General features: G+C 34.9%; 8 protein-coding genes, 3 long non-coding RNA genes and 1 other non-coding gene across 17 annotated transcripts in view; 5 read left to right on the top strand and 7 right to left on the bottom strand.

Annotated features, from left to right (window-relative positions):
• LOC112695254 (transcription factor bHLH70) overlaps positions 1-137 on the bottom strand; it is a 2,324-nt gene extending 2,187 nt beyond the window's left edge. Inside the window, exon 1 of the mRNA XM_025747519.3 lies at positions 1-137. This exon is cut by the window's left edge and continues 607 nt beyond it. The gene's annotated coding sequence lies outside the window, so the exon portion shown is untranslated.
• A 2,402-nt stretch (positions 138-2,539) lies between these two features.
• Positions 2,540-3,570, bottom strand: LOC140173320 (uncharacterized). Its single transcript, XR_011861935.1, has 2 exons — positions 3,422-3,570; positions 2,540-3,157 (listed from the first exon to the last, which is right to left on the bottom strand). It is a non-coding gene; the product is annotated as an uncharacterized lncRNA (long non-coding RNA).
• A 3,483-nt stretch (positions 3,571-7,053) lies between these two features.
• LOC112695257 (NDR1/HIN1-like protein 12) lies at positions 7,054-8,696 on the bottom strand. Its single transcript, XM_025747524.2, has one exon. It carries the CDS (start codon positions 7,972-7,974, stop codon positions 7,225-7,227), a length of 750 nt encoding a protein of 249 aa, XP_025603309.1. The 5' UTR covers positions 7,975-8,696; the 3' UTR covers positions 7,054-7,224.
• Positions 8,697-9,127: 431 nt separating this feature from the next.
• On the bottom strand, positions 9,128-14,297 carry LOC112695255 (two-component response regulator-like APRR9). Of its 6 annotated transcripts, none has more exons than XM_025747522.3 (9): positions 13,703-14,297; positions 13,298-13,555; positions 12,413-12,574; positions 12,194-12,324; positions 11,912-12,061; positions 11,486-11,597; positions 10,998-11,403; positions 9,744-10,540; positions 9,128-9,575 (listed from the first exon to the last, which is right to left on the bottom strand). In XM_025747522.3, the coding sequence occupies exons 2-9, from the start codon at positions 13,473-13,475 to the stop codon at positions 9,532-9,534; spliced, it is 1,980 nt and encodes a 659-aa protein (XP_025603307.1). In that variant the 5' UTR covers positions 13,476-13,555; positions 13,703-14,297; the 3' UTR covers positions 9,128-9,531. The 6 variants fall into 6 exon arrangements, with proteins under 6 accessions (XP_025603307.1, XP_072053981.1, XP_025603306.1 ...); XM_072197880.1 differs by having other exon boundaries at positions 9,762-10,540; positions 11,489-11,597; positions 13,703-14,294; XM_025747521.3 differs by having other exon boundaries at positions 9,778-10,540; positions 11,489-11,597; positions 13,703-14,228.
• Positions 14,298-15,242: 945 nt separating this feature from the next.
• Positions 15,243-17,530, top strand: LOC112698037 (uncharacterized). The gene is made up of 2 exons (XR_003151360.3): positions 15,243-15,374; positions 16,888-17,530. It is a non-coding gene; the product is annotated as an uncharacterized lncRNA (long non-coding RNA).
• Positions 17,531-23,933: 6,403 nt separating this feature from the next.
• LOC112698015 (uncharacterized) lies at positions 23,934-24,848 on the bottom strand. Its single transcript, XM_025751443.1, has one exon. It carries the CDS (start codon positions 24,846-24,848, stop codon positions 23,934-23,936), a length of 915 nt encoding a protein of 304 aa, XP_025607228.1.
• Positions 24,849-34,004: 9,156 nt separating this feature from the next.
• LOC112695258 (conserved oligomeric Golgi complex subunit 4) lies at positions 34,005-38,748 on the top strand. The gene is made up of 2 exons (XM_025747525.3): positions 34,005-36,853; positions 37,793-38,748. Exons 1-2 carry the CDS (start codon positions 35,189-35,191, stop codon positions 38,420-38,422), a joined length of 2,295 nt encoding a protein of 764 aa, XP_025603310.1. The 5' UTR covers positions 34,005-35,188; the 3' UTR covers positions 38,423-38,748.
• Positions 38,749-39,066: 318 nt separating this feature from the next.
• On the bottom strand, positions 39,067-41,010 carry LOC112695259 (pyruvate dehydrogenase E1 component subunit alpha-3, chloroplastic). Its single transcript, XM_025747527.3, has 3 exons — positions 40,756-41,010; positions 39,713-40,493; positions 39,067-39,622 (listed from the first exon to the last, which is right to left on the bottom strand). Exons 1-3 carry the CDS (start codon positions 41,008-41,010, stop codon positions 39,345-39,347), a joined length of 1,314 nt encoding a protein of 437 aa, XP_025603312.1. The 3' UTR covers positions 39,067-39,344.
• LOC140173554 (uncharacterized) lies at positions 39,857-41,224 on the top strand. Its single transcript, XR_011862786.1, has 2 exons — positions 39,857-40,485; positions 40,692-41,224. It is a non-coding gene; the product is annotated as an uncharacterized lncRNA (long non-coding RNA).
• A 2,305-nt stretch (positions 41,225-43,529) lies between these two features.
• TRNAC-GCA (transfer RNA cysteine (anticodon GCA)) lies at positions 43,530-43,601 on the top strand. Its single transcript has one exon. It is a non-coding gene; the product is annotated as a tRNA-Cys (tRNA).
• Positions 43,602-44,521: 920 nt separating this feature from the next.
• LOC112695260 (large ribosomal subunit protein P1) lies at positions 44,522-45,750 on the bottom strand. The gene is made up of 4 exons (XM_025747528.3): positions 45,616-45,750; positions 45,421-45,496; positions 44,871-45,089; positions 44,522-44,775 (listed from the first exon to the last, which is right to left on the bottom strand). The coding sequence occupies exons 2-4, from the start codon at positions 45,487-45,489 to the stop codon at positions 44,722-44,724; spliced, it is 342 nt and encodes a 113-aa protein (XP_025603313.1). The 5' UTR covers positions 45,490-45,496; positions 45,616-45,750; the 3' UTR covers positions 44,522-44,721.
• Positions 45,751-56,877: 11,127 nt separating this feature from the next.
• Positions 56,878-57,737, top strand: LOC112698038 (uncharacterized). The gene has a single exon (XM_025751464.3). It carries the CDS (start codon positions 56,885-56,887, stop codon positions 57,494-57,496), a length of 612 nt encoding a protein of 203 aa, XP_025607249.1. The 5' UTR covers positions 56,878-56,884; the 3' UTR covers positions 57,497-57,737.
• Positions 57,738-61,155: the final 3,418 nt, after the last annotated feature.

Genomic DNA, 61,155 nt, shown 5'->3' on the forward strand with positions numbered 1-61,155 from the left:
CTTTGTATGGATTGATAAAGTGGTGAATTTTGAAGTGAATACAGTAGACAGAAATAAGTTACTCTTCTGTGATCACTTATTTACCCATCGGTGAATTTACAATTTCGACCGCGCATGGACTGTAAAACTCCAAGTACGAAGCAAAGCTCAAGTACAGGGTGCTTCTGAAATAGTCATCTTTCTTTAACGATGCTGTGCTGCACTACTGAGAGGAAGGCACGTGTCATGTGTGAAATCTAGTTTCGAACACACAAACCAAGTCAAAGCTTTGGTTTATAAGGTGTAGGGATGGCAATATGTATCTAGGCGTGGGTATTTAATCCGACCCCATCCGGTCGGGTAGGGTTGCTAATTCGATCTGTAATGGGTAGGATTGGGTATGGTTAGGATTTTCGTGTGAGTCAGGTAGAGTACGGGTTGAGTCTCAATTCTATCCGACTAACTCGCACTTTATATATGTATATGTTATATACTTATATAAAAATATGTTTTAAGTGGATGTTGAATCAAAGACCTCTCACTAAATATAAAAGATCCATCACCACTAAAAAAAATTATTAATTGATAATTTATTTTTTTTCACATAAAATTTAATTCTATTTTAAATTATCATCAAATTATATAATAATGTTGTATCTTTCTTATAACTCGTGGATAAGGTCAAATACCCACAAATTAAGAACGGGTAAAGTTAGAGTTGAAATATTCTCAACTCGCAGATAAGATAAGATTAAGTTTATATAAAAATCTCAACTCGCAGATAGAATTAGAATTGACCTACCCATTACCACCCTTAATAAGATGTGTTAGTTTAACCGGGTTGTCCATTTCTTTTTATTTTTGGTCAACCATCTTTGTTTTTTGTGATGCTAGCTTGTATTCCTTTTTGTTTTTGATTGAGCTATTTAGTTTATTTTTTTTAACCCAATATTAATTTTATCAGCAAAAATTTTAAAATATTATATCTTTTTCCAACAAATAATATTTTCAATTAGAGCAAGTCCAAAACCCCAAAATAATAAACTTTTAATTACACAAATAATTTAATCATGTATTTTTTTAGGGACAATTTTTTTTGAGACAATAATCCTACAAGTTAATACAATTATTTTAAGCAAAATAAATAAGAAGGTATATTTTTAATTAAGAGCAATACAATCAATTTAATTAGGTATTAGAAGAAAATTAAAACTTAGTTTCTTGGACTCCTTTTCAATATTATGATTTGGGCAATAAGCCTAAAATCTTATATAATTCTTTTAAAGAAAATGAACATGATACTTTTAATTAAGAGCAATTTCAAAAAATATAAAACATGTAACTAATGAGATTTTGATAGGGTATTATAACGAAATAAAATAAAGAGTAAAGTACAAATTAGTCTTCTATGTTTGGCGTAATTCTGTTTTGATCCTTAAAGTTTAAAGTATTTTATTTGAATCAAAAACGTTTCATTTAGCTTCAATATAGTCCCACCATGAAGTTAAAGTTAAATAATTAACGGAATATTCTAGTACAAGAACAAGGTCGATAATCCAGATAACAAGTACAAGTTTCAGAGGCACAAAATCAACTGTGAATGCATTAATATATTTATTTATGTAAGAAGAATGATAAATAAATATATTGATACATTCACGGTTGATTTTGTGCTTCTAGAGCTTGTATTTGTTCTCCAGATTATCGACCTTGTTCTTGTACTGCTGTCATGTATAACATTTCATTAATTATTTAACTTTGACCTCACGGTGAGACTACATTGAAGCTAAATGAAACTCGGAAAGGGTGGACAATTAGCTAGAGCAGCAGGTGCTGTAGCGAAACTGATTGCAAAAGAGGGAAAATCGGCCACATTAAAATTACCTTCTGGGGAGGTCCGTTTGATATCCAAAAACTGCTCAGCAACAGTCGGACAAGTGGGGAATGTTTTTTTTTATTCAAATAGAATACTTTAAATCTTAAGAACCAAAACAGGATTACGCTCAATCGTAGGGACCAATTTAATACTTTACCCTAAAATAATTTTTTGTAAAATTAGTGCTATGGCTTTGTAATAATTCAAGGTAAAAATTTATTCGAATAGCGATTGATTTTAACAACAAAAAAAAAACTAGTTGTTAATAACGACTAATTTAACGATCAATATAAAATTTTTAGAATTATAAAAATATTGGTCGCTAAATTACATCCAGCAACTGATTTTAGCAACTATAAAAATATATATATGTATACACTAAAATAATAATTAAAAATTTTATTTATATATTAAAATTAACCATTAAAATTAGTTATTATATATTTGTGTATAAATATATATGTTATTTAATTTATTTTTAATGTAAATTATGTTTAATATATATTTTATATTAGTAATTGTTTTAAAAGAAGTGGTAAAGTGATGAATTTTGGAGGGAATAGACAGAATAAGTTATTCTTCTGTGATCACTTATTTACCCATGTGTGAATTTACATTTTTGACTGCACATGGACTGTAAGTCCGTGACACTCCAAGTACGAACCAAAACTCATGAAATAGTCATTACCATCAAAATGTATTTTACATTAACTTTCAAAGAGTGGTCCCATGACACTGCCGTAACACAAATTTTGACAAGTACAAACTCCAAAACAGAGGAACTCTGTTTCTGTTTCCCACGAATACAATCATATTTATAAAGATTACTAGAAAAATTATTGAAAGATTTTCAAGTGTATCAGTGATTTTTAATCGTTGATCTTAATTATAAATATTATTGCCATATGATTGGCGAGGATTGGATTCCCATCCAGCAGCCCATAAAGAAAACAAAGAGATTGCAAATGCTGCAACATCTGAAAGCAAATGTGCTGCATCAGTTAATATTGCCAGACTATTTGCTTTGATCCCTCCAACTACTTCAACGCTCATGAAAATAACACAAAGCACCACTGCTATTAAAAGCTTTCGCATCGAAGCTGATCTCTCTTCCGAATCCTTAGAGAACCCACATGCTGCTTCCCCACAAAATTTTCTACTTACTCCTCCGTTCCTCCTTCCTAAGTCAGGAAGATCTCCACTGATTTCAATGACTTGTGCTTCCATAGGTGCTGATGAGGTGTTTGTGTGTGTGTGAATGAATATGACTATAAATTTTGAGTCTTTAAGTGAATAAATACCCTATAAGAAAGATACAATAAGAATCAAATGACTGCACATTATGACACTGATGATCCGTCAAAATCATAAAGCTGTATTATGTAAATTTATGCAAGTCCTGTTCTGTTGACAACATTTTTTTCTTATAAGCCTCTCATCATAAGAGAATACCTCAAACAAAACAGCAAGCACAGAAGTTTGGTTTAGCTGATATATTTATTGATTAATTGATAGTGATGAAAAAGAAGTTCATGTATCCACTGCTACTTTGCTACTGGAACTTACAAGGATTTGAGCTTCAGCTTGAGCTTGGTTCTTCAAGACAGGGACCTAGGTTCAAGCATTGCCAATTGACAACGGTTGGGAAAGAGACAAGAAATAAGAAAAATCAGAGCGTAGCAGTAGCACTGGACACAGGTTCTCTTCCCATCACTGGGGAATATACGATTCCCATTATTTGGTTATTATACCCAGTAACCCAGATAAGGAAAAGGGACCAAGAATATATTTTTTTTAATCAAAAGTGAAAACCGTAAGAGAGAAGACAGAAAAGGAGGAGAAGAAAGCAAAAGGAATGAATGAGACAGATTAAGAAATGGCGTCTGCTTAATTTGTTTAGCGATTTATTTATAGAAACAAGAAAGACACTGTTAATAACATATGCTATGTAGTTGGGACTGGTAACTGGTGGTCCATTGAAGGATGTTCACTCTTTTGACTTCACAACTCCGAACAAGATTGAATGACTGTTGTCAATTTCCCAAAACACGTGAATCTCCACTTGTTCGCTCCAAGTTTTCCTACTCCAAAATATGTCTCATTTTTTTTATATGAAAAAAATATTAGAATTTTTATTTAAAATAGAATTATCTAGTGTAATTATAGGTAGGTAGATTTTATAACATGTTGTATCGACATTTTCTGCATATTCACTATGGATGTGCATGGGTCGGGTAAAACCGGGTTTGATGTGACTCAAATCCGACTCAAAATATATACCGGATCTATTTATTAGACTCGAACTCGACTCTAAACCCGATAAAATCTATACACTTTTGGACCACGATTATACTGGGTAAAAACCGGGCCATTAACATTACATTACCTTGATACTTTCTAGCATGTGAAAATATCCAAATTTCTAGGATTCCAACCATTATTTGACATGGTAAAATTTATTTAGAAAAATATAACAAGAATCAACTCTTCTCTAAAATTAAAGCATAACCATAATCAATACTAATATTGTCTAATAACACCAAATATTTAAATCAATACAAATAACAGAGTCATGCATTAATTAGTCTAAAATCTTATGTATTTTAAACATAAAATATTAATTTATAGTCTTATAATAACTAATAACACAAAATATTAAGATTTACAATACTTAAATTCCACATAAAAATAGCCATAATCCATCACTAATACACAAAATATTAATTGTGTATGATGACCGGACCACCGGGCCGATTTTGAGTAACCCGAGCCATGGCCCGGACCTGACTCGAAATAATGACCGGGTCTATTTTTGAGACCCTTACCCAACCCTGAACTTAGTGAAATCACACCAAATTAGCTCCTAAAGTGTTCGAAGCCGGACCGGATCTTTAGGTCAGGCCGGGCCATGCACACCCCTAATATTCACAATACTGTAATACACTTTAAATATTAATATTTAACTAAAACACCATTTTCATCTTCATATTAAAAATAATTTCTGTCAAATATTTTTCCTAATTAATGTGATAGCTATAATATTTTTTTACTGCCCACAAAATCTTTTAATCTAATAAATCAACAATTAATCTGTTGCAAATTTGAGTTACATTTAAAAATTTATTATTTACTAATGAGTTATTATATACATAAACAAGATTTGAATCAGACACTTGCTGTAAGTGGAAAAGAGATATTCTACAATTAAATTAGTTTGATAATTTTTTTTGTTGGGTCTTGAGTTAGTTTGGTAGCTATAATCTATAATCATAAATAGTCAGTAGAATTCTAGCAAGCGCATATTCAATTTTTATACCTCAATTCCATAGGTTAATGATTAATTTATCTTGGATTTAAATTTTATTTAAAGATTTACCGTTAGCTAATGGATTGCAGGATTTAAACCAGCAACACTTATTTAAGCGGATGAATAAACTGACCACTCAACCAACCCGAGTTGGTTAACTTTTTTGTTTTTATTTGGTCGTTGTGGTGCTGCGAACTTTATTCCCTTGATACCACAGCCCAGACTTTATTGGAATAGTAGAGCCCATCTATTAAACTTGAGGCCTATTCTCAATTCAATCTAAGTTTCTGTTTTTCCACCACATTTTATTGGGCTTTTTGCCTTCTTTAAATGACTTTGACACCATGATTTGCTGTTGCAAATTATTTATGTCGATGTTTGCACAGCTTTATGTACATATTTTCTTTTGTAGATTTTTATAGATATATAAAAAAAACATTTTAACTTTTTTCATTTCTTATAAATCACTTTTAACATAAAAATATGTTAATGTCCCTCTAATTCAGTGCTATAACTTGTGAGCAATAAACTAATGTTAATACTTAATAATGAATTTCTATTTTCTATTTTCTATTTTCTAAAGTGATTCCTTTAACTTTACCCAATGGTTAGGGTTCTGTAGGACTTGTCAAAAGCTAACTCACTTATTCTTACAATCTTACTTATTAGGCAGCTTCTTCGTTATTCCACTAACATAACAAATGCAGGAACCCGATACCCTGAGCACAAGCTTCGCATTCAAAATCAACATCCGATAGTGACGAATTTCATGGATGCGATGCCCATCATTCTGCCTCTAATAATTTTATTCTTCGTCCGTAATATGATTATCTCCTATATATATTTGTGGACCCATTCCAATTTCCAAGACAGCACTTGTCACTCCCTTGTCTTAACTAGGACCAACCGCATCTAAATAATCAAGCACATTTTTTGATAGCGGAAAACAAAAAAAAAAACTTTATTTTATTTAATATTTATTAATTTTAATAATATTACACAAATTTTAATTATTTTTAACTAATTTTTTGTTGACTAACCATTTTCATTTTCCTAATTCACTACTAGTAGTAAAATTAAATTATGCACTAACCAGTTATCAAACACCAAAATGCAGAAATAACATTTAAACTAGAGTCATAAATGTCAATTATAGTAATATAAATAACTATCAATTAAATAAACAGTAACCTAGTAAAATAAACAATCAATATATCTATTATTTATATTATTTAGTATTTTTGTTATCTATTTATACTTTCCTTAAAATTATTTTCCCCACTCCCACTCGTTTCTCTTTTCTTAGTTCTACAAATGCAAATAAGAAGTCCGAAAGAAAAATTTATACCCTACATTTATTCCGTTTCTACCATACAAGATAAAGTTCATCTTTCCAATTGAAAGATATAAAGATAGGAGCCGAAATAATGGCATATATTGTTAGGCATGAATCCCTTTGGCTTTACAAAAGCATAGCACTTTATACTTTTAGAGGAGGATGATAAAGTCATTTGCTGCATCAATAAGTGCCATGCGTTCAAACTTGCAATTTTTTATTCTCGTTTGATAAAGTTCAAGCCTCAATTGCAATCCACTTCGCTATAAAATTTATAGCTAAGAGTCATTAAATAATTTAATTAATTTAATTAATTTTTTATCTAACAATTTTCAATTATCAACTTTACTAAAATAAACTACACCTGAATTTTCACGCAACTAAATTACTAAATTACATTCGAAATTCTACGTCATTCACAGAACCAAAAGAGTTTGAGTTAGCAGAAAGAAGAAGAAACAGAGTCTCGTCATTAATTATATATTCCAGTTTAGTTTATCTAAATTCATAAAATGACGCTTAGCTTGAAGTGCACACAAGACAGTAACCAAGAAATTCTCACAAACTGTTTATCTCTATAATAATTTCTGGTTGCGAAAGAAATAACAAAAGAAGTGAAAGAACAGGAAGAAGAGAAATAAGACATATATAAAAGTAACTTTATTACAGTTAAAAAAAGTCGAAAGAGAAGGGCATTGCATGGCATATTGTATAGCGGCTAGTTGTTCAGACATCGACATGGCAAGGTGGAGCACCAAGAAGAGGAACCTGACCAACAAAGCCTTTCTTTAAACCCATGACAAGGTCGCACCTCACATAGAGGCCGTAGTGAGCGGTCTTAATGGCACCAGCCTTCCACCTCAGCCTCCCAAGGAGCACCACTCTCAGGCCCACAACTCCGTATGCCTGGTCCACCATTAGACCATTGGAAACTTCCGCAGAGACGGGAACCGGGGTGCCTCCGATGACGGGGGCCACAGAGACGGTGCTGTGCTTGTCCTGGTGGAGGGGGGGCAGCATGACCTGCTGCGTGATGGCCTGGTTCCTGTAGGACACGAAGGCGGAGAACCTGTCCAGGTAGAGGGAGACGCGCCTGTTTGGGTTCCGAATGAGGAGGGTGAACTGCATGGTGGTGGACATGAATGGCGGGGTGGTTGTGTTGAGGGAGTAGATGGCGGCGCCTACCACTTTGAAGCGGGGCTTGTAGGGACGGTAGACGAGCCAGAGAACGAGGAGAGTGATGCCAGCAAGGAGGAGGAAGATGGTGAGGAAGGCGCACATAGAGCGTTTGGCGGCTGAAGAATCGTTCTTGTGGGGAGACCCCATGGGGGGTTTGTCCGCGTAGTAGTCTTGTTCGGTGTCTTTGAGAGGAGGAAGATGGTGATGTTGGTATGGTGGCTGTGGCTGTGGCGGTAGCTGTGGGGGTGGAGGGGTTGGTGCTCGAGTTGGAGGAGGGCGGCACTCTTCTGCTGCCATGGGAGTGAGTGCGTGCTGTCTCTAGTTAAAGAAAAAATGAATGACTACGAAATTTGACAAAGACATACAACGAGAAAGAGAAGTGTGGAGAGGAAAGTCAAGCTTTGGCTCCAGCAGGACTTAATGGACCACAAAAAAAAGTTATAAAAGGACTAAAGGAGGGTGGAAATGGGAATTGAATCACTTTGGAACTAAAGTGCATGACCCTAGACCCCAGTTTATCCTTTTAATTTAGATCAATGTTCCAAGTGATCGCTCCTTTAACCTCAGACCGTGTGAAAAAGAATTAGGACTTATGTCTTGCTGCTTTCTATGTTTTACGGTTTTACCTCGCTCATTTATTCTATTTTCTTTTTCTTATTTTGCTTTTATTAGTCTCCTACTGAAATGCAAAAATGTAGAGGATTATTAACGTGGGATGAAAATTTATCATGAATTCAGAAAAATGTAGAAACCAATACGTACTAAATGTATTTGTAGTTATTATTTTAATTTCTTCACTTGAGTTTTAAGTAGTGTCACAACTGGCTTTTCTTTTTTTGACTTTCACAACTGACTTTTGACTCCTTTATTTTATGCTCCTTAGTCAAGGCCCACAGCTGAAAATTACAAGACCAGGTCACCGTCTGCTTAAGTAGGTCCATTTTTATTGTGTTTATAAACATCAAGAATAACTGTTTTTTTTTTTTTTTTCTCCATTAAGAACCATAAGATAAGATATGAAGCAAATAGGTAGACGTGTACTATTTGTATTATTAAAAAAGAAACAAAAGCGGAATAGGATGAGCAGGGATGGAAAGAAGAGCCAAAGAAGGCGATGTGGCTGTTTTTAGGCCCTTTCACCGACAAGTGGATAAGCTTCGACGTTTGGAAAAATGAACAGTTTCAAGTGCTTATGTGTTTTCACTTCAATGATACACCCGTTTCCGTTTCATGCGTCATCAGATCCAACAGCTCCCTAACATGCTCTGCATCCCACAGGTGGTAACCATATATCGCATACAATTTCTACACGTCAGTAATATTATTGCTAAACAAAACTCATCCAACTCTTCAATACGCCCAAACTACTTACTGCTGCATGTGATGAAAGCTAATGTATCTCCAGCCATCAAAATATTTACGTTAAATTTGATGGGAAAAACAAGAGAAATGAGTTTGAAAAGATATGATTATACCATTATACGACTGAACGCTTGCCGAGGCATAAGGTTTCAACCTATTCATACAGAAGCATACTACCTATACAACTACAGCCTAATTCTTCATCCAACAATAACCAAACCAAAACTTTAGATCAATACCACTAAATAATTACAATCCTAAATATCTAATAGGAAGTCAATGTAACAAGCAAGAAGAAACCACTAAGAATGCTAATATCAAACAGGATACACAAGACACGAACTTTATCAACCTACAGTTAACCCTTCTTGAGGCAAATCAGTATTTGAAGTCAATAATGAAGGTAACTTTAAAACGAACAAATTTCAGGAGCCACCTACACCTGCTACTGGATGATCATTTTGCACCTGGCGAACGAACTGCCCTTTCACCCTAGGGCGCTGCTCTGCCAGTCTTTTCCGGCTCTGATATCGAACCTACACAAAAATGAGCAATAAGCATCAGAAAAATTTGCATCTATGGCATTTAGTGAAAAGTGAAAAACATTCAATTGGAAGTTCAAAACTAGCTCAAACAATTGATTGCATCAATGATAAAATAACGTCAGTTTGAAATGCTAATTTATGGTGATCTCAAGAACATACGGCTACAACTGCACTCACAGCATGGTTGCAGTACCTTCTTCTCGTAGCATCTCTCCTTCCTCTTCAGCCGAAACTTTGTTAGAGCTGCTTCTCTTTGGCTGCTCCGATGAGAATCTGTCCCTCTGAATCCATCATGACTATGTTGACTACTATCAGCAAAACTTTCGGGGTTGTTCTTAGTTACCACAGCTGAAGTAGCATTTGCATCACTTCCGCTGCCTATGCTTCCATATGCACCGCTGCTATTATGATTTTCAAGGTAAAAACTAGTACTTGCACTCTGACCAGCAGCAGCAGCAGAGTCATGCCTAACACAATCCATCTTGCTTTGATCATTTCCATTTTGATCAGAAGTGTAGGTGGCATCATCCGAGCATCGATGACATTCTGAATTGTCAGTTTCAGGGTTGGAATGAGAAGAAGCACTAGTGGGAAATGAAGAATTTTCTTTCTTGGACACTGGTTTCGGAGTCCATATGGGATGCACAGCTGATTGTGCACAGGGCATATGAGGGAACGCATTGGCATTCCCCATAGAGTTATGATCAGAAGAAACACCAGTAGCACAAGAGAATACAAGTTCATTGTTTGGTGATTTTGGTTCAATTTGGCCAGTCTGAGTGACCAAAGTGGTCATGTTCTGTTTATCTTGAATTTTATCACCATGCTGATGATGAGTATGTGTATTTTCAGATGACTTATGGGATTCATGAGAATTACAACTGACACTTGATAGTTTAGCAGAAGTAATTGATTGAGATGGGAAAAGGGGCTGCAACAACTTACTGCTGCTATACCTGCACATGGGTATCACACATTTTATTAGAAATTCTATAATGTACTTTACTATTTTGTTCTAACAGATGAATGGGAAACATACTCTGGAATCCAAGGGAATACTATATTTTGGGTTACAAAAATTCAATCATGCACAGTTTGCAAATAATAAATCAAGGCTTTCAAATTTAGTTATTCAAACAATTCTTCAAGTTGCTGAGGATAAAACACACCCCTATTACTACTATCTCTCTAAAGCATGGCAAAAATTACCATCATTTGTGAGCTTCGACTATACATCCATGCTCTCAAAGATGTTTGTCCTATCCACCATATAAACTTCATTTTTCTTTTCTTAATAAAATTTGTTTCTTCGCTAGCACCCAATACATAAATAAAAAAGAAGAATTATTAAGTCTCTCTTAGTTATTTGATTTCAGTCACGTACTCAAAATCACAGGCAAATAACATACTCACCAAGAAAAGGCCGATGCAGTTGAATGGTTCAATATTTTCCTTTCTTCCAGTGCAGGCTTACATGAGCTACTAGGAGAATCTCTTCTTAAAGAAAGTCCCAATTGTGTATCAAAAACTGACTTGAATGTGTTGTCAGCATTGAAACTACAATTTTCACCCGTGCTCTTTGGAGAATTCTCAAATGTAGCAATCAAGTCAATTGCCCCTGTAGAAGGTTCTACCAGTGCATCATTGCATTTGTTAATCTCGGTATTAATATGAGGATGGGCTTTGCTTAATTCTGTTCTTAAAACTTCATCTTCATTTTCTGTTTCATCACAATCAAAGCCTTGATCTAGCCTTGCACCTGTCGCATTAAGAGTTTTGTAGCACCTTGTAGCATCGGATACAAACATATTTGATTTCTCTGCAATAAATATGAACTATAAAATATCAGAAATGAGGGCAAAAATTTGAACAGAAGTGGACAATACAAGAAAATTACAAACCACCGGATTCACTATAGTGCGTAGCTGATTCCCTTTCAAATTTGGTAGCCTCTTCATGCTTCACTGTGTCAATATTGATCAACTTTGAGGAACTTTTCAACGGGGACGTAACCTGCATATTTTTCATAGATGCATTCTCAGCTTCCAATAACGGTGAAGCACGAGTGCTCTACAAAACTTGACAGTACATGCAATTTCATGAAGCCAGCCTACTCTAGAAGGGAAATTTCATTGAGCTGTGATAGCTTCATATATGCATTGCACAAGTCTAATAGAACTTCAGGTATATAATTAGCATAGTTAAGAGTCAAAAGCAGTTTCATCCCATTTAAAATATAAAAAAAAAAGAGGGAAAAGGGGAAAAGGGGGGTGGTTTCACAGTTTCCTAACACACTGAAAACTATAGGGGGATAAAGGAACACTTACTTGAGCATCACTTGCTTTCTCACCACTGTACTCTCTATTTTTCTGTGGGGAAGCCACAGAACCACTAGAATTATTGCTCGTAGCATTGTTTTCTGCAGCAACTTCAAATTTATTCTGCGGCAGTGTTAAACTCTGATGGGACCCGCTAATCTGAATAAATAAATTAATGATTAAAATTAGAGGGAAAAAATTAAGCAAATAAAAGTCGATTTACTAAGCCCCCAATAAAAGATAAGATATACACAAAATGTTGCTAGAGGAATATCGAAGAATTTAACATACAGCATGCCTTCTCCATACGTGCTGCCATAAGTTCCGTAGCTCATTCCTTCGAATGGGTTTTATAAGAAAATCAGCCGCACCTTTCAGCATGCATTTGAATACCATGCTAATTGAATCATTAGTAGACATCACTGCAAAACAATGAGAAATAGAGAATACACCTGAGATCACTATCCGGTTGAATTAAACAAGATTTAGTAACGTATGACGACAACATACTTATGACGGGAATGGTTTTGCAAATGTCATGCTCCATTATCAACGTGAGAAGTGAAAATCCAGATATTGACGGCAACTCCACTTCTGTTAATATAAGATCAATCTCAGGTGCTTTGCTCTTCAATGTCTCCCATGCCTTTAGGCCATCAGGAACTGCAGCAACTGTATGTGAAAACTAAAATTAGAAGATCCTGTGTGTCATATACATAAAAGGAAAACATAAAACTTCAACGCTGAAGCTTGAAGGATATAGCATTGCTGGTGCCTACAAATTTAGAATACAACATGAAACTACTCTCTGTATGATTGAAGTTTGTAAGAATTACGTTTATCAACACATTGAGTTTTGATTAGTTTATGTAGCACTCAGATAAAGCTTTTAAAGCCAGAAGCTCGATCCATTGAGCATTTTAGAAATTGATTTCCTCATAACAAGATAAACCAATCCATCCCTCAGCCAACAAGCTATGGATATATGGGAACCGAATAATCAGATTAAAAGATGCAAGTGTAAGCATAAAGCTAAGGAAGACAGTGGATCGGTGGATCCATAGATGAATTGACCCACAGCACTGATTCGTTCCCTCACTAATGAAAGAATTGTCTTTATTCCTGACTCTAGAATCGACTTGATCGTGTTAGGGATGCATGATTCAAAGCCTTCTGTGCTTAATTTTACTTTTCCTCATTTTATTTCTATTAGTTTGAGTATAATTTTTCTTGTAGCATACAAGAGTGCTGAAAATGAAGTTGAAGTTGATACCATCTCAGATCCTTAAATATCTCCTTTAATAGTTTAAGGAGTCAAATTATGATCATAATAAATAAATACAGGCAAAAGGATGGAGTAATTTAGAACAGGATTTAAGTAGGAAGAAGAAGTACCTTTGTAACTGCATTTTCGGAGAAGGGCGGATATGATCTGGCGTGTAGAATCATCGGCTTCAACAAGCAACACTCTGAGCGCCATCCGAGGGAGAAACTTCTCCCACCTAACCACCACGTCCCCCGGTGGCGCATTCTCGTCCTTCAGCTTCATGATCTGCTCCTCCTGCATTTGCATCTGAATGAACTTCAAATTCAACTTCCCTTGTCAGCACTCAACGCCAGTGACACGTCATTCATCCATTCTCAAACAGCGTGCTGCCATGGTCAAATTCAGAGACCAAAGAAACAAAATCCGCATCAAACAGAAAAACCCTAAAAGACAAAGACAGAGACAAAAGCAGAAAGTAAAAGATGCAGGAGCAGCTGAAGAAGACGAAGGAGGAGGATGAAAGGAAAATGAACCTCATCCTTAAATTAATTTAGAGGCTTTAATTTTCTCAAGTGTTGAGGAGTTTGTGTAGCTGTAGAGCAAGAGACGTGAAAATATCTGAAAAGTCCGCCAAATCGAGTGGAGGCAAAACGAGAGAGAGAGAGAGAGAGAGAGAGAGAGAGAGAGTTCAACACAACACAGTTAGAGTGGACGAGACACCACAGCGTTGGTTTAGCACCGCGAAAATCACAACAAATATCTTTCCTTTTTTTTTTCTTACTTGTGAGTCACTCCATCCATCCACCCGCTTTGTTCTTGTTGAATCAAAACGTGGGCCGCCATTGGGGGCTGTCCGCTGACGTGCCTTATTCTCCACCATTCCTTCCTGATTTTTTCATTCACATCCATGGGCTCCACCCTCTCCGCACGTGTCACTCTCTCCCACCTTCTCTTCTTTTCCCGCACTATTTTATTCTTCCCAATTTACCAAGCTTCCAATATGCTCCATTCGTTATTTTATTTTATTTTATTTTATTTTATTTTATCTTTTCATTCGTTGTAATAAACATATGTCATAGGTTTGTTTATCAATACCTACCCTTCAATTTTTTAGACCATAAGAACCAGAAGAATACAATAATCTGAGGATATAATAAAGTAATTTCGGTGCTAGGTGAAGGGAGATATTTTTGGGGTAAGAATGCCACGTAAGCGACGTGCCACCACACTTTCTTTTGGATTGCGAGAAATCATGTGGTAGGGACTGAGACACGTGGGACGCCGAATGGAACCTTCCAGAAAGTTGTGTGGTTCTTCCGAATTACTGTCTCGTTCCCAGCAGCCACTAGCCAGCACCCCAGTGCAGTGTGCATCCTGCTCATTTTATTGATTATCAATATTTATTTTTCTTTCGCTTTCTATTTCCTATTTTCCTTTCCCACCACTCGTTTTTCTTTCTGACGTTTTTTATTTTCGTTGCTCCACTACAAGTTTAAATTGTACGACATCGGTAACACCGATCATCTATTTCTGTTGAAATTGACTCCACTTATACTTTTGAAGAATTGAAGTGGTCCCGTTAAGGTTTATGAACCAGACAAATTGTTAGGTAAAAAACAGTTTGGATATTAAAAACATCCTTATGTTTTTTAGTCGTACATATATTAACTTAATGACTATTGTTCGTATCTTTTTGCAGAGGTTACTAGCTGATAAAATTCTAAGATTTTAATTTGATTATTTGAGCAAGGAAAAGTCTAGGGGTAAGCAGTTTTATTGAATTTTGGCCAGCATGTAACCAGTAGAGAAAAGTGAACCATTGGATGAAATCTCATACCAATCTCACACCATCAAATCATCATTGATGGCTAATTAATGGCTAACAATCATAAAAATTATTAGTCTCTATTGACTAAAAGAGTAATATACAAAAATACTCTAATGCTTAAATTAAGTAGTGTTCTCAGGTGATTGTAATGAACAACCTCAGTTGCTTTAATGACGGTTCTATCAATCAATGTTATTTTATATCTCACTTTTTCTTTTAAGAAATTTTTCACATTTTTAAAACTCCTCTTTATTTAAAAGAGTTCCAAAACTTTCTCTTTCATTGTCTTCTTCGCATCCTTGCATCCTGAAGCAGCAGGTTCTTCGCCTTTCTCCAAATTTTAAGCCAGCAAATCATTAATTTTCAACCAAATTCAAGTAAGAATCTCATCATTTCCTTTTTACTTTTATCACCACTACTACTTTTTTAGGTTCCAATTTTGCTAGAACTAGAGGAGATGACAACAAATATTTAAAATACTTAAAAGCAGTCTTCCACTTCTCTATCCATGTAAAATCTACTCCTTTGTTCATTAAATTGACAAACGGCTTTGCTTTTTTAGCAGAAGCTTCCAAATATTTAGACAAGGCGACTAACTGACCTGTTAAGAGGTTTTGAGGACTCGACAAATTTAGAATAGCTTAGCACTTTTTAGGATTAGCTTTAATACCCTTTTAAATTATCATGGAATTCAAAAATTTATTTCTCCAAATCCGAAAGCACATTTAGCTGAATTCAACCTCATCTGATGAAGTCAAAGACAACTAAAAAATTTTTGTAAATCAGTAATTAAATAAGAATCTTCTTTAGTCTTTATTAACATGTCGTTAATATAAATTTTTATATTTTTTTAATTTGTTACTTGAATATTTTAAAGTAAGTTTTATGGTGCTTTTGTTATGGTGTTTAAATTGTCTAATTTTTCTTTTAAAGTAAAAAATAAAATATTTAAAATAAAAAACAAATCATGTAAAATTTATTAAATATAATTTATTTATCTCTTTTAGTAATTTAGGTACAAAGTGATAGACACCATAACATTCACCATATTTTAATTATCAGTCTTTAATAAGTGGTTCCTGCATTTTTCAAATCAAATGGCATTACAGTATAACAATATATCTCTTTTAGGGTAATGAAATCTGTTTTTTTTTTTTTTTTTCATTAGACTGATGCATAGGTATTTGATTATACCCATTATAAACATCTAAAAAAACTTAATATCCGATATTTCGATAAGGAATCAATTATATTATCAATGTTAGGTAATAGAAAGTAATCTTTTGAGTAGATTTTATTTAAATACACATATGTCTTTTTTTATTGAATTTTTTTACTAATACAACATTAGACAACCATATAGAATGGGTTAACTCTCTAATAAAACTAGCATGCATTAACCCTTGTACTTGCTTCTTGTCTACGGCAACTCAGTCAGGTGATGTCTTTTGGCATTATTGTGCAGCCAACTTAAACGCTGAGTTAATGGCAAGTTGGTAGGACATGAATGTGGGATCAAATCTGGATATATCGGAGGGTTCCCATGCAAACAAATTCACATTACCTCTTAATAAGTTCTGAAGTTTCAATTTCAAAAGATGAAACAAGTCTCTATTAATCATGGTGTATTTTTCTACAACATTTTTAATTTAAAATTCTCCAAATTTTTATTGAGTTCTAGTCTCGGTTTCTCTTGAACTCGTCCAAGTTTACTAATATTTTAGTAAAATATTTGAATTTATCCTTTAAAATCAAACTTGTTTTGTTGCACTTTACAACAGCTATCCAATCTCCTTGAATAGTGGCTATCCGACCTTCGGAGGTCAGGAACTTCACTGAAAACTTAGTTGAAATAAACTTATATGAATCATTTATTGTCTTCTTTCTAAGGATTACATTGTAAGCGGTTGAATCCTTTAAGACGACAAACTCAGCATTCACTACTCGAACATCAACACCTCCCACAGTAAAAAAGAGATAAATCTTCTCATCAAACTTAATGAAGTGATCTCCTAAATTCACTATCCCGGGAAGGTATGGCTTCAGATGTTGATCCTTCAATCTCAATGCATCATAAACATTAACCATGATTCTTTTCACTATTTTATTTTCCAATTTCGCAGTAATTACCAACCGCTCATCATCAGATGTGACATATTCGATTTTTTCTTTGAATGATAAAAGTTATTATTTTTTCCCTCTGTCTGTTCTTGGTTTTAGATCCTGAATTCGATTTTTTTTTTTTAGTTCAAGCAACATAAAAAATTAGGTTCTTATTATTTTTAACTCTTTAAGTTGATTGTAAAACTTGCTACATTAAGTTGTTTGGGAACGAACAGAAAGGAAAGGGAAGGGAGACACTGCAGATTAGTTTTGACCTTTGAGCATGCCATTGAAGCCGGTTGAAATTATTTGCAATTTTTGTATACGACAGCATTAAGTGTTAAACTTATAATAATTATCTAATGTAATTGTGTGATTAGTGACATTTAGGCGATAGATTTCCTATCCTTCCTGGGGAGGAATCCTGGAATTTAATTGTGTTGCACATTATGAATGTGAAGGTTGACTTAGATTAAATGGTGAAATATGTGATTGTCCATTGTTTTCTATAAAGTGAGGTTTTCTGTTATTTTTTTAATAAAATATGAATATTACTAAAATATTTATTTCTTTTGTTGGTAGGAGGATGTGACGTGAACAAAATATTATTTTTGATAGAAATATGAGATGGGTTGGGTCTCATATATACTTTAATTATCTAAATGTAATATTTTGTTCTCTTCTATATTTTTATTAAGAGATTTTATCGGGTATTACATGTAATGGATATAATATAATATAATATAATATAATATATTTTTATTTGTACTGTTTGGACTAAAAATATATCTAGCTTTAGGTAGCGTTTGTTTTGAGGTACTGAGACAGAAATTGAGAGACTGAGACTCAGTATCGTATTTGTTAGTTCAGAGACTGGTTCTAAAATTTGTGTCTCTGTCTCTAAAATTTCAGTATTTCAGTACCTCTAAAAAGTAGGGACACAGGGGACTGAAATTTTTAGAGATAGAGACTGAAACTTTAATAACATTTTATACCTAAAATACTTTCATTTCAATTAATTAATTTCAATTTTATCATTTGTGCAAATTAAATTAGAGTTTCATTCTTGTTTCAATTTCTGTCTCTCATTTTGCACCAAACAAAATAATTTATTTCAATCCCTGTCTCTTAGTCTCTGTCTCTCAGTCTCAGTCTTTCCGCCTCTGTCTCTCCACCAAACGCTAAGAGATGGCAACGGGTCCCCAAGGGGGCGGGACATGCCCCCCACCCCCCACCTCGTGACCCCAAAAAGCCCCCTGTCCCCGCTCCGTATTTGTGACGGGTGGCGGATACCCGATATCCGCCGGATATCCATTCCCCGCGGATATCCCCACGGATCTTCCTTTAAAAACAATTTAAAAAATTCAAAGAACTCAGATTTCAGAAACAATGCACATTAACAATACATCATTCATAACAATGGAGATTAACAATTTTGATTTCAGAACAATTTCAAAGAACCCAGATCTGTACAATGCAGATTTTATAACAATGAAGATTAACAATACAGATTTCAGAACAATTTAAAAAATCCCAGATCTATATAATGCAGATTTTATAACAATGCAAATTAACATTAGATTTAAAAAAAATTAAAACACACAGATCTGTAGATGACGAGGCAGTTGCAATCAGCAGTGGTGAGATGCAGACCCAGAGACGGAATAGATGGTGACAAAATTGGCGATGCGCAGATGGCAACATGCAAATCTATGGTGGAGACGAAGACGGGCAAATCTGTGGCGCTGATGATATCTGACGAGGAGGAGGAAGGATGGCGGGCGAGGAGGAGCTCTGATAAGAAAAGGGAGAAAAGGAAGACATAACTTGATGAGAAAAGGGAAAAAAGGAAGGGGGAAGGTGATGCGACCTCACCGAAGGGGGAGAAGCTCGCAGCGAGTCTGGGAAGTGAGTAACGGAGGTGGCGGCAATGGTGAGGAGAGGATCTGAGAGACTGAGACTGAGGCTCGGGTAGAGAGACTGAGAGAGTGAGTGAAATGGGAAATGAGAATAGGGTATTAGGGTTTGTGAATATATATATATATATATATATATATATATATATATATATATATATATATATATATATATATATATATATATACTGGGATATTTTGGTAAATTGATATTGATGGGTATTAAACGGGTATCCACGGGGCGGGTATCTCTACCTCCGCCCCCGTCTTGTTTATTAAACGGATACCCGTTCCCCGTCCCCGCAGGGAGAAATTGGCCCCCAAATCCGTTCCCCGGCAGGTAAATTCCCGCGGATACCCGCCCTGCCTGGGAAAATTGCCATCCCTATCTAGTTTATAATGTAAATTTTATGATTTAGATTACTTGAATTTGTCTTTTTTAGACTTATTTTGTGATTATCATAATTTTGGAATATGATTATACTTTTAAAAAAATAAATCTCATAAAATAGAGTAAGCTATGTTCACTCTAAAATCATGACCATAGATTAAATTATGGTCATGGTTTTAAAATAGAGTGACCATAGATGAGGCTATAGCCACACTAAAATCGTGACCATAGATTAGGCTATGGTCACGGTTTTAACTTTTAAAATAGGGTGATCATAAATAAGTAATAGTCATTGTTTAAAATAGAGATGACCATAGATAAATTATGGTCACAGTTTTAAAATAGAGTGGTCATAAATAAGTTATGGTCACACTAAAACCATGACATAGATTAGACTATGGTCATAGTCTTACAAAAAGAAGACCATAAAGTAGGGTATGGTTATAGTTTTAAAATAAGGTGACCATAAATAAGCTATGGTCACACTAAAATCGTGACTATAGATTAAGTTATGGTCACGGTTTAAAACAGGAGTAACCATAGATAAAATATATGGTCACGGTTTTAAAATAGAATGACCATAGATAAGCTATAATCATGTTAAAACCGTGACCACAAATGATCATAGATTAGGTTATGATCACGGTTTTACAAAAAGGTGACCATAGATAAGTTATTATCATGCTAAAACCAAGACCATAAATTAGAGTATTAGACTATGATCATGGCTTTTACGCATAACCATAATAAGAAATTGTAGTTTAAAATGTCAGAATTTAAATATTATAACTATGATCATAGATAAAAAAAAATCGTGACTATAGATCTATGACCATGTCAGAATAGATCACAGTTGAAAAATCATGACTATAAATAAAAAATTGTAACTATAGATTTATTGTTAATCTTTTTACTAATTATTGTCATAATTTTTTTACCGTCATATACCATTTTTTTATGCATGAATAATATAGTACAAATATGTGTTCACATATACTGCATGGTTCCCTATAAATTTAAATAGCCAAATTATTACATAAGTGAATTGTGGTCACAAATACCACATGAAAAGTAAACAAAAACTTACATGATCAAAATGCATATATTCACAAAAAGAAAAGCACTAACATAAAAACCACCAACCATTGTTATACCTTTAAAAAAAATTTAATCATTATAAAGATGAGCTTCAACAATTGTTGTGCATTGCTTCCAAACTTCTAATTAGTGTGTTTCATATAAAAATAAGAATGGCATATAGATAGAAATTTATAATAGGCTAACTATACAGATATATATTTATTAAAAGACAATCCCAAAATGAAAATATATTCATTACTAGCTAACAACATTAAAAAAAAAGATTACACACGCCAAATTAAATAAACATGTAAATCTTGTGTATGGATATTAGAAAAAAAATTCGAATATGAAATTCTAATATAAATATGATGAAAGATAGTAATAATAATGTCAATAAACTAAAAAAATTGACATAACTAATAATGAAATTAACATATTTTGCAATATATCCCTATACACAACATTCAAAGTACAACAATTCTTAAAGAAATTGTTATTCTTTATTAGTACTTTCAACTTTTTTTTTTTTACTTTATCTTAAACATAACAACGTATAAAATTGGCCTATGGATAAAAACATGTTTAGGTAAGTTTAAATCAACTATATTTAAAGTTTTACCTTTAAATTTAATTTATGATCATTGATGATCAATGAAAATTGTCTACGTTAAAATCTAAATAGAAGTGTATCATTATTGGAAGTGGTATCCTTCTACGGTTTATAAAGAGAATGTTTTGGGCATAAACCATAATACCCTCCTACGATTTATGATGAGATCTATATATATACATAATCCGCGAGACCTATTGGCGGATTTCATTGTTGGGGTTAAAGTTTTTGGTGGTGAGGAGTTGAGAGAGAATCTGGGGCCATCAAGACTCTGGTGCGGTGGGACCATGAAAGACGGAGTTCGCAAATACCGATTGAATGGCGTTGCGCACGTGGCTGGAAACATCGACCAGGAGGTTAGTTTTCAATATGCGAACATTTCATTAATCAGTAGTCAATTTTGTTGTTAATTTATTTTGTAAATTGTTGCTTGGGCTCTGTGTAATTCCTAAGTAATTTATTTAGTGATTTGTACGTTAAATTTTGATTAATATTAAATTGTTCTTTTTCGCTAATCTACCGTGTTTCTTTAAAGAACCAAAGTTTGTTGAAAAATAATTTTTCTGCGAATTAATTTTTTCGTTGGTGAGCCATAACTTTTAAAAATCGATTTTTTGCGCATTAATATTTTTTTGTGAACCTTTTTTTTTATAATTTGCTATGTGTCGAATTATTTTTTTTAAAGAGCCATATTTTCTTAAAATTAGATTTTTTGCGAATTAATTTCTCCGTTAGTGAACCATATTTTTTTATAATTTGATATGTGTCGAATTAATTTTTTCATTAATGAGTCGTATATTTTTAAAATTTCATGAGTGTCAAAATAATGTTGTCTTCCACATGTTCCAGCCGACTAGGGTTATTTCCTGTGTAAGGAGACAACATAATATGCCTCTGCATGAACGGATTATATCGTATTTAGAAATTGCGGGTTTGTATCACTTGGCTAGGCTGAACAGTCAGTGGTTTTGGGTTGATGAGGCTCTACCTAGCGCATTCATTGAGAGGTGGCGTCCTGAGACGCAGACCTTTAACAAGCCGTTTGAAGAGTGCACTATCACTTTGCAGGATGTGGCATATCAGCTGGGTTTGCCCATTGATGGAGGGTGCCTCACTTATTTTGAGCATCTGATGGACAATGGAAGACCTGCATGGGAGTTGTTTCAGGAATTGTTTGGTGAGCTACCGCCGCCGAATAAAGTCAAGCAGATAACGGTTCACTTCACATGGTTCCATGAGAGGTTTTGGGTTCTCCCAGTAGATGCGAGTGAGGAGACAGTGCGTATATACACGCGTGCTTACATTATGATGTTGTTGTCGTCTCAACTGTTTGGTGACAAGAACGCGAATCGGGTTCACCTTCATTGGTTGTCATTTCTGGCATCGATGGACGACTTGGGAAGATATAGCTAGGGCTCAGCTGCACTTGCCTAGTTGTAGAGATGTATGTGTTGGGCGACAAACAGAAACATTGTTAACTTGGTCGGACCACTTCAGCTACTACAGTCTTTGATTTTCTGGAGGTTTCCCATTCTCAGACCTAGTGGTTTTGAAGTGTTTGGATTTTTGCTGGCCTCCAGGTATTGATTGTTGTTTTGTGCGGATTACATGTGTATTTTGATGTGGCACCGGGTCTCACTTGCTTGCTGATTTTGACGTTGATGACGATGATACCATCGAGGATTCGGATTAGCATATAGTTGTGTAGTCATTTGGTAGTACTTATGTTTCAAGATATTTGTGGTATGCATATTTAGGGTATTACGTATGTCTATCCTATTATAGTGTGCTATGCATATATGTGTTACGTATGTTGTATGATATTTACTTATGAACCCCTTTGTAACAAACTTTTTAAATCTGTTATGAATCCATCATCGGTAAAAAGCTAAAACATAAATAGTATCGTGTATCAATTTATGCATGAAATAAAATATAACACATTTGACGTTAACGATGCTATTAAACAAGTAAAATAAAGTTAACCAACTTCTAATATTAAACGACTTAAACATACATAGTACAATGAACTCAACAACGACAACAAAAAAATCATGAAATCTAAGAATCCCTAGCAGCAGTATGTCTTCGCTGGTCACAGTTCCTCCACGTATCACCGGGCTGACGGGAGAGCCCACAGCGCTTTGGTTGGTTTGGAGTTGTATGATCCATGCTACCCCGGATTCTGTTTGACTTTGGCCATCCATCTCTTGTGTGCGTCATGTTAGGGTCTGGAATGACAGTCGGACCAACATATGGCGGCCAGAGTCCTTCAGGGATAGGGGACACAAACTCTTCCTTGTACACGTTGAACACCTCAGTCATATGATACACATCCTGAACATATGAGGCCCAATTCAGCCATGAGTGGCCACAGTCGCATGTGTGATCCCTAAGAGAAACTTGATAGCTACCAAGGGAGAAGTTATCAGTGGACGTCATCTCAGCCACCGTATACTCAGACTGGTGACTGTCGTATAAAGTGACGGTGAAGCATCTCGAGTTTCTCATGTTCCGCTCTATTGCTTTCACCAACGCTTCACAAAATTCATGCTCAGTCCCCATTTGTGCCTCAGTCATTTGTCCTCAGACCACAAATAGCTCAGCAAGCCTTCTGTCCACGAATAGCTCAGCAAGCCTTCTGTAAGTAGACTTAACCAACGAAGTTATAGGGAGGTTCCTTGTCCCTTTTAACACAAAATTCACACATTCACTAATATTGGTTGTCATGTGACCAAACCGTCTACCGCTATCCTGATGTCGGGTCCACTTGTCATATTCCATCCGATTGGCACAATCACACAGCCGAATTCTCAGTCTGCACAATGTCAAATCAGTAATCAAACTCTGCTTCGGTCTTCGCATAGGCAGCATTCACCAACATTCTTCTCGCGTCTTGACCTTTGAAGGTCAGGCTAAAATTCGCCGCCATATGACAAATATAGAACGCTAAAAAAGCACGTGGAGGTAGCCAACTACCATTGGGTGCCTCAAGGGCAGCTTTGATGCCATTATGCCTGTCGGAGATAACAAGGATACCTTCCTGTGGCGTCACATGCTGTCGTAGGTTGGACAAGAAAAAGGACCATGACTCCGCATTTTCTCCCTCCACAAGTGTAAATGCTATCGGCAAGATGTTTGAGTTTCCATCTTGTGCTATAGCCAGCAGTAAGGTACCACCATACTTGCCATACAAGTGAGTACTGTCAATGCTCACAAGAAGCTTGCAATGTCGAAAGGTTTCAATGCAGGGTGAAAATATCCAGAAAAGACGATGAAAGTAAACTGTTGACTCATCGACCTGATCCCCAAGACGAATTGGAGAAGTCTTCAACACTGTAACCGTGCCGGCCATGATGGACTGGACGCCTAGCACCCAACGTGGCAACTCGGCATACGACTCTTTCCAATCCTCGGATATCTGTGCAATTGCCTTCTGCTTTGCCATCCAAACCTTCTTGTAACTAGGCCTGAATCCATAATTGGCTTTTGTTGCTTTCTGCAAGACCTTTATTGTAACCGCAACATCCGCCCTAACCAACGAATAGATTCTCGCACAGATAACATGGTAATCAAGCTGCCGGTGGTCACTCGAAATGTAGGTAGCCAAGCAAGTGCACGAACCGTTGTACCTCCTCACCTCCCAAGTGCCCTTTCGCGCACGAAGCGAGATGCGAATCAACCAACTACAACCTTTGTCGAACTCCTTGCATTTTCCATGATACTTTAGATGATCCAACTCTAACATCCTATACTCAACACCTCAACGGATGCTATAATCCTTCACACTCAAAATAACTTCCTCTTTATTCTGGAATGATTGTCCAACCTGAAATTCTGTAGAAGAACCCCAACTGCAGCATCTCCGTCTTACTGTTGCCCCATAGCCTCCAAGTTTAGAGTGGAGAAGTGCGAAGGGTACTGCTATGTGCCGGAACTTGAAAGGCCATGCTGTGTATGTGGATTGGCACCTGTATTATCATCGCTGTCCCCAATTATATCAACAGGCTCCTAGTCTGAGTCATCGTCCCGCATTGCATTCTCAACTCGATCAGGTTCCCCGACCCCTACAACATCAGGAATAGTGCCAGCACCATTATCCACCTCATATGTCTGCTACCGGACCCCATGACTCTCGAATGGTACAGAACCAACTGCCTCCGTACGGTCTAAATCAGCCACTGACAAACCCCATTTGTAGGGTTTATCTTGTATTGATTTTAGGGGATTTTATCACCTTTCACCCACATTTATTCAATGAAATAGCATGGTTTTGTATATTCTCCTTTAATTGTGCTTAAGAGTGAAAACATGCTTTTTAGGACTTAAAATAGCTAAATCTAATTCTCCTTGATTCCATTAGATACCTTGATATGTTTGTTAAGTGATTTAAGGTTTAGGAGGCAAAGATTGGATCAAGGGAATGAAGAAAGAAGCATGAAAAGTTGGAGAACTCATGAAGAAATGAAAGAACCGGAAAGCTGTCAAGCCGACCTCTTCGCACTTAAATGACCATAACTTGAGCTACAGAGGTCCAAATGATGCGGTTCCAGTTGGGTTAGAAAGCTAACATCCGGGGCTTCGAAACGATATAAGATTTGCCATAGTTGCTACAAGTATGGTGGCGCGCACGCGCATAGTACGCGCACGCGCCGTTGCTGCCACCTAGTCCACTTGAAGCAAAACGTGGCCAGCGATTTTAGAAGCCTTGTGGGCCCAATCCAACTCATTTCTAATGCTATTTAACCCAAGGAGTGAAGAGGGAAACACATCTAGTTACCATTAGTCATAGTTTAGTAGTTAGAAGTAGTTTCTAGAGAGAGAAGCTCTCACTTCTCTCTAGAATTAGGATTAGGATTAGGATTAGTTCTTAGATCTAGGTTTTAATCTTTGCTTTCTTCTACTTCTACATCTCAATTCCTTGTTGTTAGATTCATTCTTCTTCCATTCTTTTATTGTAATTTCCTTTATGTTGTTCTTATACTTTGTTGTAGATCTACTATTGTTCCTTCCATTTTCTTCCAATTCAATAAGAGGTAATTCATAATAATTGTTCTTCTTTGCTTTTCTATTATTGATCTCTTGCCTTTGTAGTTAGATCTCTCTTTAATTCTTGCATTTAATAATGAATACTTCTATTGCACTCTATGTGTTTGTTGAAATGTCTCTTTTAGTTTTAGTGTAGATTTTGTTCCTCTTGGCCTAGGTAGAGTAATTAGTGACACTTGAGTTATCTAATTCCTTTGTTGATTGGTAATTGGAGAGATTGCTAATTGGTTTAGAGTGCACTAAAGCTAGTCTTTCCTTGGGAGTTGGCTAGGACTTGTGGCTCAAGTCAATTCATCCACTTGACTTTCCTTTATTTAGTAAGGGTTAACTAAGTGGTAGCAATGAACAATTCTCATCACAATTGAGAAGGATAACTAGGATAGGACTTCTAATTTTCATACCTTGCCAAGAGCCTTTTATAGTTGTTAGTTTATTTTCATTGCCATTTACTTTCATGCCTCTTATCAAAACCCCAAAACAACTCAAACCAACAACAAGACACTTTATTGTAATTCCTAGGGAGAACGACCCGAGGTTTGAATACTTCGGTTTATAAATTTAGGGGTTTGTTTTAGTGACAAACAACTTTTTGTATGAAAGGATTATTTCTTGGTTTAGAGACTATACTTCGACGAGATTTTATTTGAGAAATTCTAAACCGTCAAAAATTCAATCGTCAAAATGGCGCCGTTGCCGGGGAATTGCAATGGTGTTGTGTTATTGGTTATTGTATATATGTGAATATTGTGAATATATTGCCTTTTGCTTTATTTGCTAGTTGTAGAATTTTGTTTCTCTTGATTTCTATTAGCTTTTGAATTTTATTTTCTCTTTTCATTATGAATTCTCACTTTGGCTATGAGTGTAGTTACAACTATGTTGTAGGTAATAAGAGCTTTAATGAGAATGTGTATCAAGAATGGGATAATCAAGGGTGGGAAGAGCCATATGCTTATGATCAATCCTCATGGCAACAACCCCCACCAATACACTATGAAGAAGAGCCATTCTATGATGCATATCAATCCAATGGCTATGGTGAATCTCCTTGTGACTTTCAAGAACCACCACCATATGCCTATGAACCATATCCTCAACATAACTCTCAACCATACTCACAAGCCCCTTCTTACCAACCACCTTCATATGACCCTAATCCATATCCATCCTACCAACAACCATATGAGTCATATGAACCACATATAGAGCCACCACAATTCCAACATCAATGTTTTCAAGAGCCACCTCATCCATATTATTACCAAGATGAACCACCTCCAATGAATGAAAATTTTCAACCACAAGATGAATACTACTTTCCACCACAACCTCCCATGGAAGAATACTCATATCCATTGATCCAAGAGCCTTATGGTCCTACTCATGATATCCAAGAGGAACAAGAGTCAAGGGATCATCTCAAGGAAGCATTGGATCAATTTCAAGCAACCATGGAGTGTGTTGTGCAACAAGTGGAAAGAGTGGAGAATATTGAACCACCACAACTCTACCAAGAAGAACCACCTTCCTACTATGAACCCTTCTCCCAAAATGATGAATCCTTCCAACCACCCCAATCTCTAATGGATGAAACCCTTGGTGTTCTTGTTCAAGGGCAAGAAGAGATGAAAAGGGATGTGCAAAATTTCATGGCCGCCTTGGATGCGGTAACAAATCAATTAGCCTCCCAATGCTTGAACACTCAAGGAACTCCCATGGCTACATGTGGAGAATCAAATGAAGAACATAGCATGAAGGGGAGATTGGAAACTCCGGTGGGAAATGAAGGAAGTTGCTTTGTATTGGAACAATTGGAGGAAGCTTTAATTGTTGTAGACACGGAAGAAGTGGTAGAAGACTTAGGAGATGCGGAGCCTCCATGGGAACATAGAGTTGAAGAAAACCCCTCCAAGATGATTGAAATTGATGCTAGGGAGGAAAGTGCACACCTTCCAAGGCATACTCCATATGAAGACTTGGATGGGATAGAGAAAGAATTGAGTTCCCTTGGTGATGAAGAGCAAGCATCAAGTCCTAGTGGTGGAGAATCCTTTGAACTTGAAGAACCTTCTCCCGGTGCATTTGAAAATGTTGTGGAGGTAAACTTCTTTCACCCTCCCAATTATAGTTTGATTAAGGGAAAAGGCTTAGATAGTATTAATGAACAAAGGATTGAATTAGAGAAATCTCGTGAAGAGGTGGAAGTCCTTAGAAATAGAAGGATGGGAGTGGAATATGCTTTGTCAAGATCTTTGGAAGCATCTTTGCCTAGGTTGCCATCTACACCTTCATTTGAGTGGGTGAAATTCATTTCTATTAGTTTTATTATCCCACTTGAATATGGTTTGCTTGAAACGGATGGCCAACTTAGGGAAGTTTGTGGGATGAAGCGTAAGCGGAAAAAGTTTTGTGGTTGGCGTTGCAAATCAAGGCTCATTATGGTTGATGCATCAAACATGAGATATAAAGGTTGGAGTAGTGCTCAAATAGATGGGTCTAGGAGGATTGTTGGGCACTTCATAGAGAATTCATCTTGTTCACCACCCGGATGGACTAATAATGATGATCAACTTCAAGACGGGTGTGAAAATAAAGTGTGGGATCCCGGATCACAAAAAGAGGATCAACTTTGGGAGCCCCAAGCTTGTGAAGAACTCTATCAACACTTGGCTCAATCCATAAAGAATCGTGGGGCACAATGGAGAACCAAGCATTGGTGGGAGTTCCAAGATGAATACAAGCACAAGCCACCTTGATGGGGAGCTCCCCATAAGTCCAACTTAAGGACAATAAACAAAAGTGCTAGGTGGGAGGCACCCCACCATGGTAAAAAATCTTTTCATTTTCTCTTTTGTAAATATTGGTAAGAATTAGTTTGATTTCATGTTTTTATTGGTTTGTTAAGTTTGATTAGTAGTATAGTATGTTGAATAAGGTTCGAGGGTGTTTTGGTAGTAGCTTGGAGGTTTGGAATGCTTGGATTGGTGCAAAAAAAAAACATAGCAAAAATTTTTGAAAAACAGAACACCATCCACGCGTGCGCGCACATGACGCGTACGCGCACCTGAGCATTTTTCGACCAGCCACGCGGACGTGCACTGTACGCGTACGCGTGGATGCAAAAAATTCAACCCCAGCCAAAAACCCGAGAGTTAGGCCTGGACTGTGCGAACATTGGGCCTCAGGCACAAGTCCATGCACGCGTGCGCGCACCTGGCGCATACGCGCACATCATCTTAAATTCGCAATGCACGCGCACGCGCACTGTGCGCGCGCGCGTCGATTGCACGATCCACACTCCAGGTACTTTTACCCGAGAGTTGTGCCAGACTTAGGCCGACATTATGCCTCCGGCCTAACTCGATGCACGCGTGCGCGCACCTGGCGCGTACGCGTCCTTCGACCAATATACCCATCGACGCATAAACGTGCATGACGCGCACGCGTCGGTAAAAAAAAAAGAGTTTTTTTTCTCATCTTCCATTTTCTTTTGTTCACTGCATTCGCATCCTTCTACTCTTTCCATTTTCATTTAGTTTTTGTAGCATGTTTTAGTTTTTTTCTAAGTGTCATTTCAATAATGGTGTTGGATTCTTCCACTCAATTGTTGAGAAATCCTTGCATTATATTGGTGCTTCTTGACTTGTTTGATATTGTTGGGTGATGAAACTTTTAAATCAATGCTTCATCTTGTATGACTCTTATGTCTTTGTGCATTGATATGACCTCATATTGTCTTTCATGACCCACTTCTTCTTATGTGAACTTGATGTGCCATATGCTCTTCATGCTTCGATTTTACTCTTGCATCAAGTATCATTGATATGCCATTTTCTCTTATTGTTTCCTCCTCTACATGTTGTAGCTACCATGTAGTAGAGTACCATCCCTTTATTTGGCATTAGCCCCCGCCTATGTTCTACTTGTTTTGATACCTTTGCTGTAGGCCTAATTGTCGTTCTTCTTTCCTCCCCTTTTAGGTTGGCCACCAAGAAGGGAGATATGAATAGCTTTAAATGGGGCAACAAACAAGTCATCCGCACTACCATTTGAGGAACTCATCAATTGTAGCAACCCATCCACCTTGCTCATCCTTCAATGCACCGAGGACGGTGCAAACTTTTAAGTGTGGGGAGGTGGTCGTCCGACCGGTCGGCGATTTTAGGTGACAAAATTCTAATCCCAACACCTTTGCATTTCATTTTAGGATTTTAGGATTTTTACTTGCATTTTCTTAGTTTTTGCATATATATACAAAATAAGCCTAGTCAAAATAATGAATTTTCAAGATTTCTACCTATAGGGCACCTCAATTGATTTGAGTGAAAACTTTTCATTAAACTTGCTTGAATTATATATCTTGTGGAACATGAATTTTTGAGCTAAGAACACAAGCAAGTGAGTTTTGAGCCTAATGGTGTGGTTACATCTTATAACCACTTATTTTCCTTCTTGTGTGCATTATTCTCTTTCTATGATTGTAATCTTTGAATTGTTTGATTCTTTATGTTCATTATTTTGTGTATTCATGCATTTATATGATTGAGGTCATCGTTTCATTAGCTCACTTACCCAAAAAGCCTTACCTTTTATCTTCCATTGTTAGCCAAATTTGAGCCTACGATTAACCCACTTTGTTCTTAATTTTAGCACATTACAAGCCTAAAGCGAAAAACAATAAATGTCCTTAATTTGGATCTTTGATTGGCTTAGACTAGTGTATGTGAGTATCATTCAAGTGTGGGAACCTTAGGACATTGGGTGAATAAAAAGGTAGTTTTGTATTTTTATTGAAAATATTGAGAATTAGGTACATGCTCATGTATTGATCAAATGTATAGACCTTATGCATTGATGCTCTTGTATATTGAAAGAAAAAAATGAGAAAAACAAAAGAAAAAAAAAAGAAAAAGAAAAATAATATGGAAAAGAAAAAGAAAAAAATAGAAAAAGAAAGAAAAAGAAGAAAAAGAAAGAAATAAAAAGGGGACAAAATGTCCCAAATCAAAGTATAGTCCAATAAAATTAATGCATAGGTGTTGTGAAATGAAAAGGGATACATGAGTATGTGAAAAAGTGAAAAATGGGTAGTTAGGTTAGAACTTAATTGTATAGGATATCATAGGTTAGGTGGGAAGTTTAAGCTTATCAAAGATTCAAATTTCAAGCTCACTTAACCATATATGCATCATACCTTGACCCTAGCCCCATTACAACCAAAGAAAAGACCTCATGATACTTGTATGCATGCATGAAATATATGTTGATTGTTAGAAGAAGAACAAATCTTAGAAAGCATGATTAGGAGAGAATTGAGTGAATCAACCCTAAACACTTGAGCGAATAGAGTGCAAACACATCCGGTGAGGGTTTGATGCTCAATTACATGTTTTCACCTATGATCATAATTTTCATGCAAGTTTGTAAAAATATTTAATAACTCAATTCAATTGTGGATTAGACTTGCTAGTCTTTAGCCCTTGTGCATATATGCTTCTTGGGAATTGATTTACTTTGACCAAGCAATTGCATTCATGTAGATAGTTGCATATAGATAGATTGCATTTAGTTAGTTTCCATTGAATAAATGTGATCCCTTTGCTTTCTCTTGGTTTAAGCATGAGGACATGCTTGGTTTAAGTGTGGAGAGGTTGACAAACCCCATTTGTAGGGTTTATCTTGTATTGATTTTAGGGGATTTTATCACCTTTCACCCACATTTATTCAATGAAATAGCATGGTTTTGTATATTCTCCTTTAATTGTGCTTAAGAGTGAAAACATGCTTTTTAGGACTTAAAATAGCTAAATCTAATTCTCCTTGATTCCATTAGATGCCTTGATATGTTTGTTAAGTGATTTAAGGTTTAGGAGGCAAAGATTGGATCAAGGGAATGAAGAAAGAAGCATGAAAAGTTGGAGAACTCATGAAGAAATGAAAGAACCGAAAAGCTGTCAAGCCGACCTCTTCGCACTTAAACGACCATAACTTGAGCTACAGAGGTCCAAATGATGCAGTTCCAGTTGGGTTAGAAAGCTAACATCCGGGGCTTCAAAACGATATAAGATTTGCCATAGTTGCTACAAGTATGGTGGCGCGCACGCGCATAGTACGCGCACGTGCCGTTGCTGCCACCTAGTCCACTTGAAGCAAAACGTGGCCAGCGATTTTAGAAGCCTTGTGGGCCCAATCCAACTCATTTCTGATGCTATTTAACCCAAGGAGTGAAGAGGGAAACACATCTAGTTACCATTAGTCATAGTTTAGTAGTTAGAAGTAGTTTCTAGAGAGAGAAGCTCTCACTTCTCTCTAGAATTAGGATTAGGATTAGGATTAGTTCTTAGATCTAGGTTTTAATCTTTGCTTTCTTCTACTTCTACATCTCAATTCCTTGTTGTTAGATTCATTCTTCTTCCATTCTTTTATTGTAATTTCCTTTATGTTGTTCTTATACTTTGTTGTAGATCTACTATTGTTCCTTCCATTTTCTTCCAATTCAATAAGAGGTAATTCATAATAATTGTTCTTCTTTGCTTTTCTATTATTGATCTCTTGCCTTTGTAGTTAGATCTCTCTTTAATTCTTGCATTTAATAATGAATACTTCTATTGCACTCTATGTGTTTGTTGAAATGTCTCTTTTAGTTTTAGTGTAGATTTTGTTCCTCTTGGCCTAGGTAGAGTAATTAGTGACACTTGAGTTATCTAATTCCTTTGTTGATTGGTAATTGGAGAGATTGCTAATTGGTTTAGAGTGCACTAAAGCTAGTCTTTCCTTGGGAGTTGGCTAGGACTTGTGGCTCAAGTCAATTCATCCACTTGACTTTCCTTTATTTAGTAAGGGTTAACTAAGTGGTAGCAATGAACAATTCTCATCACAATTGAGAAGGATAACTAGGATAGGACTTCTAATTTTCATACCTTGTCAAGAGCCTTTTATAGTTGTTAGTTTATTTTCATTGCCATTTACTTTCATGCCTCTTATCAACACCCCAAAACAACTCAAACCAACAACAAGACACTTTATTGTAATTCCTAGGGAGAACGACCTGAGGTTTGAATACTTCGGTTTATAAATTTAGGGGTTTGTTTTAGTGACAAACAACTTTTTGTATGAAAGGATTATTGCTTGGTTTAGAGACTATACTTCGACGAGATTTTATTTGAGAAATTCTAAACCGTCAAAAATCCAATCGTCAGCCGCAAATGAAGGAGATGCAACGTACGGAACAGTTGGTGCGGCTGGAGCCATCGAACTAAAGGCACCGCCCATGGCAGTCGAGTGAGGAACCGGAGCTGATGCCCCAGAACTATCGACACTGACCTCCAACTTCGCATACAGCTCGTGTATTCTCACCTCTGGAAAACTCCTAAGACAATGAAACAGAACCCGAATGTCTTCATCGGCCGCTATCACAAACATGTCATACTTAACACCGGTTGACACAACTGCGATGGAAATCTTATAAAATAATTTCTTCACCCACTTGCTCCCATGTACCCTAAGCTTTGACAATATGCTATTCTTTAGATCTGACAAGGTACTTGATGAACTGATAAATATACTCAACGGTTCTCTATCAGTGAGCTTCACACCGTATTTCTTACTTCTTTGAATTTTTTCAAAGCAATGTACTAGCATCAGAAAACTCTCATCCTCACTTGTCATTGTGAAAATGGTCCTTTTCAACACAATGAGATTCACCGTGTATATATAGAATTTTCACTCAACATAAACTGTGCTAGGGTACCAAGGTTTATGTATAAAAATCTCCACTTCATAAACCGTGACAGGGTTCCACAGTTTATGTATAATTTTCTTTGTTCATAAATTGTGGTAGGATACCATGGTTTATGGTATAATTTGAAAACGTGGTAGGATTCCACGGATTACATAAAATAGTAATAGGACACGAAAGTAAACAATTCTCAATTGTTGCAATTAGTAAACATATTCTCTATTTAATTCATTTAGGTAAATTGTCCTGATTAAATTCGATTTTAATTATTTTGAATATTAGTTTTAAAGTTGCAAAATTCGAATCAATTTGATTATCTAATTAATTTAATATTAATTAAAATAAATCAATAAAAGTTAATAATATATATAATTTTTTCTTCTGATTGTAAAATCTTTCAAATAATAATAATTATTTAAGCTTAAATTAATGATATATTGTTTTTTATTATATTATATATTTATAGTATTTAGAGATTTTTTTTATTATTTTAAATTTTATTTTCAATTGAAAATCTAATTGTAATGCTAGTTATCTTGGTTCATGTGATAGTATTAGTTTTACTTGTGTTATTAGAGATTGTAATGGGAGTTGGCAAAGGAGGTGTTTGCGAATGATTGAGAGTAATAGTATTCTTTAAGGGGAATTGTTTGCTATTTGGAGAGGATATCTCTTAATTTGGGATGTTAGTCAACAAGATATTATTTGTGAGACAGATTGTGTAAAAGCATTTAATCTTGTTACTAATCACCAAGATGGTTTTGGATTATTGATCTATTGGTGCTCAAAATAAAAGATATCATGCATTGGAATTGGTGTGTTGACTTTCGTTTAATTACGAGAGATGCAAATACGGTAGTAAATACTATGACAAAGATAGCGATGAAGTTACAACTTTCTCATGTGGAGCTTCTTTCACTTTAGAAAGAGTTTAAAAATAACCTTAAACGAGACTATTGCTCTATTTAAGCAGTTCTTTATTTTGTTTATTTTGTTTTTATTTAAGTGCCCACAAAAATCTAACCCAAATTTAATTGTATCAGTTCATTGTTTTTTGTAATCTGAACCAATTCTGTCCGTGATCATCCCAACAACGTGTGTAACACAATTTGGGTTAACCTAAACCCGGCCCATCAAAACGGGTCGGCGCTCCAGAACATTTTTTTCCCTCGTTTCTTGAATTAAAACAAAAAAAACAAAAAAAGAAAACTTGTTTCTTCATCCTGTTGGAGAGTTGGTTGTGATGAGTAGGGAGATCTGAGAAGAGAGAGAGAGAGAGAGAGAGAGAGAGAGAGAGAAGAATGGGGGCAACTCCTCACTCCAACGGGAACGGTTCAATATTGGATCAGGAAAATGGCACTCTATCATCCCCCGGCAGCGCCACCCATGCCATATCATCATCGGTGGACTTCGGGACGATAGAGGCGGTGGAGTACGTGCGCTCGCTGACGGACGTGGGGGCCATGACGCGGCTGCTGCATGAGTGCATCGCCCACCAGAGGGCCCTTGACGTCCAGCTCGACGACCTCCTCTCCCAGCGCGGCGACCTCGACCGCCACCTCCTCCACCTCCAGCGCTCATCTGAGGTTCTCGATATTGTCAAGTCTGATTCAGACCACATGCTCTCTAACGTCTCATCCACTTGCGACCTCGCCGATGACGTCAGCCGTAAGGTCCGGGAGCTCGACATCGCACAGTCGCGAGTCCGCTCCACGCTCCTCCGTATCGACGCCATCGTAGAGAGGGCCAACTGCCTCGACGGTGTCCACCGCGCTCTCGAAAACGAGGACTATGAGGCTGCTGCGAAGTACGTGCAGACGTTCCTCCAGATCGACTCTCAGTACAAGGATTCCGCCTCCGATCAGAGGGAGCGCTTGATGGGCGCCAAGAAGCAGCTCGAAGGGATCGTCCGGAAGAAGCTCTCCGCCGCTGTGGACCAGCGTGACCACCCTTCCATTCTGAGGTTCATTCGGTTGTATACGCCACTGGGTTTGGAGGAGGAGGGTTTGCAGGTTTACGTTGGGTACTTGAAGAAGGTGATTGCGATGCGTTCGAGGCTGGAATTTGAGCAGTTGGTGGAGTTGATGGAGCAGAATAGTGCCGGTGGCATCAATGCTGGTATGAATCAGAGCCCTGTTAACTTCGTTGGGTGTTTGACTAATTTGTTTAAGGACATTGTGTTGGCAATTGAAGAGAACAGTGAGATCTTGAGTAGTCTGTGTGGAGAGGATGGGATTGTGTATGCGATCTGTGAGCTCCAGGAGGAGTGTGATTCGAGGGGTTCTGTGATCTTGAAAAAGTATATGGAGTATAGGAAGTTGGCTAAGTTGTCCACTGAGATCAATGCTCAGAACAACAATTTGCTAGCTGTTGGAGGAAGCCCTGAGGGACCGGACCCGCGAGAGGTTGAATTGTACTTGGAAGAGATCCTCTCGCTGATGCAGTTGGGTGAGGATTACACCGAGTTCATGATTTCCAAGATCAAAGGACTTACTTCTGTTGATCCTGAATTGGTCCCGCGTGCAACCAAGGCTTTCAGGAGTGGTAGTTTCAGCAAAGTGGCTCAGGATCTTACTGGGTTTTATGTGATTCTGGAGGGATTCTTCATGGTGGAAAATGTCAGGAAGGCTATCAGGATCGATGAACATGTACCTGACAGCCTTACCACTTCTATGGTAGACGATGTGTTTTATGTGTTGCAAAGTTGCTTAAGAAGGGCAATATCCACTGCTAATATCAGTTCTGTTGTGGCGGTTTTGAGTGGGGCCAGTAGTTTGTTGAGCAATGAATATCAGGAAGCCTTGCAACAGAAAACAAGAGAGCCGAACCTTGGTGCAAAGTTGTTCTTTGGTGGCGTTGGTGTGCAGAAGACTGGGACAGAAATTGCAACGTCTTTAAATAATATGGATGTTAGCAGTGAATATGTTTTGAAGCTCAAGCACGAAATTGAGGAACAATGTGCTGAGGTAATTGCAATATTTTAAGTACCTTATAGTTTATATTTCATCAAAGCAGTAAATTTGCTTGGTACATCCAGGTTTATCCATGGTTGTGCTCTATTTTACAGAGGAAGGCAATTTGATATTCTAGGGATTAGTCATACAAGAATTTGATTCTTATGAATTACAAAAACAATCATGATGAAAACCAATAGAGCAGTTGTTTCTAGCTGTGCACAGTAGCACATATGATCAAAATTATTGCTTCGAGTAATATTAAGAAATTAATCTTGGATGGGTATAGAACAGCATCAATGTTGAACTATACTATTCCCAGAATGGGGTGATATATATATGGTCAATTTTTTTTAATCAACTTCAGGCTGGCGTAGCTAATACAGGCAGGTTATTTGAATTAGTAGATAATTTATTAAAGAATTGCTCTTAGTGTGCTTTGGAAATAGTATTCTGGATTATTTTCAGTTAAAGGCCTATAACTTATATTTTTGGTGCCCATGTTCTTTTGAGAATCTTGTTTCACATTCTTTGACAGTGAGGACCCCGTAGAACTATGATTTATCTAACAATAAAATTCTCCCAGTTTCCTTCTGTTCTGTTTGTTCTTGTGTAGTTCCAACTGTGTTTCTTTGGTACTTATAGAGACTGATGTGATATCTAAGCCTTGATGGGAAGTATCATTTTTACCATACATTAGACGGCAATTCTGCTAATTAAATGTGACACATATCTCTCTAGCTTCCACAAGACTGCCCCTTTCAGATGAAGGAACTTTATAGATCGAACAGAGTTACATTATTATTTTTCCAATTGGTCTTTAATATCTGGTATATGGAACCATAATCTGTAATAGTACCAAAATGGCTCTCATGTGTAGTATTGCTTTGCCCAATAATAATATAATCACTGTATAATTTTAACATTAACTGACTGAATTACTTTTTGTAGGTTTTTCCTGCGCCAGCTGACCGAGAAAAGGTGAAATCTTGTTTGTCTGAGTTGGCAGATAGCAGCAATGCTTTCAAGCAAGCTCTGAATGCCGGTATTGAGCAACTTGTTGCAACCATTACGCCACGAATACGACCCGTATTAGACAGTGTAGGAACAATCAGCTATGAGCTTTCGGAGGCGGAGTATGCAGATAATGAGGTGAATGACCCTTGGGTTCAAAGACTTCTCCATGCTGTGGAGACAAATGTGGCATGGATGCAGCCATTGATGACTGTTAACAATTATGACACTTTTGTTCATTTGGTTATCGACTTCATTGTGAAAAGGCTTGAAGTCATTATGATGCAGAAGAGATTTAGTCAGCTTGGTGGCCTTCAGCTTGACAGAGATGCTAGAGCTCTTGTAAGCCATTTCAGCGTCATGACACAGAGAACTGTTAGAGACAAGTTTGCCCGTCTTACACAAATGGCAACCATTCTAAATTTAGAAAAGGTTTCTGAGATCTTAGATTTCTGGGGTGAGAACTCGGGACCTATGACTTGGAGATTAACTCCAGCAGAGGTTAGGCGTGTATTGGGTCTACGGGTTGATTTCAAGCCGGAAGCCATAGCTGCTCTTAAGTTGTGATACCAATCTATATGGTCTCTGCACATTCTTCTTTCCTTTAATTATTTTATTAAAAGAAAAATCTTCCAGATAAGTATTATATATTCATCCATATTGTTGTTAATTTTTACTGTTTGGGCTGGCTATAAGTTATTTTATGTTGCTTGCATTACGTTGTTGTTGGCTTCATAAGGGAACGACCGAAAGAGTGCAAGTATAATCAGTCTTTGTATGCAGAGCATGTTGTACAAAAGGTCATTATTCTTCATTGCTTACCGTCCAATTTTGAGATTAAATATGTTCTATCTTTTGTAAATCAATTTTCGAGAAGGAAATCTCTTGGATAACTTCCCATGCTTATAACCCATGTTAGTGTACTTGTACCTGTGTTGCCAATCATTGTATAATTTGCTATTATTTTGTTCTGGTGATTCTGTCGCATCAAGAATAGTAGTACTACAATGATTGACTATTTCCACTTTCCACGAAATCTCAACATATATTTAAAATTGCAGACACAGGAGATTAGTAATACGACTCTTAATGAGTTTTAAGCATGATTTTCTTAACCTTTCCTTTGATAGAGGCTGCTGGTGCCCATGTACATATAATGCTTATTTTATGCTGATCAGTGGAGAGTCTTTTGCAATACTCACAAGTCACTAGAACATAAAGCAAGAAGCAGGGATTTAAAATGTTACAAGTAGTAAAAGTCTGAGAAATCTGCAAAAAAAGCAGGACAATCAAGCTTTCACACCAGTTTCACAAAGGGGGAAGTTCTGATCTAAACAACAAATCCTGCTTAGAAGGTAATACATTCTGTGAGCAACGTTTGAGTATTAATTTGACCTCTATTAAGTATATGAATTAGAGGAATATGCGTCCAAAACAAAAAATCACAAGCAGATAGATGTCAGGATAAAAAAATAGTTTAAAAAAAAAATTAGACATGAGCAGTCCCCTGGGTGAATTTTGGGTCTTCACATCTGTACTTGCCATCAGGGCCAATTCCAAAACCTTTTGAATCAGCGAAAACATTCTCTAGAAGCTGGCTGCGGGGTGGAAGGGGGCTCTCATCTGAAAACTCAACAGCATCATCAAGGACCTCATCAATCTTTTTCTCTATGCTCTTCAATTCTTGTTCATTTGCTAATTTGTTCTCAATCATGTATTTTTTCAATGCAGATATCGGATCCCTAGCAGCATAGCGTGCCTTCTCAGCTGCCAAAGCATAATCATATCATGATAAACATGGGTTCAAAAGTGAATGTTACTAAGATACCATCAGAAATACATAATGGAATTGCTTACCAGGATCACGAAGCTCATCAGGATCAGCCAATGAGTGACCTCTAAATCTATAGGTCTCACATTCCACCAAAGTTGGTCCATCTCCTCTTCTGGCTCTTTCAATTGCCTCCTTTGCGACTTCCCTAACCTTCAAAACATCCATTCCATCTACATGAACCCCTGCCATTCCAAATGCTGGTCCTTTCTTCCATATCTCAGGATCTGAAGTTGCCCTCAGATGTGACATCCCAATAGCCCACAAATTATTCTCCACAACAAAAATAATTGGCAATTTCCACAAAGCTGCCATGTTAAGGCATTCATAGAACTGTCCATTGTTACAAGTTCCATCGCCAAAGAACGCCAGTGTCACGTGATCAGCACTTGCCTCTTTGAGCACCTCCCTCCTGTACTTGCTGGAGAATGCTGCTCCAGTTGCCACAGGAATACCTTCACCAATGAAAGCAAACCCACCAATCAAATTATGCTCCTTTGAGAACATGTGCATTGAGCCACCCTGTCCTCTGCAGCACCCTGTGGCCTTTCCAAAGAGCTCACTCATGACGGCACGTGCTGGTACGCCCTTACTCAGCGCATGAACATGGTCCCTGTAGGTGCTCACTACAGTGTCTTCCTTCTTTAGAAGCTTGATGAACCCAGTTGACACAGCTTCTTGGCCATTGTACAAGTGAACAAAACCGAACATTTTGCCTCTATAGTACATCTGTGCACACATGTCCTCAAAGAATCTGCCTAATATCATGTCTTCATAGAGCTCCAAGCCTTCCTCTTTGGTAATGAGCTGCAACACAAATCCAAATAACTAAACAACAATCTCAAACATCTATTTCTAGAATCTGCAAGAAATGAGCTCTTCTTAACGTTTAATCAATCCCCAAAATCCATATCATCATGTTATGGAGTATCTCTACACGATTGAAAGAGCACAAATAAAAAAGAGAATTAATCATCGAAAACTTTTGTCCATTCTGTTTTTCAGAAGCCCTTCACGCAGAATTGATGCAATGCTGGAAAGGGAGAGAAAACGAGGGAAAAGGGAGTACCATATTGGCGCTGGATTTGACCATTGTGCCGTTGGAAACATCGGTGACAGCGGCAGCAGCGGATCGGCGGCAGTGAGGAATAGCAAGCTTAAGGGGAGGGGTAGGATTGAAACGAAGGCTGTGTGGAGATCCAAGGAAAGATGGAGAACCTCTGAATCTGAATCTGAAGGGATCCGAAGACAATGACTTCTCATTGGATCTGATTCCGACAGGGACAGGACGAGGTTGAGCAAAGTTGGTTGCTGACAAAGGCATTATCGTAACTTCCAAAGAAGAGAGAAAAATGTGTATTACGTTTTATTATTGTTATTATTAATTGGCTTATTATGTTAATGTAATTCAATCAGAAAAGAAAGGAGTAGGGGCGGAGGATACAAGGGAATAAGACAATAATCAGGGCCTTCACCTATCTATCTATTTAAGTATTTACTATTTATCAATGAATGATGAACAAATCACCTTCACTTAACTCTCTCATTTCATACACAGGGAGAGGGAAAGAAGCCACATTCCACATGCGACATGCAAGCCACCAAAACTCAACCAACTTTTCCTACAATTACTGTATTTACCTAATAATACTATTCTAGTATTCTTATATAATCATTAATCATTAAAACTAGCAAGTGGACCCGCGCGTACGGTGAAAAAAAAAATGTATGGCCTAAACTTTTATTTATAGATATTTTTTTATTCATTATATATTAGAAATTTAACAGTAGATTCAAATAATAAAGATTGATTATAATTTAGAAAAGAATGTATAATCAAATATAAATTTTTATTATATAATATAAAGCAAATGATTAATTATGGCAGCTCAATAATACAAATTTTTTTGTCCTATACGTATTGAAACCTTCATGAAAACTGTTAATCTAGTATATTTAAATATGCTATCTGAGTGTAATTTGAATTGAAAAAGTCTAGGGACCAGCAATTTTATTGCATTTTGGGCAGCATATAATCAACAGAAAAAGGTGAGCTATTGGATGAAATCTCATACCAATCTCACACCATTAAACCATCATTGATGGCTATTTGATGGCTACCAATTCCAAAATTGGTGGCCCCCTGACATTGCTCATTTGAATATTCAGCATTCTTTTAAGAAAAAAAATGTTGAAGCAAAAAATTAAAATTCGAAGAAAAAAATGTTGATGTTTAAATCCAAGAATTGTATTTATCTATTTAAAGGCCTTGAAATTAGTGTCAAGATTAATTTAATATAGGCAAAAAATTGAAAATGTTAGATAATAAACTAATATAAATATAATTGTACAAAAATTATCTATAATAACTTCATTGTGAATTATTGTTGTGCTAGATATAAGTTTTAATTTTGGCCATGTAGTAAAAAATTAAGTTCGTTTTCAAAAATGGAATTCTCTTACATACCATACTCTATGAACTTGTATACCCATGATATATTGATATTTGTCTGCGTCTTTATTATTTAGTTTGCTTTATATAAAAAAAAATATGAGTTATGTATGAGATTAATAAAGACAATAATATACTTTCAATGTTCAAAATTTGAGTGACTAATGCACACTATACCTAAAAATGTTAGTTAATCATGAGATGAAATCCTCAACTATTAAAATAATATATTCCAACTTTACATTTTATATTTGTAGCATTAACACATAACTTAGAAGCCTAGTGTAAATCAGTACGTGCGTATGGGAGAGAAAATAATATGCATCCTATCCATAAATTTTAGAGGAAGTTACTGTTTATCCAAAAAATTATTAAAAATAAAATACAATTACTGATTATAAAATATTAATCCTTGCACTATCTCTTCCTGCTGAAAGAAAAGGTTTTTGGGATTCTGATAGGACTTGTTTTGTTTCAGGTTAACCACAAAAAATGTCTTCGAATTATTTAAACGTTGACAAAAATATATTTAAATTTTACTATCGATAAAATACTTTTAAATAATTTTAAAACACAATAAAAATATCCAACAATAAATATATATTTTTAAAAAATACCTTATAGATTAAATTTTAATACAATTTTTTGCAAGTATGATTAGAAAAATAAGATATTATTATATTTAAAATTTGGTAATTTTTAAGTAATTATATTTTTTTATAATTTTTTTGTTAACAACTAATAATACTTTTAAAAAATCACAAAATAATATACTTAACAAAAAATCACCAAATTTTAATAACAATATCTCATTTTTTAATCATACTTGTAAAAAATCGCATAAAAATTCAATTTCTAATGTATTTTTTGAGAAATACATATTTAATGTTAGTTTTTTTTGCAATATTATCTAACATTAAATATGTATTTCTCAAAAAATAAATTAGAGATTAAATTTTGATACAATTTTTTGCAAACATGATTAAAAAAAGAGATATTATTATCCTTAAAATTTGGTGATATTTTATGCAGTATATATTTTTTTGTTAACAACTAATAATACTTTTAAAAAATTACAAAAAATACACTTTTGAAAAAAAATTACCAAATAATAAGAATAATAATATCTCATTTTTTTTTAAATTATGCTTGCAAAAAATCATATCAAAAGTCAATCTCTAAAGCATTTTTTAAAATAATATTTACTGTTGGACATTTTTGTCGCGTTTTTAAATTATTTAAAAAAAAATTTGTCGATAGTAAAATTTGGGTGCATTTTGTCCGCATTTGAATAATTCGGGACGTTTTTGGTGGTTAATTCTTTGTTTTGTCATTCTGGCAAACCTGCTGTAAAATATTAAATTAAATTGTAAAAACACTATAACAAATAAGGGTCCATAGCTCAGTGGTAGAGCATTTGACTGCAGATCAAGAGGTCACCGGTTCGAACCCGGTTGGGCCCTTTTTATTCCTCTTTCTATTTATTAATTCTGGTTTAACAGTGTCGCAAAAAAGAAAAACTAAATAATTATTAATTAGTAATTCTTTTGGTAGGCAGCAATTATCAGCCGTCGTTATACGCACGAGTGTATATCAATGGACTTTTCAAGTTAAAATGGAGCAGAATGCAGAATTCATATTCATTTCACGTGAAGAAGCTCATGGTCGATTATTAAGAGTATCGATACAAACTCCATATACAAGGAATATAATCTTCTAGAGATGGTGTATGAACACACTGAAAACAAATCGTCTTGCGGACTTATTGAACTTTAAGTTGGAGGTAGTTCTGGCAGAGAAAAGCAAACATGAAATTGGGATGAGAAAAATTGCACTGAGAATCCAATATTTCATATTTAGGAGACGAAATGGATACCCAAACAAGTTCTTACTTACGATTCAATTATAAAACTAAATCATCTTAAATAATGGAAAACTCGGCACATCCTTTCGAGTCTAGCATTTTACAGTAGTTGGCATATGGCTTATGCAATCAACAGCTAAAGACTTTGTTATATTGCACGGCAACTCAGAGCTGCTGCACGCAAGAGGCATAGCTTGATTGTTAATTGAACATAATTCCAGATACACCACACTTATTGGGCATGTAAAATCAATAAACCAAATCTTAGCTACATCGAATACAAATCCCAAAACTCGTGTTTTGTTTGATAATTTTAGCGCTCTATGAAATAAGTAGTTAACACTTAAACATCTACCCACAATACTAACTTCAGGACATTTTGATCCACACTTTTGCAAACGAAGCAATCAAGCAGATAAAATAACAGCTTGCGGGGAACTGCGAATTATTGATTTAGGTTATGCAGCCATGTTAACATAAAATGGGTCTTGAAATCTGATCACATTCAAGTCAAAGATATAAACCCATAAACGCAAACATTTCTACTATGAAATCTCAAAATGGTCACACCCATATTTTCCAAAGTACATACTTCATAGCACTAAAACTCATAAGGAGTCGCCAATGTATATAAATATAACCAACCCAAAATGGAAAAACTACAATATCCATAAGAATAATAAACCCTAGATAACACAAAAATTGACCGGACAGAGCCTCTAGTCGAACAAGCTGAATCCCATATCATCATCACTCTCTTCTTGGGGTTCTTCCTGTAAAATTGCAAGAAACAATAACGCATTAGAAAACCATAAGCTATATAGTACATAGAACAACACCGCCACCACCACCACAAATAATGAATTACCTTCTTCTTCTCCTCAGCTGCAGGAGCTGCTGCTGCACCACCACCACCACCGGCAGCGGCAACAGGGGCGGCTGCAACAGCAACTGGAGCCCCACCTCCTCCACCGCTGGCTATCAAATCCTCAACATTTCTCTTCTCAGCGAGTTTAGCAAATAAGCTGGGCCAGTATGACTCAACTGATACCTTGGCACTTTTCAACAAGGACGAGATATTTTCAGCCTAACAATAGATTAAGGAGATACACATCATCCTTGAACGAATTCATAATCATACCTACCAATCCAACTTACCCAAAACTTAAATTTACTCCAAATCAATTCAATTAAGTATCAATTAATCAACTGATAAAACAAAAATCAGATTATACCACATCCTATAACGTAATATAACTAAATAAATAATACCCTATTTCAATCAGCAAACAAGATGTTCATTATGAATCCCAACGACAAAGTACTTCAATTGATCCAATATATGCCAAAAGAAGAAAATATAACCCTAGATCAATCAATTACTAGGTAGCCCTAAATTAAAGGATGAGGAAGGATACAGTGACAGGGAGTTTGTCGTCGTGAAGGATCATAACGGCGTAACTGCAAGCAGCCTCTGCAATCGACATTTTCACACTACAGAAGCAAAGAAGGAAACAAAAATAAAGATTATATTCCGAAAACAAAAACAAGACCTTCGGAACAATAATGAAAATAGAAATGGTTTCGATGTATGGGATTGGATAAGAACTTACCCGGATAAAAGGAAATTGGAGAAGGTAGAGTGAAGAGTGGTTTCTCTGCAACGAAAATTTGGTGCTCGCCGCAACTGCAATGCGATTCTAGGGTTTCGAGGGTTTATTAAAAGCTACAACAGCAACCACCAATCGTTTATGCATTATATGGGCCTTTTGCAGTTTAGGCCCATTTCATATTTTTCACATTTCGTTTTACTAGGACAGCCCACCACAATTGGCCTAAAAATATCACAGACTTGTTTGTTTTTGTTTTTGAAACTTTTCTCTAAGTCACAATATTTTGATATCCAAAAAGTCAAATACACAAGGCTCTAGATTTTGAGCAAACAATTCAAATTTTACTTTTTACCAAATTTTGCAAGTACTAGTTTGATGTGCTACACGGAACCTATTAATTTTTGTTTCAACTTTTAAGTGGTATTGTTAAGTATAATTTTTTGTCATATACTATTTTTTTGAGTAATAGTATATGAACAATAAAATTTATTATTTTTTATTAATACTAAATTTTTAAATATTAAATTTTAAATTTTAATAGAATAAAAATAAAGTACTAATCTAAAGTGTTGACTAATATTTTTGAGAAATGTTAAAAGGTCATCAGAATTTATTATTTTTGACTATCAGATTATTTATCAATATTTAAAAATATAGAATAAAATATATTGTTGGATTACTATACTAAAGGAATTGAATTGATAACTAAGTGATAGCTAAAAATAAAAAATCTGATGGCCTTCTAATATTTTTTTTGATAAAAACATTGGCTCTCTAATATTTTTTTTTTCCATGTTTTTCTTTTCACTTAAAAATTATATGATGAAAAATTATACTTGAAAAGAAAAAGAAATTAAAAAATTAAAATTCTAATGAATGAATAAATCAATTAATCATTTTAACAAGACATTAAAATTATTCTGTATAAGCATATGATATATCAGGATGAATATTAGAGTGTTACTAACATTTATTGTTTTTTTATAGTAATTAATCAAGTGTGGGTTAAAAATATGTTGTTGGATTATTAACTAAAAGGAATTGGATTGATACCTAAAATTATCGACAAAAAATAATAAATTCGATTCGTCTTCTAATATTTTTTATATCACAGCTTGTCAGCTTGAAATCAATAAAGAATTACAGTAAGTTAGTCTATTGCCACCAAAGAAAACTTCAAAGGAGAATTTGTGAACTTTACTAAGCAAAGCAAAGTGATAAATTTGGAAGAGATTAAGAATACTACGCATAGCATATTGTGGGAACCATGTGTTGATGTGTACATGGGGTCATGTTTATGAGCAACTCAGCCAGCAAACCATGCAGAATCTAAGGAGAGCAGATCAACTAAGTACAAACTGAAACCTTTGTATGCATTCAGCATCCAACGTGCCGGCCTAGAAAACTATAAAGTCTGCACTGCACAACTCATTTTGCAGATTTTGGAACATATACAATTACAGACATTTCTCTGCGCATGCCTTAATTAGTAGCAATTCATGAGATTCAGGACTCCGATAATATTAAATTAACAAGACCCTAGACGTTTATTTTTTTAGATATAGATAAAATTTTGATGTAATATTCAGTTATTAGATTGTGCAGTATTTTTTAAAATGATGACCATATTATCCAATAACTGAGTGTTATACAAAAAAAATTAGCCGATCCCTGGAACCCTTTTTCTTTTTCCCTAATACTGATCATGCTCAAATAATCAATAATATAAATCAATGATAAAAATAATCTTTAGAAAGTTTATATATCAATCATACTGATAGTATATATAGTAAAGTTATTTATTACCACGTGTCAAATTAGTTGCGCATTTAAAAATGATATATCTGCACTTTATTTAAACTAATAACAATGATAAGGAGTTAATAAAAGGATTAAATTTAACTCATATTTGAAAACTAAATTAACATATCAAAATTTTAAAGATCAAATTAATTTATTTACGATATTTTAAAAATATTTTACATATTAAAATATATTAAACTTATTGTAAGTATAACAACCTTATTAATTAAGATTAGGTACTCCTGAAATACTCTAATTGAAATAAATGAAAGAAGAGTGAGTGATGAGAGTCACGTGGAGTGTCCGAAGACAAAATACGGTGAGAATTTTTTGATCAAGAAGATTAAGGGAGAGAGTGCGGAGAGGGCTGCATCAAGGAGGATTTTTAATAAGGTAATTTTAGGGTGGCTTTGAAAGTTTTATTCCGTGATAAGGTGGTCGGTTCTTCTAAATCCTTGGGACTCACTAGGGTTGATGCCTTAGATGAGGATTCAATGGCGGTTATTACGGAGAAACAAGGCAGCCTAATGCCTCCAAAGACCAGGTTTTCTGAGGAGGCTAGAAACACTCTATCTGAACCCTACAAGGAGGCCATCATGATTAAAGTCCTTGAAAAGCATTTCAGTTATATGGCTTTGGTGCATAAACTGAAAGGTGTATGGAAACTTAAAGGAGACTGTGAAGTCTTGGATGTTGGTTTTAATTACTTTTTAGTCAAATTTGATATCAAGAAGGACAAGGAGAAGGTATTATTAGAGGGTCCATGGATGACGTTAGGGCATTACATTGCGGTTAAGCCATAGACTCCGAATTTTAAATTATGTGAGGCATCGTTTGGGGACACAATGGTTTGGATACGGATTGCAAGGTTGAACATATGGTATTATCATGAAAAGGCCATGATGCAGATTGCTTGGCTATAGGCAAACCTATCAAGGAGGATCTCGCAACCAAGTCGACAGAGAGGGAAAGTTTGCTAGGGCTTGTATACAAGTGAATCTGGGGCTGCTAGTTGTTTGGCGAGTGGTTGTTGACGACGTTGAATATAGTGTGGAGTATGAATGTATGTCATTGATATGTGAGAAGTGTAATTGTTTCGGGAATATAGCATGGGAATGTAGCACACACATGGTTCCTTTGGTGGCTGTGGATGTACAGGAAGGACCAATTGTTCATGAGAGCCATCCGATGAATCAGAATCAGTAGATTTTTTAATTTGGAATTGCATCCATTGATGCCACGGCAGTAGTGGATTCTGCGAAGAAGATGCAAACAACTACATTGCATGAAAAAGCAGATGTGAAGAAGCTGTTGGACAGAGAAGGGAGCTAGACTAAAATTGTTATAAAGGGTATAGGAAAATTGGGCCAGAAAACTAAGGCTCAAGCAGTGGCTAAAGACTTGACACCACCCTTTTTGGACACCAGTTGCGAGAAGGCTGGATTGAGTAGCGGGTTGCTTTCTTCTTCTCGCCAAACTCCGTCAAAGTCAACGGGGAAGCTCAACAGCGTATCTGCAGCTGGGTCTTTGACTACCCCCCTCCACTCAAGAATGGCCACAAGAGACACAAACTAGCATCGCTGCAAAACTCGCCGACACACGAGGACAGTAACGACGCGGCGAAACAACAGCAGCAGGATAACACGCTGGCGGTGGCTTCCGTTACAATGGGGAGCATTCCTAAGCAGCTATTTGTGCCGAGAAGGTAAGGAACATGAGAGGTTGCTGGTCCTTCATTGGTTCACTAAGGGTCGACTATGAGGTTGGTTCCGTTTATGCCCATTTATTTTTATGGATCGTTTAGATACAAATTTCTTATCTTGGAACACTAGAGGGGCTTCTAACAAAATGGTCCAGGTACATTGCAAAGAGTTAGTTCATAAATTTAGTCCAACTTTTTTTATTCTTTATGAAACTCATGTGCCTTTTGAACGAATGAAACTCTTTTGGAGTAAACTTAGTTATCATGATATTGGGATTGTGGAGGCTAGAGGTCATAGTAGGAGAATCTGAGTGCTATGTTCTAATTCTATGCTGACTATCAAAATGGTAGATATAGCTGACTAATGTATTAGTTTTGAAATTTCTGTGAACAGTGGTTCTAATTATTGTAGTACTATACATGTTAATCCACATGTTCATAAGCAAATGGGTCTGTGGAATGATTTTATTAGGATTTCCAATATGATTCAGGGTCCCTGAATTGTGTTTGGAAACTTTAGTGAGATTTTTATGCAAAGTGAGGTTAGAAGGGGTGCTTTCAGTTAGGCTAGGGCGGAGATTTTTGCAGAGACTCTGGCAAACTATTTTTGTTTGATATGGGGTTATTGGAAGAAGTTTTACTTGGTACAGAAAGGTTAGTGGGGGTTTGCAGGTTGTGAAAAAGTTGGATAGAGCTATTGTTAATCAGGAGTGGCGCATGTTGTTTCCTGATGAGGCTTATAATGAGATTTTGGCGCGTCTTCATTTTGATTATTGTCCTTTGCTTGCCAAATGTACATCGGCTGTGAAAGCCAAGAGAGGTTCGAGACCATTTAGATTCCAAGCTGCCTGGATGACTCATCCATTTTTAGCAATGTTATTCGTGTAGCTTGGAATAAAGGAGTCCCTGATGTTGTTAGAAGTTTGATCGAGGTGCAGAATGATGTTCTTATTTTCAATAAGAAAATCTTTGGTAATGTGTTTGTTAAAAAGAAGGAGTTGGAGAGGTAATTGAATAATGTTCATATTTTTCTTGAGAGTATGGAGGATCCAAGGTTGAGGGTGAAAGAATAAGGTATTCATGATGAGCCAAATATTATCTTTCTCCAAGAAGAGCTTATGTGATATCAGAAATCCAGAGAGCAGTGAGTTCGGTATGGTGATAAGAGCACTAAGTTTTTTCACTTACAAACGATCATCAGGCGAAAGCGAAACAAGATTCATGGACTATTTCTTGAAGATGGAACTTGGGCTACTGAGCTGCAGGAACTAGAGAAAGAAACAAACTCCTTCTTCCAAAAGCTCTTTTCGACAAGAGAGAATATTGATCTAAATGCTATGGGAGAATTTCCCAGTCATTCCTTTAGTAATGAGGCCTGTCAAAAGTTAGTTGAACCGGTGGCGTTGGAAGAGGTAAAAAGGGCTGTAATGACCATGAATTCTTTCAAAACTTTGGGACCAAATGGTTTTCAAGCCCTATTTTATAAGGAATTTTGGAACCCTCTAAGCTATGATGTACGAGGTTTAGTCAAGAGAGCCTTTAAAAGAGAGATTCTAGATGCTGCAATTTTTGAGACATACATTATTTTGATTCCTAAAGTTGAAGCTCTTACTTCCTTAAGAGATTTTTCGCCCCATCAGTTTATGTAATGTTCTTTACAAAATCATTACAAAAGTGTTGGTGAACAGAGTTAGATCCTTTCTTTCAGAAATCATTGGTCCGCTTTAGGGTGGTTTTATCTTGGGAAGAGGTACTATGGAGAACATCATGATTGCAGAGGAAATTATGAGTTTCATGAAGAACACTAAGTCTAGGAAAGGAACCATGGCCTTTAAGATTGATTTGGAGAAGGCATATGATAGAGTGGACTAAAGATTTTTTGAAGCTTCTTTGGTTCAGTTTGGCTTTCCGACGGCTACTATTCATCTTATTATGGCTTGTGTGACATAATCTTCTTTGTCTATTTTATGGAATGATGAGAAACTCCAAAGTTTTAATCCCTAGAGGGGTTTGAGACAAAGGATTCCCATGTCCCCTTATCTCTTTGTGTTTTGTATGGAGTGTCTTGCTTGTTTTATTGCCCATCGGGTTTTTCAATGTTCGTAGATACTGGTGTCAGTTTTTAGACATGGCCCAAAAATATCCCATTATTGTTTGCTGATGATCTACTGCTTTTTTGTAAAGCTACAAAATCTCAGGTAGAGGAAGTTATAAAGTGCATGGACTTATTCTCTAAAGCATTAGGCCTGCAAGTGAATCTTATTAAGTCTAGGGCTCACTATTCAAAGAATATTTCTGTGAGAAGGAAGGAGATGCTCTCAGGAGTCTCTAATATTCATTTTTGTCAGTACTTGGGAAGGTAACTAGGGGTTAATATTTGGCATGAAAGGTCTTCCAGGAGGATAACTCAAGAAGTCATTGAGAAAATTCAGAACAAGCTTGCTAATTGGAAGGGGTGTCTGCGGAATAAGGCAGGAAGACTTTATTTGGTTAAGTTGGTAATGTCTTCTATTCTGGTCTACAACATACAAGTTACTCTCCTTTCGAAGTGTGCATGTAAAAAGAATGATTCACTGATGCGATAGTTCTTATGGAGAGGCCATAATAATGGGAGAGGATTACCATTGGTTAAGTAGGAAGTAACTATTACTCCCAAAAAGGCGGGTAGTTTGTGTGTAAGAGATACATACTGTGCTAATCTGGTGCTTCTTGACAAGTTGGTTTGGGATTGCTTTAACAATATGAACAATCTATGAGTGCAGATTGTGATGCAAAAATACAAATGATTTTGGTGGTAGTCATGGACAGAATGCATCAGCCACTTAGAAGAACATTCTTAAAACATATGAAGCTCTTAAAGATGGGTTTATGTAGAATGTAGGGGATGTATGTGCAACAATTCGTGTGGTATGATGGATGGACCCCATTTGAAAGACTTTGTGATCTTGTTCCTTATATTCACATATCTGAGTTGGAATTCGTAGTGACTGATTTGTGGTGTGATGGATCTTGGGTGGTAGATACGCTTGCTACGAGAATTTCTCTTGCAATTAAACAATTCATTTGCGGCCTTCCTTATCCAAATTCGGTGGACCTAGATCCGGGGTGGAGTTAATGGCCTGCAAGGGCAAAAGGGTACAGTGCAAGAGAAGGTTACAGTTAGTTGTTGAAGCATAAAGTGAATTGGAAAGAAAATAATGATTAGATTTGGCTTTGGCATTTAAATCTTTCGAAAAAGATCAAATTCACTATGTGGCTTGAGCTTTATAACGCTCTCCCGACAGAGGCTTTCCGATTTAGGCGGCATCTAACTTGTTCGGATTTGTGCCAGAGATGCAATGCGATTCAGAAGACAATTGAATATTATCTGCAGGACTGTGTTAAATTTTAGAGTCTTTGGCAAATGTTAGACCCTTGCTTTATTGGCTTATTTGAAGGCACCTCCATTGAGGCTTGGTTTAGAAAGGGCGTACTTGGTAATGAGGTTCTTTTTGAGGTCGGAGTCTGGTGATTATGGAGATATATGTGTAATGATGTTCTCAATGTTAGAAATCTTTGGATGGATCACAAGGTGGTTGCCCTTATTAGAAGCACTGTTATAGACCTAAGACTTTATATGCACCGGTGTTCTTCCTTCAACATCTTCAAGAATCACTAGTATTAGAAACTCCCAGTAGGTAATAACTTTAAAGTTAATTGTGATGCAACTTTATTTCCTAATTTGAGTTTGGCTGGTTTTGGTTGTATTATTAAAGACTCTAATAGAGTTGGATCTCAAACTGTTCTAGTAGTTCTCCTCTCTGGTCTATCACCATATGTAAGTTTTTTGCAGTCTGGAGGGACTTGTCTTAGTCTAGGACTGTGGTTTGAGAGACATTGTATGTGAAACGAATTATTTGGATGTTTTACACCTTTTACATAACTCTAGTGGTGGGTACACATCTTAAGTTGTTGATTTAGTTCACAAAATTCAAGAGCTTTTATCAAGATTTTAGTATGCTTAAATCGATTAAATAGCTAAGAAAACAAATAAAGCGACAAATTATAAGACTAGATATAGAACAAGAAGTAACCTATTTGTAAAATTGATTTTATCATAATCTAGTGATGTTCTCTAACCAATCATCAATTCTAATCTAAGATAAGTATTTATTTTGATCTTCTCTTTTATTTAGATACTAAAAAAAATATTAAACTTATTGTAAGTTGTAACCCTCTTTGTGAAAAAAAAAAATTCACCCAACGTAAGTCGCACCTAAACTGTGACAACGCCATAGAACCTTGACTTCTAATTTACCATAGAAATTATTAGTACACGGAAAAAAATCCACAAAACTTAAGGGTAACTTTTGAGTTAATTATGAGCAAGCAACCATAAGCGAGAGAAAAAAATTATTAAGGAAAGAAAGATTATATATCTGTCAAAGATCCAGACAAGCGGATCCCTCACAACATGACATGTAAAGTTTAAAAAATGATGATTAAACGCAAATTAACCCGTGAGGTTTTGCACTTTGGCTTTTAATTGCAAATCCTGCATGCAAGAATTCTCGATTAACATTATTATGCCGTTGATAGTTATATTGGCCATCATGAATCCTTCATAATAGCTACTTATTATTTCACATGTATATAGGTATATATAGAGAGAGAGCTAGTTATTGCTGGAGTACACATACACATGACAGCTTGCTTTATGTAAAAAAAGATTAGAGCATGCTATATGCTGAATAGATAAATGGCGAAGAAATAAGTATTGTGTTGATATATAGTTAGATATTTATCTATTTAAAAGAATGTATCATTTTATTTTTATTACTTTTTATGAGTTAATATTTAAATTAATTTTTAAAATTATATTTATTCTTTAATTTGTATTGAAATTTTAATTTACTAAATTTAATTTTTCAATTTAGTATTTATAACTCAAGTTAGTCTTTGACTTTGATTTCATCACAGAACCGCTAATAGAATGCTGAAATAAATTGGTGGCGGTAATTATTTAATATAACAATTGAAAATTTTTTTATTTTAATTTTTTTCTTATGAAAAGTTTAAAATCCAAATAGTAATTTTACTTAAAAATTTTAAAAATTTCTTAAGGAACAAATAATTAAAATAAAAAATATTGAGGAATGTTAGGGCAGCAATTTTTGGAATTTATAACTATCAAATAGTTATCAATAAGACTTTTAATGATGTGAGATTAATGTGAGATTTTATCCAATGATCCACTTTTTTTTACTAATTACATGCTGCCCAGAATTTGATAAAATTATTGACCCTAGATTTTTCCTAAAATATTAGTTATCACATCAAATAGTCTTTAGAAAGCTTAATGTAATAGTCGTCAATTTATTTCAGTACAGGCATTAATAGTTTTATGATAAAAATAAAGTCAAAAACTCATTGACTCACGAATGACAAGTTAAAAAATAAAATTGAGTAAATTAAAATTTTTAAGTCAAAATTAAAATGCTAATATAAGTTTAAAGATCAATTTAAATATTATTTTTTTATCGTAGATATATTTTTCTTTATACTACACAAAAAGAAAAATATTAGAGAATGATAAGAATTTATTATTTTTTATCATAAGTTAGTTATTAATATTTAAAATAAAAAAAATATATTGTTAAATTTTTAGACTAAAAAAACTTACTAAAAAATTGAATTAATAACAAAATAATAACTAAAAAATAATAAATTTTAATAATCATTTAATATTTCTCATGCAAAAACCTTTTCTTTATAAAATTCTCATAAAAATATATCGCTACTCACGAGACCGGCCCTTTTGGTGTTCTCTTTTTTATGAATATGGTTTCATTGACTATCATTCTTAATAACAAGAATGTTGTAAAATAACTAAATAAATAAATAATGAAGAGGTAACAAATATAAAGTATAAAAAATAATTAAATAATTCTAAACATAATTAAATAGTTCTAATTATAATATTTATTATAATTACTATTATAATATAATTAATATATTTATTAATATTATAGTAAAGAATATAAGAAAGAGAATACTATAAGAGAGAGAGTGAAAAATATTTTTTATTTTTTGTATGTATATAACTTCAGATCATATCTTATTTATACATGTATAAAATATTTATTTTTCAATTTTCATTTAATAAGATTCTCTTGGTAACATAATCATTTTATCATGAAAAAAGTTAAATGGTTCAATGAATATCCACTTTTGTTTTTATCACAACAGAATACTAATTATTCTTTAAAATTTAATCTTTTGATCTGTTTTTAAATTGAATAATATATTATTTTAATCTTTTAATTAATTATGTTTTTTATTTTTAAAAATTTATTATTATTTAATTAATTTAAATATTTAATATTAACTATTTAAAAAATAAAAAATTATTTATTTTTTTCTTTCTGAAAACCGAATAAAACACTTTTTATTAAGGAGCTTCCGCATTCGATATCATTGGCTTCTTTTAAGACAGCCTTTGTATGTAAAATAATAGAAAATGATAGATAGACAACAAAAATATTAAATAATGTGAATAATAAATATATTAAATATTTAATTTATTATATATAGATAGTTATTTTAATATTAAATTTAAGTAAATAATTAAGATGTAATGTATTTTTAAATTTATTGGACTAATTTTAAAATCTATTATTAACATTATTTACAAAAATTATTATCTCCTTATCAAAATCCTAAAATAATTCACGAATTAACCTGTGCTGGCCGCCGATTAAATACTTATTATTAGGAAAAACTACCAAAAGTATCCATGAAGTTTATGAACGTTGATAAAAGTACCCATAAACTAAGGAAATTAACGATATACTCATGGAAGATGAATTTCGTATGACAAAAGTATCCAAACCGTAATTTTTTGTTGATTTTTTTAATAAAATTTCCAAACTATCCCTGCCCTCAACCTCAACTCACTTTTTTAATCTTCCATAACTCAACATGCACCTTTAAAACTTGCCATGAAGTCCAAAATTACTCCTACAACAGACGAAATGAACCTTTTACGATGAAAATTTTGGATAATAACGCAACAGAGGATTGCAGCGCCGAGATTAACAAAAGAATCAATCAATACCGATGAAGAATTAGAGAAAGAATCATAAATGAACATTTTTTAATCGTTTCAATTGTTTTTTCCTTTTTTTCTTAATTTGAGGGCTTTCTTTGTGTGAAGGGATTGGCAAAACAAATGGAAAAGAGCTCGCCATATTAAATTTATCTATTAGGAATCGGTCGAAGTCCTCTATCACCACTATCACTATTGATTTTGGCCTGGTCTATTATAAGAATAGTTTTAGACTCCATGACAAAGATTTTAAAGGTACAAATTGAATTATGAAAGGTTGAAAAAGTGAGTTGAGGTTAAGAGTGGGGGTAGTTTGAGAATTTTATTAAAAAATCAACAAAAAAATATTAGGATTTGAATACTTTTGTCGTACAAAACCCATCTTCTATGAGTACATTATTAATTTCTTTAATTTATAGGTACTTTTGTCAATATTCATAAACTTCATGGATACTTTTGTTAATTTTTTCCTTGTTATTACTTTCTTTCCTACATTACCCAAAAGATTCCAAACAAAGAATATGAAAAAAGGGATCTAATAATGCTTTGTTTGCTTTTTGTGTCAGTCTGCAGGCAGCACTTATTAATTATTATATACATACATAAGAAACAAAACCTCCTATATATACAAGGTGCATATCGAATTGAACTAGTTCTATAATAGAAGAGAATATAATATGGGTAACTGCGCCTTAAAAGGGATCATCACCGCCACTAGTCATGGCGGAGTCTTAATGGATAACAAGCAGATGGTGAAGGTGGTGACCTCCAATGGAGGCATCATGGAGCTCTGCACCCCAATAACCGTTCATTCCATTACCAACGGGTTCCCCGGTCACGCCATATTCGCAAGCCCCTTCTCATCGGAGCCCCTTCTCCGCAAACAAGAGCTTCATGCCGGCCAACTCTACTACCTCCTCCCTCTCAACCCTTATTATTATTATTCAACTTCAAGAGCCAGCATGATAACCAGACAACTCTCTAACTCCACCTCAACACCTTACCGGATTTTCACTTGCAACGCTAACATGTGGTCGCAAGCAGAAGAGGGATCCTCTCCAAGGCATAATAATAATTATAGCTCCGGAGTGTGGAAGGTGAACTTGGTGATAAGCCCGGAGCAGCTGTCGGAGATTCTGTCACAGGACTCGCTGACGGAGGCGCTGATTGAGAGCTTGAGGACAGTGGCAAAGTGCGGTAACGGGATCACTTCGCCAGCGGGTTCAGGCCACTACTCCAGTCTATTCAGCAGCAGGAACCGCTCTCTGTCTCTCAGAAACCCGGTTTAATTAATGCACTCTTAGGCTTAGGATCACATTGTATGCTCACCAAACCAACCATGAACCATCGTTGCTTAAGCTAAGGTAAATCCCTTATTAGTATATTACTAGTCATCTAATTAAGTTACAAATAAAAGATGTAATTGGCGGCTAAAACTCTTTGACGAGGAGTGTTAGCGGCCACATAATTTGTAATCATTAAGTAGTTATTAATGATGTATTTAATGATGTGAAATTTTACTAGTTATATGTTGACCAAAATTTAATAAAATGATTAATTCTTAAACTTTTCTCTCTTCAATACTCACGGTGTGCCTAGTCTATTCTACCCATCCATTTTATTATATAAAAATTAAAAATTGAATTTCTTACTTAATAATAAAATTAATGTGATACATTTTTAAACGTATTTTTTGATTTATTTTTTAACTTATTAAATATAATTTATTATAATAAATTAATTACATAAATTAATTAATTAATTAATTATTTAAATATTATATAATTTATTATAATTTATGTCAATCAATTAATTATAATTTATTATATTAGTTATTTTAATTTACTAATTTATAATTTATAAAATACATAATAAAATAAATAATTTATTATTTTTTAATTAAATATAATAAATATAGATTAATTTGATTAAAAAAATAGAACTTAAGAGGGTATTTTTTATTTATTTTTAATTCATTAAATCACATAAATTATAATAAATTAATTATATTAATTAATTAATTCAATAAACTATTTTTTTATTTATTTTTTTGAATTCAATAAATCATCTTTCCATTGCAGCAAATCAAAAATTGATATCAACTCATTTTGTTCAATAACTTCTATAAAAAACTTAATTATACATTCATCTCGGCTTATTGATCTTGGGCTTCAAAATATTGTTATGCTCCGAACACCACCACATTAGAAATTTCTCTCCTAAATACTTATCAACATAAAAAGAAAAGTCCCCCTCAGCACTAGTAACCTTCAGATACATCTTCTTAAACTTCTTAATGAACGACTTATACAGCTTAAAAATCACAAATCTCGGTGAATTATTCAAATTCACCCACCCACATTTTCACACTCTCTCAGCCTGAAACAAAGAGAAAAACAGCTCCACCGATAGTTCCTCCTCCAAAATTTTCATAAGAATTTCAGACGCACGAAGAAAAGTTCACCCATTAGAATGCAGTTGAGAAGGTGCGCAATTCAACTGCTTCAGCACCTGACACTGAAAATCATTAAAAGGAAGCTTCACCTTCAGTTCTTCCAACACACAGCTATACATAAAAAAAATGTTCAAAACCCTTCCCTTGTGAAATACCCTGTCATTTTCAGAACATAGGAGTAACTCTAATCGTACTCCAGAGCCAACCCTCACAATCATAGCCTTGTCTATTTCATTTACAGCACCCTCATTCAGAAACAATGAAGCACGACTCCTCACATTGTCGTTTACCCAATTGTAAGATCAATCTATCTTTCTCTTTTTCTCTTTCTCAAAACCCATTAAAAAATAACAGTGAAAAAGAAGAATAGAACACGAATCACATAATTGAAACTGAGAAGACAAGATAAGGGATTAATATATACCTCTTTTGCTCATTTTTTCCTTCAAAATGCTTCTAAAACAATAATGCAGCAAAATGCAAACCTTCAGGATTCCAAAGTGTTTTAATTAACACACTTAAACTAAATTTCAGTTTCACTGTCTCCTGTCCCATCAGTTACATCAAACCCAATGAGTCTGCATTGGAAACACGCACGTTCATTAAACATGCATTTATTTCTTTCACTCTCCTAATTATATCATTGTGTAGTTTCAATATCTGTTTAATAAAACACCTTGAACTAGGGGTTCTAAGGGCAACCTAAACTCGTCGAGCTATATAACTCATTAAAAGCTCAACTTGTTTCATTAAATTTATTCCCAGGCTAAGTTTGGGAGCTATGATCCGACCGTTACAAATCCAACGTTATAACTCGGCATTATGTGTCATAACTCGGCGAACTTACGTTATAGCTCGGCATTACACGTTACAAGTGGACTCAACGGACTACATCTTAGAGTCAAAACGTCCGATCATATATCATCATCCATTACACCCTTATTATTGCTCTTCAATTTAGACAATAAAATAGAAACGTAACCGACCTTATGATTTCACCTATAAAAGGTATGATCTTCTATTGTAAAAGACACGTTGAATTTTGAATACTAACTTAAGCATTGAAGTGCCTTTACAAGTACATTCCCCTTATTTTGGATCACACTCCTTGTAAGCGCAAGCTCGGACTTCTCAAAAATTCATAGATCGACGTTAAAAGGAATAATTCGGCGTCGATTTACAGAAGCCGAGTTTCCCTCAAAGTATCTATACAGAAACAATAATAAATAAATAATTTTAGATATATAAATAAATAATTTTAAATATTATATATAAAATTATATATATCAAATTAAATAAGATAAGTTGTATTATTCGTTCTGTAAAATTATTAATAACAGAGACAATATAGTGCGTCATTATATAGATCTGTCGGTTTGCAAAGAAATTGCATTCAAAATCTACTAGTAGAATATTGATGTGGAAAAAAAATATATTAAAAATATAAATATTATTTTTTAATTTGCCCACCTGCATGAATATCTACCAACCGAGTTTCTCGTAAAGCTATATGTGCAAGGAAGTGAAAGAACTGAAAGAAGGGCGGCTAAGAGCAACTTCAATGGGCATAGTTTTGAGGCCCTGTTACTGACAAAAGCAAGTAGGAACCGTTGGAGGGAGAGAAAAACTGAGTTCCTTCACGGGATTCAATGTGAAGGGTCCCTCTGAACAGGGACTCAACTAAACCAATAATAACTTGCCACTTGGCAAGTTATTATAAAAATAAATAATTATATAAAATTTAAAATAATTAAATAATTATATTAAATAATTAAATAATAATTAAATTATTAATAATTATAATAAATAATTATATTAAATAATTAAATTATAATTAATTTATTAATAATTTTAATAATTAATTAGATTAAATAATTAAATTTTTATTTAATTAATAATTTATATTAATTATTTATATTATAATTAATATTAAATATTATTTATATTATTATATTAAATTATAATTAATTAAATTTACTTACATTAAAAAATAAATTTAATTTTTACATCTTACAAAATAATTTTTGGTTGGGTTGGTTATTTTTATTTTTTAAATTTAAAATACTAACGACATTATTAAAATTAGTAGTTGTAAAACTAGCCGTTGCAAAATTAGTAGTTGAAAATTAACCATTATTATGTTACTGTTATTATTAATAAATTAATATTTTAATACTTTATATATATCATTTACATACACTTCTATTCTCACACTTTCCTCTACTTTTCTTCATCTTCTTCCAAGTTTACTTCTATCCCAAATTTTATATTGTGTATTGTTGTTATATATGAATTTATTTAATATTAATATTTTTTAATAGTGAATTATTTTTAAAATTTAAATATTTAAATTACATTATTTAAAAAAATTATTATATTAATTATAAGTATTTTAATTAATTAATTAAGTGGGACCACAATAGGGACTAAAGTTAGTTCCTCCTAATGGAGAAGAGATAAATGCTTTGAGTTCCTATTTACTGTTTATGACGC

This window comes from Arachis hypogaea, chromosome 6 (assembly GCF_003086295.3).
Source record: "Arachis hypogaea cultivar Tifrunner chromosome 6, arahy.Tifrunner.gnm2.J5K5, whole genome shotgun sequence".
Lineage (NCBI taxonomy): Eukaryota > Viridiplantae > Streptophyta > Magnoliopsida > Fabales > Fabaceae > Arachis > Arachis hypogaea.

Coding starts and splice junctions, on each gene's coding strand:
- LOC112695257 (XM_025747524.2), bottom strand. CDS start 7,974: ATGGCAGCAGAAGAGTGCCGCCCTCCTCCAACTCGAGCACCAACCCCT.
- LOC112695255 (XM_025747520.3), bottom strand. CDS start 13,475: ATGCAAATGCAGGAGGAGCAGATCATGAAGCTGAAGGACGAGAATGCG. Junction 10,541..10,997: donor ACTGCATCGGCCTTTTCTTG/GTGAGTATGTTA, acceptor ACCCATGTGCAG/GTATAGCAGCAGTAAGTTGT. Junction 9,576..9,777: donor AGAGATGCTACGAGAAGAAG/GTACTGCAACCA, acceptor ATTTTTGTGTAG/GTTCGATATCAGAGCCGGAA.
- LOC112698015 (XM_025751443.1), bottom strand. CDS start 24,848: ATGTTAGAGTTGGATCATCTAAAGTATCATGGAAAATGCAAGGAGTTC.
- LOC112695258 (XM_025747525.3), top strand. CDS start 35,189: ATGGGGGCAACTCCTCACTCCAACGGGAACGGTTCAATATTGGATCAG. Junction 36,854..37,792: donor TTGAGGAACAATGTGCTGAG/GTAATTGCAATA, acceptor TACTTTTTGTAG/GTTTTTCCTGCGCCAGCTGA.
- LOC112695259 (XM_025747527.3), bottom strand. CDS start 41,010: ATGCCTTTGTCAGCAACCAACTTTGCTCAACCTCGTCCTGTCCCTGTC. Junction 40,494..40,755: donor TCAAATCCAGCGCCAATATG/GTACTCCCTTTT, acceptor TTTGTGTTGCAG/CTCATTACCAAAGAGGAAGG. Junction 39,623..39,712: donor TGATGAGCTTCGTGATCCTG/GTAAGCAATTCC, acceptor ATGCTTTGGCAG/CTGAGAAGGCACGCTATGCT.
- LOC112695260 (XM_025747528.3), bottom strand. CDS start 45,489: ATGTCGATTGCAGAGGCTGCTTGCAGTTACGCCGTTATGATCCTTCAC. Junction 45,090..45,420: donor ACGACAAACTCCCTGTCACT/GTATCCTTCCTC, acceptor ATCTATTGTTAG/GCTGAAAATATCTCGTCCTT. Junction 44,776..44,870: donor CAGCTGAGGAGAAGAAGAAG/GTAATTCATTAT, acceptor GCAATTTTACAG/GAAGAACCCCAAGAAGAGAG.
- LOC112698038 (XM_025751464.3), top strand. CDS start 56,885: ATGGGTAACTGCGCCTTAAAAGGGATCATCACCGCCACTAGTCATGGC.